The 72,089-nt window shown below is 43.9% G+C and overlaps 1 long non-coding RNA gene across 1 annotated transcript; it reads right to left on the bottom strand.

Moving 5' to 3' along the window:
• Positions 1-27,225: 27,225 nt before the first annotated feature.
• Positions 27,226-56,230, bottom strand: LOC141049108 (uncharacterized). The gene is made up of 3 exons (XR_012220257.1): positions 56,060-56,230; positions 55,264-55,355; positions 27,226-27,535 (listed from the first exon to the last, which is right to left on the bottom strand). It is a non-coding gene; the product is annotated as an uncharacterized lncRNA (long non-coding RNA).
• Positions 56,231-72,089: the final 15,859 nt, after the last annotated feature.

Here is a 72,089-nt window from a genome sequence, read left to right as displayed (position 1 = left end):
TTATCTACAAGGCCACACACAGATGATACCATTGTAGTGCCTATATTACAACCAGGGGCAAAACAATCGCAGTCGAAGAGGGTACGACCGTGAACAGGCCCGCGCAGGGGTGGTTTCACCAATGCAAGAGGCTATTTCATCTGGCTGTGCATCCTCAGATGCACATTCATCTGAAATGTATCACGGCGCAGAGACCCGCCAGGTCCCTGCACTGCAATAAATGCCGCCGACCAATCCGAGACTGGCAGCTGACGTCGGAAAGCAGCGCATGGCAGTGACGTCATACGTAGCTCATGGCAGGCACGCCGATGTCACTTCTTGGCCTCTGTGCCGGCTACAGAAGAGGATGCCGCCATACGTGGGAGTGGAGGAAAGTGAGTAGAATGGGGTTTTTTTATTATGCATTAAAGAATAGCGGTAAAATGGGGGACAGATATACAATGAAAGAATCTAGGCTGTAGGACATATATACAAGGAAAGGCCCCAGGATAAAGGACATATATACCGGGATCGGGGACACATATACCAGTAAGGGGCCTAGGATGGGAGACCTAATAAACAGAAAGGGGCCCAGGATATGGGGCATATATACCAGGATGGGGGACATATATACCAGGATGTGGGAAATAATAAACAGGAAAGGACCCAGGATAGGAGGCACATATACCAGGATGGGGGACATATTTACTAGGAAAGGGCCCAGGATGAAGGACATATATACCAGGAAAGGGCCCAGGATGGGGGACATAATAGCCAGAAAGGGGCCAAGGATAGGGGGCATATATATGCTAGGAATGAGCCCAGGATGAAGGACATAATAACCAGGAGGGGGCCCAGGAAGGGGGACATATATACCAGGAAAGGGCCCAGGATGGGGGACATAATAGCCAGAAAGGGGCCCAGGATAGGGGGCTTATATACTAGGATTGGAGACATATATACCAGGAATGGGCCCAGGATGAGGGACATAATAACCAGGAAGGGGCACATATATACCAGGATGGGGGGCATATATACCAGGAAGGAACCCAGGATGAAAGGCATATGTGACGGGTTCAATGAATTAATATAAGACATGTATTATTTTTCCTGTTGTTTTGCAATGTATACAGCCATGCCACTAGACCAATTGGTTAAGTCGTCTTGGCAGGTTCTCTTTAATATGATGGAAGATCATAAACAAATTTTGATTTTAGAACACTCACATCAAATCTATCTAATTTTCCTGTATTATTTTAGAATTGCATTTATGAATAATGGTGACATAATTTATTTTATTTTTCTTATGGATTGCAGTGTTTTCTCTGCAATGTGTGGCTTTGAAATCAAATCAATAATTGTATGTAGAAGTCACAGTGCTACAATAGTTTCTCGGCGTGAGTGACAGATCCAGGTGCGACTCAGTCTCCGCACAGCTTGTACCAGTCAGCAGGTTTTGCACATCTTTAATATCTTCAGCTCATCAGAATAATTCCCACTGTCAGGATCTGTCCTTTCTTTAAGCTGTCAGCAATTATTCCTTTCGATAAATCTAAACTTTACTTTATTATATTCTCATATTTACCAGCGCATATAGTGCCTGGAACATGTCTGGGAACATGTTCCTGAGTCTTACAACGGACCCCATGGATTCATTCTACTTTTTGGATTACAAAATACAAAGGAAAAGAGTTATTTCAAGAGGATGCAACCATTCAAAACATGAAGCACACTGCCTGATCATAGAGAAACAGTGCAGCTACTCCGTCCTCTACATCTAGACTTACCATGACCTTTGCTGGAACTTTTCAATATTTTGTAAGAGTGTAGTATAAGAGACTGGCATTTGTCTAAGACTTAAAGGAGTTGCCCCAAATGCAACCTATGTTCTATATCCACAGAAAGGGAGATACATTTATGTTAAAGAAGTAGAGATTCCAGCAAGGTAGAACCTTAAAATGGTACCGTAATTTATTGATGTTGCAAAATGCCATAAAAAATCCACCAATAAAAAAAAGCAAACGAGTTTCAGACACAGTCCTTACTCATTGTGCTGAGTAAGGGCTGTGTCTGAAACATGTCTTTCTTTTACGCCCAGGGCTTGCCGTACTGCAAGGCTTCCATGCAATTTAGATCTTTATATTCAGGTGTGCTGGCCTTTCCTTGGTTCTTTGTTCACATAAATTTATGTTCTCTCAGGGTTAGTCCTCTGCCCCCCCAATGATCATGAACACCCTGTATGAATAGCGAGTTAGTGAGTATGTGCGACCACTGCTTCATTGACAGTCCATTAACTGTCTATACAAGTTACAGAACTCCCTTATTTCACCCAAAGGATTCCTGGAATCAATGAACACTGAACAGTCTCAGAAGCTGGATCCCCAGCAATCAGACATTTATCATCTGTTGTGTAGATAGTTGATAGGTGTCATTTATGGAAAAATCCCTATAAAAATGTAAATCTGCCACCCTTCTGGTTCTTAATCCCCCGTTACACATAGCGATATCGCTAGCAATATCGTTGTAACGTCACTAGTTTTGAGACGTATCAGCGATATTGCTAGCGATATCGCTATGTCTGATACTTACCTCCGACCGGCTCCCCCGCTGGTTATCGCTGATCGCGCGAGAAGGTCCTGGACCATTTCTTGTCAGGCGCTTCCTGCTGGGCTTCCTGTGGCGCCGACGAGCGACGCATGGACGCGGGCGGGAGGACGTCTTCATCGCCTCGTCTGACAGGTAAGTAGCGACCCCCGACCCCTGCTATGTCGCTCGTGAGATCTGCCTGTTTGGCAGCTCACTAGCGACCACTTAGCGATGCACCAGCGATCCATATTGTTGTCGGGATCGCTGGTGCATCGCTAAGTGTAACGATACCCTTACACATTACATTGTTCCTCACTTACAGACATTAAATCCCCCATTAATCTACACTGTGTTCCAAATTATTATGCAAATTGGATTTAAGTGTCATAAAGATGTTATTTTTTGTTTTTCAAATAAACTCATAGATGGTATTGTGTATCAGGGCTCTTTGGATCACTGAAATCAATCTCAAATGCCTGTGATAATTAGTTTACCAGGTGAGCTCAATTAAAGGAAAACTACTTAAGAATGATGTTCCACATTATTAAGCAGGGCACAGGTTTCAAGGAATTTAGGAAATAAAAAGGATCTCTCTGCTGCTGAAAAGCATCAAATAGTGCAATGCCTTGGTCAAGAGATAAAAACATTAGATATTTCCCAAAAATTTAAACGTGATCATTGTACTGTTAAGAGATTTGTGGTTGATTCTGAGCACAGACATGTTTGTGCTGATAAAGGCAGAATGAGGAAGGTTTCTGCCAGGCAAGTTCATTGGATTAAGAGAGTGGCTGCTAAAAAGCCATTACAAACCAGCAAACAGATATTTAAAGCTGCTGGTGCCTCTGGAGTCCCTCGAACCTCAAGGTGTAGGATCCTTCAAAGGCTTGCTGTGGTGCATAAACCTACTATTCGGCCATCCCTAAACAGTGCTCACAAGCAGAAACGGTTGCAGTGGGCCCAGACATACATGAAGACTAGTTTTCAAACAGTCTTGTTTACTGATGAGTGTCGAGCAACCCTGGATGGTCCAGATGGATGGAGTAGTGGATGGTTGGTGGATGGCCACTATGTCCCAACAAGGCTGCGACGTCAGCAAGGAGGTGGAGGAGTCATGTTTTGGGCCGGAATCATGGGGAAACAGCTGGTAGGGCTCTTTAAGTTTCCTGAAGGTGTGAAAATGACCTCTGCAAAGTATATAGAGTTTCTGACTGACAGCTGTCTTCCATGGTATAAAAAGCAGAAACGTGCCTTCAGGAGCAAAATCATCTTCATGCATGACAATACACCATCTCATGCTGCAAAGAATACCTCTGAGTCATTGACTGCTATAGGCATAAAAGGAGATAAACTCATGGTGTGGCCACCATCTTCCCCTAACCTCAACCCTATAGAGAACCTTTGGAGTACCATCAAGCAAAAGATCTATGAGGGTGGGAGGCAGTTCACATCAAAACAGCAGCTCTGGGAGGCTATTCTGACTTCATGCAAAGAAATCCAAGCAGAAACTCTCCAAAAACTCACAATTTCAATGGATGCAAGAATTGTGAAGGTGATATCAAAGAAGGGTTCCTATGTTAACATGTAACTTGGCCTGTTAAGCTATTTAACTCCAAAATATCCTTTTTGTTTAGTGAATGTGACCTCCTAATGCTGCAAATTCCACAAATGAGCATTTTCAGTTCTTTAAAACATATCAAATGTTTAGAAATTCTACTGTGCCTAATAATTTGGAACAGTGCAATTTGAGGTTTTTTTTCATTTTGGAGATTATACTGTAATTATTGGGAGGTTTCTTCAATAAAATTTGATGTATACTCTAACCGGTGATGACTTTTATTAGACTGACTGTCATTTGTACCGACTATTTAGGAAAATCAGAGAAAAATATCATTTGCATAAAAATTTGGAACACAGTGTAGGTCAATAGTGAAGCAGACATTCAACTATCCATTATCTTATACAATCAGTCAAACTGGCGTTTTCCCCTCCTCTATTGTAAACCACCAGAAGGCATGATGTTAGTTTCCCCCTAATTTACTAACATACAGCTGTGGGCAAAAGTATTGACACCCCTACAATTTTGTCAGATAATACTCAGTTTCTTCCTGAAAATGCTTGCAAACACAAATTCTTTGGTATTATTATCTTCATTTAATTTGTCTTAAATGAAAAAACACAAAAGAGAATGAAGCAAAAAGCAAAACATTGATCATTTCACACAAAACTCCAAAAATGGGCCAAACAAAAGTATTGGCACCCTCAGCCTAATACTTGGTTGCATAACCTTTAGCCAAAATAACTGCGACCAACCGCTTCTGGCAACCATCAATGAGTTTCTTACAATGCTTTGCTGGAATTTTAGACCATTCTTCTTTGGCAAACAGCTCCAGGTCCCTGATATTAGAAGGGTGCCTTCTCCAAACTGCCATTTTTACATCTCTCCACAGGTGTTCTATGAGATTCAGGTCTGGACTCAATGCTGGCCACCTTAGAAGTCTCCAGTGCTTTCTCTCAAACCATTTTCTAGTGCTTTTTGAAGTGTGTTTTGGGTCATTGTCCTGCTGGAATACCCATGACCTCTGAGGGAGACCCAGCTTTCTCACACTGGGCCCTACATTATGTTGCAAAATTTGTTGGTAGTCTTCAGACTTCATAATGCCATGCACACGGTCAAGCAGTCCAGTGCCAGAGGCAGCAAAGCAACCCCAAAACATCAGGGAACCTCCGCCATGTTTGACTGTAGGGTGTTATGAGTTAATTTTCCCCTTCACCATTGAGGTCTGATGAACTCCCTCTTCTGGTGAAGGAAGGTAGTGAGGCTGATTACCAAGCACTTGTGCAGGATGATGATGACTGGGTGACTGGAATTGCTGACTGGATATAAGGCAGCCGACGCCCTTCTGCCTTGCTGGTGATCTCTCTGAGGCATTCTAGGAGACCACAGAAACAGAACACAGTATGACAAACGTGCATAAATACTCTGCTGTAAAACATGTAACTGTAAGTAGCAAGTGCTAGTAAAAGATGTTAACAAAACCAGGGTATTTTGTTGATACGTTTTTTGCAAAAAAAAAAGTACGCTAAGCCACTCCGCCGCTTCAAGGCATACCCTTCTCGGAGCAGTCCTATCTAATATATTTAAAAACCTGAACATGTGAATAATACCTTCATGAGCAGGGTTCAGAAAGGTGCTGCCCGGTATGGGCTCGCTGGGCAAAATGGCTTTTTATGCATGTCCCAAAGGAGAGAGGCGGGGATCTCCCAAAGCTTGCATAAGCAAGAAATCAATGGATTCAGAACACATGAAACATGCACAAAAACTGAACGGGTCAATAAGACCCTGTTCACACCACCCAAGAACTAAGACACAGAAACAGAACACAGTATGACAAACGTGCATAAATACTCTGCTGTAAAACATGTAACTGTAAGTAGCAAGTGCTAGTAAAAGATGTTAACAAAACCAGGGTATTTTGTTGTTTGCAAAAAAACGTATCAACAAAATACCCTGGTTTTGTTAACATCTTTTACTAGCACTTGCTACTTACAGTTACATGTTTTACAGCAGAGTATTTATGCACGTTTGTCATACTGTGTTCTGTTTCTGTGTCTTAGTTCTTGGGTGGTGTGAACAGGGTCTTAATGACCCGTTCAGTTTTTGTGCATGTTTCATGTGTTCTGAATTCTAGGAGACCAGTCTGATTCCTGCTCCTCAAAAGCTAAGTTTTCTGCTCTGCTTTTTGCATTTGTGTTTTGGTTTTGTTTTGCCTTGTTTTTCTGGATTTCTGCCATTCCCTGCTGGGGTGAGCTGAATTCCTTTTTGCTCTGTCTTCAGAAAATACCTGAGTAGTGATATAGTCTTTTTGAAGCCTAGCATCTTCAGGGCTTTTTTCCCTATCAGTCTGTTGGCTCTTGTTTTGATAGGGTTTTGGCGGATTGCAGACAGCAGCTTTTCTATCCTTTCCTATTTAGTTAGCTTGGGCCCTATCATTTGCTCAGCCTATCTTTCTATCTGTGTGAGTGTTTTTTCATCTTGCTTCACCGTCATTATATGTTGGGGGCTACCTATTGCTTTGGGGTCTGCTCTGGGGCAGTTTAGATTTCCCTTTCTGTCTTTAGGCTATTTAGTTCTCCGGCTGTGATCGAGGGGGCTAGGGCACCGTAGGAACCCCCCACGGCTACTGCTTGTTGTTGTTGATAGGGTTCAGGAGTCTGCAATCCGATAGCTGCCAACTTCTCCGGTTTTCTGGACTTAGCTAGTATTTCTGTTTTTGCCTCCTACGGTGACTCATTCATAACAGCAGGGACTGTGTTTTTTTCTTTGAATGTCTATTTTTTTCTCCTGTAAACTCTATGTTGATGCCTTTGCCCAAAAAGCTCTACTTTTGTCTCATCTGACCAGAGAACATTCTTCCAAAACGTTTTAGGCTTTTTCAGGTAAGTTTTGGCAAACTCCAGCCTGGCTTTTTTATGTCTGTCTTGGGGTAAGAAGTGGGTCTTCCTGGGTCTCCTACCATACAGTTCCTTTTCATTCAGACGCCGACGGATAGTACGGGTTGACACTGTTATACCCTCGGACTGCAGGGCAGCTTGAACTTGTTTGGATGTTAGTCGAGGTTCTTTATCCAACATCCGCACAATCTTGCGTTGAAATCTCTTGTCAATTTTTCTTTTCCGTCCACATCTAGGGAGGTTAGCCACAGTGCCATGGGCTTTAAACTTCTTGATGACACTGCGCACGGTAGACACAGGAACATTCAGGTCTTTGGAGATGGACTTGTAGCCTTGAAATTGCTCATGCTTCCTCACAATTTGGTTTCTCAAGTCCTCAGACAGTTCTTTGGTCTTCTTTCTTTTCTCCATGCTCAATGTGGTACACACAAGGACACAGGACAGAGGTTGAGTCAACTTTAATCCATGTCAACTGGCTGCAAGTGTGATTTAGTTATTGCCAACACCTGTTAAGTGCCACAGGTAAGTTACAGGTGCTGTTAATTACACAAATTAGAGAAGCATCACATGATTTTTCGAACAGTGCCAATACTTTTGTCCACCCTCTTTTTTATGTTTGGTGTGGAATTATATCCAATTTGGCTTTAGGACAATTCTTTTTGTGTTTTTTCATTTAAGACAAATTAAATGAAGATAATAATACCAAAGAATTTGTGTTTGCAATCATTTTCAGGAAGAAACTGAGTATTAGCTGACAAAATTGCAGGGATGTCAATACTTTTGGCCACAACTGTATACACCAAGTAAGTAAATGTCTTAATATTTAATGGAAATGTAGAAACAAACCCTAAAAAGGTGAAAGGTAGAAATGTTAATTTTTTAATTTTCCAATTCGCCAGATTAGCCAAGTTTTCCCAGGAAATCCATTTTCTGCATATCCGAAATGCTCCAAAGCCTCCATTTGCGCTGAAAAACATGAAAAACACTATTTTCTTGAAAAGGAACATGTCAGCAGATTTTGCTATTCAATTTGAGAGCAGCATAAGTTAGGGGCAGAGAGGGATATGTCAGTTGCTCAGAAGCTTGCTTTAGTTTCAACATAATCAGTGTTTTAACAGCAGGAGACTATCATTCCAGGACTACATGTCACATGCCAAGCAGTCCAGCTAATCTGTGTTACCCCACCCCACTGATTTGCAGTTGCTGATAATGTACAATGTACACAGGAAGCTGCCAGTCAGGGTTGTAGGCGGTGTTTTACAGAGCTCTACATTCTGGCCAGTGCTACATCTACAGCTGAGAAAACAGGGATTTGATCAAAATAGCACCAAGCAGTTCGGTAAGTGACACATAGCTGGAATCGAACTTTCTGCCTCTACATCATGCTGCTGTCTAATAATATAACAAAAACCTGCTGACTGATTTATTTTAACTCATAAGTTAACCTGCTTCATTGTTGTGCTGTCACACAATCGTTGTACAGTTTATACAGTGTTTTATGGCTTTCTCTCCCCATCTCTATAGCTAAGTTGTGATCTTTGATATCCTTTCACTTTCCAGATTCATATCAAAGTGTTTGCTGCATTTCCTGCCTCAGCTTTTATACAGGCTATAATAGCTAATTTGCTACATTGTGTGATGTGATGTGATAGCTGCAATGAATTATGAGAAAGGCCATCCAAGGTCAAGTGATGCTTCTCTGACTGATATCTTTTGCAAAGTGTAAAAGTGTGGCAGTGCTTTTTTGCGGTTCGTGCAAAGAGAAATACAAACTAAACTTTGTATATGGGTAATGTTAACATGTAAGGAGATACATCAAGAACAACAATGCATACCACTGATGTGGATTTATGTGAAGTGAATGACAAGTGTAGATATTACAGGCACGTCTGTAAGAGGCAGCAATAAATGTGGGGAGCTGGTTGTTAGTCAGCATGATGTTAGTAGTCACACCCTGTCGACAGAGCAGCTCGGAAGAAGAAGAGCTGCGCTGTTGATGAAGAACAGCTGAATCGCCAGCAGGAGCGGTCAGTGACTGCTCTGAACCAGCGCCGGATAGAAAAGGCAGGTAGTTGATGCTGTTAGCAACTACCTGCCTGTTAGTTTTAAACCTATAGTAAAGAGAATAATATTGACCTAGACAGCCCCTTTAATATGTGTCACATGGGCCATGTCTTGCGAATCGTTTTGCACCTACTCTACTGATGATTTCTCCCTTACAGTGACAAAAGTAAGTGACAATCACAAGTGTAACATCTATGGAGGCATACTGCCCTTTTTTTTGTAAAGCAAGACCTTTCTAAATAAAAATTGGCTTAGTTAATGCCATGTACCTTATATTAGTCCATTGGCATTTCATGAGTAGAAAAAAAATATTCATAATTTTGATAAAGTAAACATTTTGCTCTTCTCGAAAAGTCCAATTTGTAATTACAGTTCAATGACATGATATTTTGGCGAGAGACATGAGTAATTTGCAGCTCGCTAAGGTCATGCAGAATTAATCCTCTCTGTCTCAGACACTCTGACTGTCCTCAACCCCATGGATCATACTATGGATATTAGCTTAGATTGCTCTTAGTCAATGTTTTAGACCACGGGGATCAAAGTATGATGAGGAAAATAATCAACTGGCTCCCAGTTTTCAGAATTGTGCTTCTATCGTGTCGTGAATATTCCAATAAACGTTCGGTAAATCTGGCAAAATTATTCCGCCATCACCTCATTAGGCATTTAATAATTGAACTTGATTTTAATTGAAAAATATTATCCAGCCGACAATAACATGATTTGCATATTTTTATTATTAACATTTCTGCTGCCTGATTACTGCAAGAAAACACTCGTATATTATGTCTCGATCTTCTTACATCACGTTTAAGCCGGAGACGGTGTACTGTATATCGGTAACGATAAAAAATTAGAGTCTCACTGATGGAATGGCAAAAATCTGAAAGTCCATAATCCGTAACACATGCCCATTACTAAGAAGAGCTCCTTCGGTATTAAAATCAAATTTTATTCACTATAACATGTGCAGTCAGGAACCCAAACTCCGGACGATATCCTTCAGTGTGGATTTCATTTTGGAAGAACTCCTCTCCGGGCTGGATCTTCCGTCTTCATTGTTTCTGGATCTTGTTTCCAGTCATCTGTGCATGAAAAGACTTTCTGACGTGAAAAGTTGGTGAAATAACTTTTATTTGTTTGTAGTCTCATAATCTGTGATCAATGCCCATTCCTTTTTCTACAGGCCCATAACCTGGGAACTAAAGGATAAAGAATCTGTCTCCACATTTGAGCTATCTGATTTATTAATATGGGCATACAGGTTATAAACTGCTGAAAAAAGCCATTCCAGAATGTCTCATGGATGGAGACTTGTTGTGGAAAATGAGTTCTTCCAGGCTATGGGGCATATGCTGCCTCCTCGCTTTATTATCCTATCTTTCTCCTCCCACATCGTCCTTGTGACATCAGGTGTGAGGCTGGAAATCCCACGCATGCTCATTCCATATTCCTTTGTTCCTCTTCACTTCTGCTCTCAGTGTTCTGCGGTGCGCAGAAAAAATGTGAATGACATGCTTACTATGCAGGTCCAGGAAGAAAGAAGTCGGGAGTGCATTTTTTCTGGGGATTGGAAGTTACAGTGACTCTCCGGTGCCTGCACAGAACTAAAGTGAGGCCAATGCCCATAGAATGGCAGTACAGTGATGTGGAATGACAGCATTCGGAATGCTCAGGCATGGGATTTCCAGTCACGCACCTTACATCACAGGGATACAGGGTCAATGTGGGAGAAGAAAGATATGATATTGAAGCATGGATGCTGCATTATCTTCCAGACAGCATATGTCCCATACTCTGGAATAACTAATTTACATAAAGAGACAAAAGATGATTTTTCCACAACAAGGCATCATCCATGAGACATACAGGTATAACTTTTTTTCTGCAGTCTATAACCTGTATGCCCATATTAATAGGTCGGATCGCTCAAATGTTGTGACAGATTCCCCTTTAAGGCGGCAGTCAAGCTGTCATAGGGTGGCTTAGAGAAAGCGGGGAGACAAAAAAGCGCAATAGGGTCTTATCTACGTTACACAAGGTAGAAACTCCAAGAAAATTGCTCACCTGGTGCAGATGAAATACAAGCATGTAGAAATGGCGGCTGCTGCAGATCCACAGGTCGATCCACGACCTGATACAGTCATAGGTTTCAGAAGAAATTTGTGGATTCACATGATATGTGGTATTTCCTGATGAAGGGGACATAGGAACCCCCGAAACGCGTTGTATAAACCACTTTGAATCCTCGACATATTTCTGGAATTCATCCATACGGCAGCTCAGAGCTAATCCACAAATTTCTACTGAAACCTATCAGGGTGGCTTAGAGGCCATGCAATACTCCCTGGGAAATAATATATGAAAATCGTCTTCATAGAAGAAGTGGAAAAGGTCTCTAGTGCCACATATTGGAAACAGCAAACATATAAATCAATATTGACCCTTTAATGAGCTTTACCACATGATAAGACTCTTCCCTAAAGGAAAGGATCTCAACAGTGCAAAATAGCAAGTTGGTTTGCAGGGTAAGAGCACTCCAACAGGGTGGTCAATCTCTAAGGCTGTGTTCACACACAGCACTTTTTTAGCAGATTTGCCAATAAAAACACTAAAAATAAGCTTCCCATTCATTTCTATGCATTTTGCAATTTCTGTGCATACTGATGCATTTTTTACCGCGAAAAAAACGCTTTGCGGTAAAAAGCGCAGCATGCGCATTAATTTCGTGGATTTTTCCGCATTTCTGGCTAGTTCTATGTGTCAGGAACCGTGCGGAAAAAAACGCATAAAAACCGTGCAGAAAATGCGCAAAAAAACCCTGCTGTTTCTGGGAAGGGGAATCAGGTTTTTAAGCAGAAATTTTCTGCTACGTCTGCACATAGCCTTAGAGATAATGCGTCTCCTTTGTCCTCTTAATATATTGCAATCATCATATTATATGGCACTGTGTACTTACAATTGCTCATGTTGCCTTTCTACCCAGCTAATTATTCTCTTTTCTATTAGGTCTCTGACATTACGTGATTAAAAGCTGACCAGCTGATTCCTTCTAAGCTCTATATAGAAACAGGAACTCTCTTTTCCCTGTATGAGTCATTACTGCAAAATCCCTGGCAGGGGGAGGAAGGAGTAGCTGGGTCAGGAGTTGAAGAGGGTGATAACTCATACAGGGAAAACAGACTTCCTGTTTTTACATAGAACAGAAAAAGACAAAAGGGAAGAAAACTGGGTAGAAAGGCAAAATGAGCAATTGTAAGTACACAGTGCTATATAATATGATGAATTCAATATATTAAGTCGATAAAGACTTTGATGGGAGGAGTTCTTCTTTAAAGAGGGCAATTGACTCTTTATAGGTTCAATATTAAAGGATTGCTGTTTCCAATAGATGACACCAGAGACCCTTTTCTCTTTCTCTGTAAAGAAGATATTTCTAGTCCTTCATATTTATGACTTTGTATAATCCCGCCCCCCACCACTGATTGGCAGCTTTCAGTCTATGCAGTGTAAACAGAAAACGGCAAATCAGTGGTGTAGGCGGGGTTACACAGAGCTCAGCATTCAGGAAGTTGGTAGATCTGTAGCAGATAAACATTGATTTCATCAAAACTGCAGCAAGCATCCCAGCAAGTGACACATCACCAGAATCACAGTCTCTGTCCCTACGTCACGCTGCTATCAGAATGAATAGTAAAAACCTTAAAAATCTGGTGACAGATTTACTTTAAGCCACTAAACAAGCTTCTTCCACGTGATGAGTGCTGATATCATACATCAATACATCAAATATGGTCAATCCATGCAATTTATTCCCCCTCCGTGCACCAAACACTATCTAATTAATTATGCATTCTTAATTTCACATCATACGACCAGTCACAAGAGCCAAAAGTCAGATTTATCAATGTACTCATGGCTCTTTTTCTTTGATGTCCAGTGCTCTTTTTGCCATTTTACAAACACAAAGTAGGCAAAGTTTTGCTGCAGCGGAGGAAACCGGAGCACTAAACTGTTAAATTGCCGGAAAGTTTTTGCAAAATCACAGACCTGTGTCCCTCATGCAGAGCACAGTTTGGCTAAATCTGATAATGAAAGATTCTAAGGATCAAGGCGAGTCTGGACATTATACAGTATAAAGAATATCGATCAGACAAAATTAATAGGTGTCTTTTAGCTGCCAAATCTGGTGCATGTCTGAGAACATTTACATTTTTGTTTCAATACAATCATGCCACAAAATCTGATCAATATGATGCACCGAGATGGGGAATGAAATTGAAAGGTCTTGAGTCTTGGCTACTGACAAGCTGCTTTAAGGTTAGAAAGGTAGATGATGTTAGGACAGAGATATGGATAGTGTCATGTCCCACGACTTGGAAATCATACAATATTGTATTATTGTTGTTGCATTGCTATACAATAAGGTTTGCCTTTTAATAGTTTGTCCTTCCTCTCTCCCTGTCTGCCTCCTAAGTTGACTCAATGACATAGCAGAGCTGATTTTGCAGCACAGTCCTATGGAGAGCTGAAACAGAGGTGTTGCAGAGTAGTGACGAGGACACTTACTACCTGAATTCTTGCAGCCTGAACCAAGCTAAATGTCAAGATATGGTGACTAGTGATGAGCGCACATGATCATTACTCGAGTTGACCTGTGGAGCTCCGGTATGCACCAAGTATCACGGGTGCTCAAGTGACATGTTTGAGTCTTCGGGACCACATGTTTTGAAGTTGTTAGACATCCATAAAACATGCGGGGATTACCTGACATACCCGGGCAATCCCCACATGTTTTGTGGCTATTAGAGTTGAGCGAAACGGGTCGAAAAAATTCAAAAGTCGCCGACTTTTGGCAAAGTCGGGTTTCATGAAACGAAACCCGACCCTAGGATGAGGTCGGCCACGAGGTCGGCGACTCACGCGCCAAAGTCGCGTTTCAAAAGTTTGTTTTGCGCTCTTTTTCAGCCAATCAGGATCCACGGACACTGTGGGCAACGTGATGACATAGGCACGGGTCACCACCATCTTTCAGAAGGGCATGCAAGTGATTGGCTTGCTTTGGTGGGCGTCACAGGGGGTATAAAAGGGCATGCACGCCGACCGCCATCTTACTTCTGCCGATCTCAGTATAGGGAGAGGTTGCTGCTGATTCTGTAGGGAGAGCGTTAGGCAGGGAAGAAGACCAAAAAACTGCTTCTGCTGCTAGCGATTTGGCCTGCACAACACACCAGTCACTGTGTGTGCAGTGCAAGTGGAGGCTATATAGTGATGTATCAGTGGTGTTGGTTGTTGGGCTGCCTTCTAAGGCTTCCTGACAGGCTGGCATTGCTGTTTACCCACTGCTCCGCAAACTGCTTTTTTAAAAGCAATCCAATCTCCCTTATCCTCTAGTCACTTTGGTCACAGCTGTGCCATCGAGCCTGTCACATAGCGCTCAGATATTCATTGGGCCTCAAACTGCTTTTTTAAAAGCAATCCCAATTTTTTTTTTTGTCCTGCTGAGAAGAAAAAAAAACTGCTTCTGCTGCTGATAGCAATTTGGCCTGCACAACACACCAGTCACTGTGTGTGCAGTGCAAGGGGAGGCTATATTGTGGTGTATCAGTGGTGTTGGTTGTTGGGCTGCCTTTTAAGGCTTCCTGACAGGCTGGCATTGCTGTTTACCCACTGCTCCGCAAACTGCTTTTTTAAAAGCAATCCAATCTCCCTTATCCTCTAGTCACTTAGGTCACAGCTGTGCCATCGAGCCTGTCACATAGCGCTCAGATATCAGTGGGCCTCACACAATCCAAAAGTGTCCAGTGTCCAAAAGTGTGTGCAGAGATTCAAAATCTCACTTATCCTCTAGTCACTTAGGTCACAGCTGTGCCATCGAGCCTGTCACATAGCGCTCAGATATCAGTGGGCCTCACACAATCCAAAAGTGTCCAGTGTCCAAAAGTGTGTGCAGAGATTCAAAATCTCACTTATCCTCTAGTCACTTAGGTCACAGCTGTGCCATCGAGCCTGTCACATAGCGCTCAGATATTCATTGGGCCTCACACAATCCAAAAGTGTCCAGTGTCCAAAAGTATGTGCAGAGATTCAAAATCTCACTTATCCTCTAGTCACTTAGGTCACAGCTGTGCCATCGAGCCTGTCACATAGCGCTCAGATATTCATTGGGCCTCACACAATTCAAAAGTGTCCAGTGTCCAAAAGTGTGTGCAGAGATTCAAAATCTCACTTATCCTCTAGTCACTTAGGTCACAGCTGTGCCATCGAGCCTGTCACATAGCGCTCAGATATTCATTGGGCCTCACACAATCCAAAAGTGTCCAGTGTCCAAAAGTGTGTGCAGAGATTCAAAATCTCACTTATCCTCTAGTCACTTAGGTCACAGCTGTGCCATCGAGCCTGTCACATAGCGCTCAGATATTCATTGGGCCTCACACAATCCAAAAGTGTCCAGTGTCCAAAAGTGTGTGCAGAAATTCAAATTCTCCCCTGTCCTATAGACACCTTGTACCTTGTTTTACATACTATATAGTTTGTTGGATTTTGTCTACATTTCTACCAAAAATGAGGAAGGCTGGTGGAAGAGGCCATGGAATTGGGCGGGGGTTGGCAGCTGGTAATGATGATGTTGGTGGTGGATCTGATGGTAGTGGCAAGAGCAAAATAGGACCGAATGCAGGAGGTGTTGAGCCTGCGTCATCGTCTGGCTACATAAGGCCTCGAATGCTTAGTTTTCTAGGAGTTGGCAAACCGCTTTTAAAGCCAGAGCATCAGGAAAAAGTTTTGTCTTACATTGCTGACTCAGCCTCCAGCTCTATCGCCTCCTCTTCTTCAGTTGTAAAAAGTAAAAGCACTGAGTCGTCATTGGAGGCTCATGTTCATGAACCACACCTTTCCTTGTGTCCTTCACCCCAACCAAGATTGAAGGATGACGCAGGCCATACTACTGATTACTCCATGGAGCTGTTTTCACATACCATGCCTGGATTATCAAGTCAAATGGTGAATTACCCAGGCCAAGATGAATCTGACATGGAGTGCACTGATGCACAGCCGCTGATGGATGATTCTGCTGGTACATTCACTCAGAGCACTACATTGTCCTCGCAGTGTACAGAGCCAGATTCTGACCCTGATGAGACTCAGGTGCCCCTTCCCGCACACTATACCACCATACACGGTGACACAGAGGAAGGTGCACATGACATAGAAGAGGAGGTGATGGATGACCCAGTTGTTGACCCAGATTGGCATCCATTGGGGGAAGAGGGTGCTGCTTCCAATAGCTCAGATGAGGAGCATCCACAGCAGACATCGACATCGCAACAGCTGTTATCTGGCAGGCCCGGAGCACTCCAAAGACAGGTTCCAAACATCAAAAGAGTTGCTGGATAGCTTGTCCAGAGGGTCAAAAGATCACAGCGTGCTAGGCCGCAAAATGTCTGCCAAAGTAGGAAGAGTGCAGTGTGGCACTTTTTTGAACAAAATCCTCATGATCAGGCCAAGGTTATCTGTAAGAAGTGCGCAAAGACCTTTAGCCGAGGGAAAAATCTGAAAAATGTGAATACCAGTTGCATGCTTAGACATTTAACCAGCATGCACTTGCAAGCGTGGACACAACACCAAACCTCAAGTGCCACATGTGCAACTGATCACAACGAAGGTAGTCATCAACGCTACATTGTTTCCCCCACTGTAAGCCCACCGGTTAGCACAGCAGCAAATGTTGAGGTGTCGTTGCAAGGCCACAGCAGTCAGGGAATCCCACTGTTATATCAACGAAAGACTGATTCTAGGCCATCAGAAAGAACACCAACTCCATCACCATCATCAACCCTCTCTCAGTCCGCCCTGTCCACCGCTACTTCCACCATATGCAGCTCTCAAGTCCAGCTCACCCTCCCAGACACTATGAGTAGGTCAAGAAAGTACTCAGTCTCTCATCCGCGTACACTGGGTTTGAACGCCCACATTGCCAAACTAATCTCGTTTGAGATGATGCCCTTTCGGTTGGTGGAAAGCACAGCTTTCCGCAAACTCATGGCCTATGCAGTACCACGCTATGACCTACCCAGTCGCCACTTCTTCTCTCGCAAAGCCATCCCAGCCCTCCACCATCATGTGAAAGACCGCATTGTCCATGCACTCAAGCAGTCAGTGAGCGGAAAGGTGCACCTCACAACTGATGCATGGTCCAGTCGGCATGGCCAGGGCCGTTACGTGTCCATCACTGCGCACTGGGTTAATGTGGTGGATGCAGGGTCCACAGGGGACAGCGGTGGTGGGACAGTGCTGCCTAGCCCACGGTATAGGAAACAGTTGGCTGTAGGCGTTCCACCCTCCTCCTCCTCCTCCAGAAGCGAAAGCTCGTCCACAGAGCGCAGTCGTACGAGCACTCCATCTGCAGCTGCCACTGTTGCACACGATGTGTCCCCCTATCGAGCAGCTAGTGGAAAGCGTCAGCAGGCTGTGTTGCAGATGATGTGTTTGGGCGACAGACATACCGCCGAGGTGCTGGCCGAGTACTTGAAGCGACAAACTGAGTCATGGCTGGGCAGTGTACATCTTGAGGCAGGCAAGGTAGTTAGTGATAACGGACGTAATTTTGTGGCAGCCATAGCCCTTTCAAAACTCAGCCACATACCTTGCTTGGCTCACACCTTGAACCTGGTGGTGCAGTGCTTCCTCAAAAATTATCCGGAGTTAACAGCCCTGCTCCAGAAGGTGCGAAGACTGTGCGCGCACATCCGCCGGTCGCCTGTACACTCCGTTCGTATGCAGAAGCTGCAGCGATTGCTCCACCTTCCCAACCACCGCCTCATTATCGACATTGCAACAAGGTGGAACTCCACCCTGCACATGGTGGAGCGGCTGTGCGAGCAGAGGCAGGCCATAATGCATTTGTGGTAGGATACAAGGCCAGGCACTTTGAAAGCAGACATGGAGTTGACAGGTGTGCAGTGGTCAAAGCTGAAAGACCTCTGTAAAGTCCTTCAGTGTTTTGAGGAATGCACACGGCTGGTAAGCGCAGACGACGCCATCCTAAGCATGAGCATCCCACTTATGCATCTGCTCATGCAAACTTTGACGCACCTTAAGGAGCAGGCGTCTGCAGCCAATGTTGATGAGGAGGAAGAGGAGGAGGGAATCCTTGATGACATTCAGCCATTGTCTGCTCAGGGACCTCTCCTGGACGAGGTGGAGGAAGAAGAGGAGGAGGAGGATGATGATGGGGATGATTACTTAGGGGAGGAGGATGCATCTCGTGGGGCAAGTGAAAATGTTGGCGTGGCAAGGTCTGGTACAGGGTTTGTGCGTGACTGGAGGGATGTGGATTTGCCAGAAAGTGCTCCTCCACCCAGCACTCGCAGTGCATCATTGACACCGGGAACATTGGCCCACATGTCAGATTATGCCTTGCGGATCCTAAAAAGGGACCCCCGCATTGCCAAAATGATGAACGATGACGACTACTGGTTGGCCAGCATCCTGGATCCACGCTATAAAGGCAAATTACAAAACATCATGCCACAGGAGAACCTTGACCTAATATTGGCTAATAAACAAGCAACTCTGGTAAATCGGTTGCTTGAGGCATTCCCAGCACACAGCAGCGGTGATGGTTCTCACACGAGCCGTATGGGCCGGGGGCAGCTTGGCAGAGGTGTTCGTGGTGCACACAGCAGAAGTGGCGTTGGAGACAGGGGTTTCATGACAATGTTGTGGACTGATTTTTCAAGTACCGCTCACACAACTGGTAATACTGCATCGATGGAAAGTGACAGGAGACAGCAGTTGTCAACCATGGTTACAAACTACTTTTCCTCCCATATCGATGTTCTCCCACACAGGTCATTCCCCTTTGACTATTGGGCCGCTAAACTGGACACCTGGCCTGAATTGGCACAATATGCCTTACAGGAGCTCGCTTGCCCAGCTGCAAGTGTGCTATCGGAAAGAGTCTTCAGTGCAGCTGGATCAATCCTGACAGAAAAAAGGACCCGTCTGTCAACCCAAAATGTGGATGATCTAACCTTCATTAAAATGAACCATGCATGGGTTTCCAAGGATTTTTTCCCACCTTCCCCTGATGACACATAGGGTGACAGAAAAATGGCTTGCTTTGGTCCACCTCTTCCTGGGACTTGACCTATTTCGCCTTTTGTATCAGCTGAATGTCCAACATCAACATATGCCACTTTCTAAAACTCCCTAACTGTGCTGCCTCCCCCCCCATGGCCGGGGTCACCACCTAGCGCACGACACCGTGCGAGTGCCGTTGCCCTGGACAGGTGGGTAGGCCGACTCTTGGGCGCGGGCACTGGCACAGGGTCCCTCATAGTGCAATCAAGTGTCTCTGACGGTGGTGGTGCACACCCGCCGTCAGACACACCGCTGTACTATGAGGGGCCCAGTGCCAGTACCGACGCCCATGAGTGGGCCCCCCTTGCTTGGGCAGGGCCCCAGCATTTGCAATCTTTACCTCTCCCTGCTCCTCCGCTGTGTAATCTGGGCCGTCAAATCCATACTGTGCCTGACACCGTCTGAGCCTGCCTCCTGAGAATTATATTTTTAATGTGTACGCTATCCATACATGTTATCCGGGGATACGGTACCCTTTCTAACCTTTGTGCAATCACGTGCAATCCATACTGGGCCTAACACCGTCTGAGCCTGCCTCCTGAGACATATATTTTGAATGTGTACGCTATCCATACATGTTATCCGGGGATACGGTACCCTTTCTAACCTTTGTGCAATCACGTGCAATCCATACTGGGCCTAACACCGTCTGAGCCTGCCTCCTGAGACATATATTTTGAATGTGTACGCTATCCATACATGTTATCCGGGGATACGGTACCCTTTCTAACCTTTGTGCAATCACGTGCAATCCATACTGGGCCTAACACCGTCTGAGCCTGCCTCCTGAGACATATATTTTGAATGTGTACGCTATCCATACATGTTATCCGGGGATACGGTACCCTTTCTAACCTTTGTGCAATCACGTGCAATCCATACTGGGCCTATACCGTCTGAGCCTGCCTCCTGAGACATATATTTTGAATGTGTACGCTATCCATACATGTTATCCGGGGATACGGTACCCTTTCTAACCTTTGTGCAATCACGTGCAATCCATACTGGGCCTAACACCGTCTGAGCCTGCCTCCTGAGACATATATTTTGAATGTGTACGCTATCCATACATGTTATCTGGGGATACTGTACCCTTTCTAACCTTTGTGCAATCACGTGTAATCCATACTGGGAGTGAGAATGGCTGGCGAGCTGTTAAGCAAGCTACAGCACCTGTGGTTTGCACACGTAAGTTTTTCATTTTTTCAGGAATGACGGTTAGGCCTAATTCCGGAGCTGCAGTTGACCTGCACTTACTGGGAAATCATTGTTCGCGGGTAATAATTGTAATCAGTGATCCCCATCACTAACGTTGTTCAGCGGGTTATCTGCACCTGTAAGCGACAAACGCTGGCCTTTTCAGTGTAGCGCACATGCAGCCACGGACATGTAAGGGCATGACACACCAGTTATTGGCCAATATGTTCCAGAGCCTCACGTGTCCCTCTAGTAAGCCGGACTCGGACCGCGGGGCATGACGGAGTCTCGTTCGTTAACGGAATTAAGCTTGCAATGTGTGCATCTGTTCTGTAGCTGGCATGGTTGAGGTTTCCCAGGTGGAGTCGAATTTAACCGTAGGCTCCACTCCTGGTGGTGCCCTTCTGGACATTCCTTTAAGGTTCAGCTTTGCAACCATACTGCCCACGTAAAACAAACACTTTGCCTTCATGAACGCTGTTTGGCCCAATCAGTTAACCTGCTAGAGAGATCCTTTGTTGCTCCCAAGCATGACATCACACTCCCTAGGAGGAAGGTAATGCCACTGTGGCGACCGTACTCCTGGGGGCGACACAAGTGCACTGATGCCCAGCCACTGCTCGATGAATCTGCTGGTACATTGACCCAGACCACTACATTCCCCTCGCACGCTACACGGCCTGAATCTGACCCTGATGAAACTCAGGTTACCCTTCCCATATACAGTTCCATCTTACACGGTGACAAAGAGGAAGCTGCAGATGAAAGTGCAGGTTCGGCCCACCCGCCATCAGACACACCACCGTTCTATCAGGGGCCCTGTGCCAATGCCGTCGCCAACGAGTGGGCCCCCCCTGCTTGCTCAGGATCACAGCACTTGCAAGGTTGAAATACTGTGCAGTGAGATGGAAGATGGGGACGACGAGGAGTCCAGACTAGTACAGGGATTCCCTAGCGAGGAGACTTATTTCATTGTTTTCAATGTTGGGACAGCAATTTTTGGGGAGCACGTTACTCTGGAGAATGATAGATGGGGCCCACCATACACTGGAACATTCCAAAGGTGGACATCAGACACTGGAGCAGCATTTACAGGGCCCATTATACACTAGAGCATTAGAAATGGGGCCCATTATGTTTGGGCCCATAGGACAGTGGAGCTTCATCCATGGGGACCAACATATACTGTAGCATTATGTGGAGCTCATCATATACTGTTTCAAACATTATATGGGACCAATGATTCTGTATGGAGAAATAGATGGGCCTCGTCATGAGATGTAAAAAGTGAAGTATTTTTCATTGTACTATACCGCTATTTCTCTGCCGTATCGGAGCATGATGAGTTGTGGTATGTGTTAAAGGGGCGCTCTTTCGCCCAGGGCACATGAAAACCTGGAGCCAGCCCTCCCCCCCCCCCACAACTTTAGCCAAATAACCCCCATTTTTTAGTGCGTAACTTGTATTATGAAGTTAATTAAGGTTGACAAGCTTAAGTAAGAAGAACTGATGCTTTTGGCATTCAAATGGGCACTGTAGGTGTGTTTCCTGTCCTCCTCTCACTGCCGACTTTTATTCCCCATTGACTTACATTGGGTTTCGTGTTTCGGGACGACCCCGACTTTTCACTATAATCGGACGATCTTGCTCGACCCGACTTTTGGAAAAGTCGGGTTTCACGAAACGAAACGCGACCCTAAAAAAACAAAAGTCGCTCAACTCTAGTGGCTATCTAACCGCGTGAAACATGCCGGCCACTGGGGCTCGGACATATAATTCAAGTACTCGCAATACTCAGTGCAGACCCGAGCACCCTAGGTAAACTCAAGTAACGAGCACTAATGGTGACTTCACATGAGTGTTCTTGGTTGCACAGAGGCACCTTGCCATAGAGGGTGGAGGATGGAGCACTCTGTTCTGGATACAGGAGAGGTGAGTAACTTAGAAACATTAGATAGAATTTATAGACAAAACCATCTGAACAGCCCAGCATTGTCTGGGCATAGTAACTAACTACCGTCCCATTCTCTCCCTCCGCAGCCCCGCTCTCCACTTGCCGTCCCGCTCTCTCCCTCAGCAGCCCAGCTCTCCACTCACGTCCCGCTCTCTCCTTTAACAGCGCCGCTCTCCACCCACCATCACGCTCTCTCCTTCCGCAACCCTGCTTTCCACCCACCATCCCGCTCTCTCCCTCTGCAACCCCGCTATCCATGCGCCATCCCGTTCTATCCCTCCGCAGCCCTGCTCTCCATCTGTGTCCCGCTCTCCCTCCACAGCCCCACTCTCTCCCTCCCTCCACAGCCCCGCTCTCCACACGCCTTCCTGCTCTATCCCTCCACAGCCCCGCTCTCCATCCGTATCCCGCTCTCTCCCTCGCAGCTCCGCTTTCCACCTGCATCCCGCACTTTCTCTCTGCAACCCCGCTCTCCACCCATGAGTGGGCGGGGCTATGTGGAGTGGGCGTGGCTTGATGCATGGACACACACATACATACACTCAGCTTTATATATAGACTAGTTGTTGGTTCCTAAACGCTCAATGGTTTTGCAGGATGTTGCGTGCACATACACTTAAGGTTATACATGTATGTGTGGGTGCAGAATAATTCTGCTGAAAGTTGAAACATGCAACAGTTTCTAGTTACAACTGCCCAAAAACTACGACTCTTTGCTGAAAATATTGTAAACTGAGGTCATTAAGGAATTGTGATAGATCTATAAATTCTGGAATCAGATGTTTGATTAATCTGTTTAGCAATCACCAGGTGAAAAGGCTGAGGACACGAAAACTATACAACTGCCTCTATATTCCTTTTTACAGTTCTCTCCGGCACATTTCACCATCTTATTATATTTCCTTTATAAATTGGTATTTACTTCTAAATATTTTATTTGCCACCATCCAATATCTCACACATTTTCCATCCCCACTGATGCGTAAACTCGCTTCTTCAGCTGTGATACAATGTTCGATTTTTCTAACAAATGCATTTTTTTTAAGTTTATACAAATTCTCAGAAACTGTAAAGTGAGGATTATGCTAATGAATTCCACAGGGAAACAAGTAGTGACAGGTTCAATAAAATACCTTACTTTCCAAATGCGGGCCAGATCTTATTTAATGACTAAGTACTACGTGAGAGTCTGACAAAACACCCAGGATTTCAGCCCCACAAAATAATTGAGTCTGTGAGCACTGCCGAGGCGTCTTAGTGCACATAGAGCATCATTATAGGAGGTCCGCGCCTCAATTTCAACATACTCATTCTTTTCGTTAGAAGCCGGATATTAAAATGGATTACATCTGTCTATGGCAGTGAGAAAAAAGCCTTTTAATCCTCAAGAGTCATATTAGATCATTAGATAAGGGATTATCTGTGTGAAATTAATATGACATTCTGTAGTAATTCTCCTAAAGTTCTAGAGGGTAAAGGCCTCAATACACATTAAATGAAAGACAGCCTGATGATTTTGGCAAGACCTGCTGACCATGTCTGTGGGTCTCCTAACTGTCCCAATAGATGATATCAAGTGAGATAAGGATCGGACAATTTGAATTCAAACTCCTGATCTTTTTGTTCAGGCAGAGAAACCATATTCCAGTCTCCAATTAAAAAAAAATTGGGCCGAGAAGGTAATATCATAGTATCATGCTGCTGCGATGCAGGTAGGTGCAGGCTCCACAAAATGACAGTAGAGTGGAAGCAGGACTGCACCTAAACAGAGCTGGCCTGCAGTGCAGCAGCAAGGCTACCACTGGTGGCAGCAGAGTAGTCTAACTAGCCGGGTCAAATCCTAGACTGTAGCAGAGTACCCAAAATAATAAGCAAACTCACAGTCAGGGACAAGCCAGAGAATCAGCAACGGTCGGAAGTGGATAAGACAAAGACAAAAGACAGAAGCAGATCAGGATGCAAGCAAAGTCAAAATCTCAGCACAATAAAGGGAAACACTGAGTCAGGATGGGAATATAGGGGAAAACAGAGACACGGGATCAGATAGCAAAAGTAGCAGGACCAATCAGAGCAATCAGAGTCAGCTACAGCAGCCCTAGGCAGGAACTATAACTGTCATCGCCTGCAGGAAGCAGCAGCGATAAATAGCAAACCTGATCCCAGACTGAGGCTGAAAAAGATTAACCCCTTCATGACCAGACCAGGAAAAAAGAAAAACAGGACTCCAATCCTGGTCTGGATCATGACAGGTAGGGTAGATGTTAGCTGAAGGAACCGACAGCTATCTCGAAGACTGAGGAAACTTTTGGCTGAAGGAACGCTCTTGGCTAATGCAAAATAACATTCTAAACTATACTGCAGCCTTTGACTTTCTCCTGTAAGACTGATCAAAAGGGCGAGGGTCTTGTATGATGTGTAAACATTGACCCATTTTCTTCACCCTGTATATAAAAGAGAATGCATGCACCTTGAATTAGGCATAGCCAGAAGAGATTGCAAGGGATGGCATAGGCCCAGAAGGGGTTTGTTGCCTGCCAACTACAAGCAAAATTCCCCCTCTGGGCTTTTGTCGTCCCTTGCAACCTCTTCTGACTGCCTAATTCAAGGTGCCTGCTGATTGTTGTGTTGTTGGTCACAATGCCATGTGAAGGATTTGCAAGAAGGGACATAAAAGTGTGCTCTTGACTAGGTTTACCCCACACACCTGACTCTTGAGCCTTTATCTTGCCGCCTTGTAACTGGTAGATCAGTATTGTTTGATACCCGTGAGAAAGAAGTGTTTGATCGGTGAAGAACATCTGTGAGTACTGAAGTGGAAAGAGTGACACTCTTCAGAGAATCAGCGGTTTGGGTAATCTGCATTACTTTTTGAGGAACCAAGGTCAAGAATATCTCCAGGGATTTCCTAACAAGATATCACCTAGTGTCACCCGACTCATATATTGAAATCCACAAATGAAATAAATGTATCACTGACCACAATGGATTAAATAATTAAAACAGTGTATTTGTTCTGTCTACAACATCTGATTTATTATGTGATTGTTAATGTTTTCAGAGTTTTTGGCTCCATCTAGTGACCAGTCATAACCGCAGTTATATTGTATTTTACTTTCACTTTCTAATCTTTTTTCCCTCCTTTGCAATGCATTCTGGTAAGCTTTTGCAAAGGATTATGGTTAATTCAGCCCCCATTTTCCCTCCAGTCCACCATTTTCCTTCTGCCTGCATTCAGGAAGCATCTCATTTCTCTTCTCCCCTTGTGACAGCATCGCTGGTATGTATGTATGTTTCCTGTATCCAATTCCTGTCTCATACTAGCCTGCTTAGTTAGTTCTCCCCTGGTCAGCTATTAGTGCAGATGTTGATTTACATTGTATTATGTATATATGACTCCCTGATGAACCCACTATTGATTATATGCATATATGTTTGTTTGTAATGTAGTTTCACCGCATCGATATACCACCATGTTCAATAAAATACAGATTCAACCTACGGTCTCCTTACTGGACCCCAGTATAGTGGTTTAGTTGCCTGTAGAAGCTACATGAAGTCTACTTCAATTAGTGAGGACAGAACAGTATTGAATACAAATATCTTATGATTTTGTTACAACTATTCCACCGCACTTAAAGAATCTGCCCATGTACAATTTTTCTGAATTTCATTGCCTTTTCCTCAGCTATTTATATATGAATATATTCATAATTACACGCAACTGTTATGAATGGGTTACCGAGGAGGATGGCAGGAACAGGCTAAGCCACCAGAAGACCAGAGAGGTTGGTAACCAAGCGGATTGCAGACCCCTGATCCTAGCCACACAACTAGCAGTAGCCGTGGAGCATTCCTGCGATGCCGTAGATGCTTTGTCACAGCCGGAGGACTAACTAAGCCTAAAGACAGAAAGATGAAATCTAAACTGCCCCGGAGCAGATTTGCAAAGGAATAGACAGCCCCCAAACATATATTGTCAGTGAGACAAGATGAGACACAAACACAGGCAGAGAACAGACTGAGCAAACGGTGGGGCCCAAGCTGTCTAGACAGGACAGGACAGAAAAGATACTGTCAGCAATCACGCACAAAACCCTGAAAAAGTCCAACACTACTGATATACAAAAAAACCTGAGATCACATGATCTCACCCCCGCTAGATCAGCACTCTGGTATAAACAGGCAGCAAAGCAAAAAGATACTAACATAACAGGGGACTGAACAAGCTGCAACATATGAAGCAGGGCCCAGTGCTGCCCCCAGGAGGGAGCACGCTGAACCCTAGCAGCAAAACAGAAAGCAGAAAAAAGACACAACCAGATTACATGCAAAGGATTAGCAAAAGAATCACTTAGCTGAACCATGCAGATCAGGCAGGGGACAAAAGAGCTCCAAATGCACACTGAGGGAATCACCAGCAACCTCCCAGAGCAGCCAGCTCAATTATATGCTCTCAGCCAGTAATCCTAGGTTTCCAATTATTGTCGTTAGGTGGGGAACTTCCATCCACCTGACCAGCTCCACTACCCTCAGCAACTACCAGAGGGAGCAGAGGGAGCTTCGGCTCAGAACTCCGAGCAAGCGAATTCACAACACGTAACCTTTTCCAGTCTTTGTAACTACAGTCTTCGTCAAACGGTAACTCCTACTTGTCAATATATTTATACAGAGGCAGAAGGAATACCAGAGGAATAGTAAAGTTCTAAGAAAAGAGGATCCCACATTGCTATTGTATTTGGAATGCAAATATTTACTAAAACAGAAATGTTCTTCCTAAACATAGGAAATAGTAAACAGATTAACGCCATGATTCAGATATTAACCTTTAATAACTGACATTTATTGTAATCAAGTTTGTAAATGCAAGGACAATAAAAACTCAACCCTGCGCACCACTATAAGGCAATCTATTCCCCCAAAAAGTTTTAAACAGTTTATATAAAATCTATCTTTCCCACAAGCTACATTTCTTTAATGTGATACCATTTGACATATAAAAGTTTCCCTATGGTGAATGATTGAAGAAGAGATGTGAAATCAGCAGGAATCTCTCAGTGAGGAGGCAAAAGGCAGATAAAGAATGAAGAATGTAACTGGAACTGTGGCTTAGCCTGTCCACCAGTCGCTGTGGCTAGACCAGCATGAGCGCTGCTGGAGCTGTATCAAATAAAGAAGCAGAAGTCATGAACCTAACATTATACTTTAAATAATGCAATAAGGATTTTGAAAGCACAAAATTAGCCAGATTACACCTAAAACTCAGCAGAGCCTAAGACGACTTCTCTGAATAGAGGATAATTTACAATTTTGGGAATAACCCTTTTAGGCTGGTTTTACACTTACTGTATTTTTGCGGGCTAATTTTGCAGCCCCAATGCATTTCTATGGGGCCGCAAATTCTGCCCGCAAAAATTATAGGGTGCGCCGTGTTCCGTACTGCCGTGAGGGCCTTTTTGCAGCTGTGAAAAAAGATCGAGCTTGCTCCATCTTTTTCACGGCGTACGGACACGGCCCCCATTGTAACTCAATGGGGCCGCAAAAACAAATGGAAGTTTGCTTTTGCGGCACGCCGTCACTTCCGGTTTTGCAGAATGCCGGTTTTTTTCCAATACTATTTCCATAGTACTGGGAAGAAAAACTGCGATCCGCAAACATTTTTTGCGGCTCGTTATTGCGGTACACCACAAAAAATGTGGCGATACAGCACTCAAAAACGGGATGCAATAGCGGACCGCAAGAAATGCGGTAAGTTTAAAACTAGCCTAACATATTACCTCCTCTTTCATTGGTATCACCACTAAGCTACAATTTTCAGCATAGTTGCATGTAACTAGCTGAAAAAAAGCAAAAATCTGCAGGTAACTCTGAAGGAGGTGCATTGTGTGTAGTGGATACCGCACCTCTTGCCAAGTAGAGGCTTGTAATAGCGGGCATTAGCGCTTCTTTTTCTGAAGGGCTCTAGACTGAAATTCACTGCTACATTCCTTGCTTTTATATTCCCCTGTAACCTAGAAGAGAAGAAGTTGCAGAGGAAAAGATGGATTGGCTGAGTAAGAACCTGAGGGAAGAAGTCATGCACAATTGAGAAAAGCTGTAAAAGACCTGGAGAAAGACGTGAATCCCCGCCAACTCACTCTGAAAGGAAAGGAAACAGCCCTGGAGAACCAATGCCCTCTGCAGATCAACCAGAGTCTCAAGAACTGCCCAAGAGTTGCCCAGAGTATGCTGCTTCCTACTCCATTTGAGTCCCTGCAACTGAACACAGCAGCCCTATACTGGATCCTAATGTGGATCATTTTCCATTGTTGGTCAGTGTTCTATATGTTTGGAGGAACTGTTCCACTACACTTTGTTAAATGCAATGTCCTGCCTAATGATTAGAAGCACAAGATACCCGGCTCATCAAGGTTGTCAAACAGTGATCAATTTGCACATCCCGTTTCATCAGACATGTGGCCATTGGACAGTGGTGTGTGGCAAACTGGATGATATCGGGAGAACCACAACTTATCTAATGGCATCCACCGCCATTATGTTTTTAGGTAAGAGGTGGTTCTCCCACTCCTGTCCCGACAACTGTTGTGGCCATGAAATGGGACATGCAAATCAGTTTGAACCAAATCTTAGTCATCAGTATTTTACATTTTATACCAAAGATGTGTGACTCTGTTACCAATCAGATTGGAGCCTAAGTCATGCCTCAATATGAGAGGGATAGGTGGTGGACACCAGGTGACAATAGAGCAAAACTATGAAAGCTAAAATGCCTCGGAATAGTAACTGCAAGAGAATTAGTTTTTGTGCAATGAACATAAATGTTTTTATTTTTGTCTTTAGGCGCCTTCCATTTTTCATTTGCACATGAAAAGCTGTGTGGCAAAGTGGCCACCCTGGAGAGATGGTGGCAGCGGCAAACAAAGAAAAGAGGAGGCGTAGAGCAGGGATCAAAAAAATCACTATTAAATTAATGTAGGTCCTACTGTAGGCATCATAGTGCTAGTTTACATTGACTGCACCCACTGTGCAAGATACTGCAGCACAGCAGAGTATAAAGGGCGTTCTCGTATTTATAAATAATTACATTCGCAAATTTCTTATAAAACAAGCAACTCTGTAATTTGCTTGTCATTCATAATCATCTCTGTTCTTATAACTGAAAGGATTATTTACTGCTGTTTTCCTAGATTACCCATCATAAGTGACGAGCGAACGTGCGTGGATAAGGTCTTACCGGAGCATGCTTGGGTGCTAACCGAGTGTCTTCTGCGTGCTAAAAAAATATGTACGAGTCCCCGCAGCAGCATGTTTTACAGCTGTTTGAAAGCCCCAACACATGCAGTGATTGTCTCACAAACAGGCATGTTTTGTGACTGACTAACTGCTATGATACATGCAGATGCAGGGACTCGAGCATATTTTTCGAGCACGCAGAAGACACTCGGTTAGCAACCGAGCATGCTCCGATAACACCTTATCCAAGCACGTTTGCTAAACACTACCCATCACCGCTGCAGTCGATGAGAAGTTGGCAGTCTCCTAAGCAAGGAGCACAGAGTTTACAAGTAGAGATGAGCGAATATTTCAATGTTTGGTTCGGACTACGTTCGCCGAATTTGCAATATTTGTTGAATAATTCATCAAATATTTGCCGAACATAACCGAAAGCCATTCATATCAATGGGAGGCAAAAACAAACGCATGCACAACACGTTATGACGGGCCCCAAATGCTGCCAAAACACATCAAATGAGGAGACCAAGAAAGTGGCCTCTATTCACCCACACTACAGATTTAAGCATGGCACTGCAGCAATCAGCCGGGCATGAGGTATCGGGGTCTGGGACAGCATTTACAGTTTTCAATTGAAAGTCACAGTGAGACGAGGTGGGTGAGGGATCAGTGTAGGGCCCCTTTGCTGGCAGCCCTGATACCACATGCAACACCTCTACCTGTTTTCATGCTGAGCCACACTCTGATGGCTCAAATATCAGTTTTGTAGACTACCATTGTCATAAAAATTTAAGGATAGTAGCACGGGTAGTCGAGTCCAAGGAAGTTGAGGCCTGACAGTCTCTGAGGCCTACTGATACAGGCAACACGCATGAAGGAGACCCAACCAGGAGTCTACACATTTCTAAAAATTAGTGGCAGACGCCAACAAAGTGTTATCAATTGCAATAAAGTAAAATTATTATAGCGGGTGTAGGAGGAGGTGCAATCGCAGAGTGTCCGGGCCGGAACCAAGGGGACAGTCATCTAGGTTCCTAGGGGGTCTGTTTCCGGGGAGCAGAGTTAGGGGATGGACCGCTGAGACTTCCAGGGCTGTTGGGGGAGGAGCCTATATAGAAAGGGGAACGCCAGTCAGAGTGAGTCAGCAAAACGGGAGAGAAGGAGCAGGAGACCGTGGGGATGCCCGGGAGCAAGAGCCTCCAGCAGTAACCAGAGAGGAGGACAGCGACAGAAGGGAGACTCTCGGTGGATCACAGGGAGACGTCGCCAAGCCGACCGACAGAAGACTGCCGCTTCTCTGCCACCTGCGGCCATTGCCGCCTCATTCCAGCCCGCAGCTGCGGCCTGCCCGCAGTCACCCGTGGCCGTTACCACTCCACTCCCATCCGCGGCTGTTGCTTGTCCACTGCCGCCCTCAGCCACCACCGTCCCGCTCCAGTCCGTGGTAGGGGCCGGGCCGTCACCCTCCGCGGGTCCCCTAGTGCAGCCGCTGGCTGCGCCGGTGGCCTACCAACCACCACTCAGCACCGCCGCTGCCCTCCTCTGTCCGGGGGCTGCGGTCTCCACTCTTCCACTCCCAGGCGGTATCCCGCTGCCTCCGCTGGGGGGACATTCCGCCAAAGAACTCTTCTAGGGCCAGTTGTGCCCCCCTGCTTCGTCTGGGTGTTGGAACGCCCGAAGACTACGCCAGATCCTCAGCGGCTGGGCCCAGCGCTGCGACGCCGGACCACCACCGAACGACACGCCGAGGGACGTCAGGACAGCTAGGTGACACATAATAACTAAGGACCCGTAGTCGGCCATACCGCGGCCCTATAGTGACCGGCCTTTGCTGGAGTAGTCATGTTCTCATAAACAGTGTTTTCTTGTATTTGGTCCCTGCGAGGACAATTGCTGTTATTTTGTTTGATTGCTTAGGATAGCCATACCGTCATCTATCTATAAAAGTTTCTACCTAAAGTTTAATCGTCTCGCGTCTCGTCCGAGCGCAGACAACGGCACCCCAGATCAGAGCGGGGCCATAGACTCAGCAAATAACGAGGGCCCCCGGTCCAGCATCTCTTTGGGGGCTATGCTAAGCAACCTGCCTAGGTTCTCCGGCTCCAACACCATGCTGAGGAGCTGGACAGAGCGGATGCGAGGGATCTTCCAAATGCATCCGATGACCCCTGACCTGGAAGCCTCTCATGGCATTAGAGGGGGAGGCCTGGGATTCAGTAATGTTGAGGCCCCGGGAGACCGCAACACCTTTGCTAGGGTCTTGCGGATTCTGGAAGAGACTCATGGGGATCCAACAAATGTGGGAGAGTTGAGGACCCGGTTGTTCAGTCGAATGCAGGGAGAGTGGGAGACCATCACCCAGTATATGAATGTCCTCCAGGAGTTATACACGACCATCGAGCGGAAGGACGGAGTAGGGGTAGGACCCATCGACATTACCCTACATGACCTGTTAGTGACTGGACTCTGGGACCCTTTGATAAAGCAGGCAGTATGGGAGCAGGTCCAAGTGAACCCATGTATGACTTTCTCTGAGGTGGAGAGTCAGGCGTGTGCTCGAGAGCAGGAGCAGGGACTGACGGTCCCTGCCGGGAAGGTCCGGAGTGTGGAGGCCTCTGTGAATGTTGTCGGGGAGCCCCAATGGATAGAAGAGATGAAACAAGAGCTGAAGAACATCAGGGGCAAGTTGGCCGAAGTGAATATAAAGACCGAGGTCACGACTGGGAGGCCTAGTTCCAATCCAGGGCCCTGGGGGCCTCGCAATGCCCGGGGCAGCCGGCCCTCGCAACCCCGGTGTTATGAGTGCGGGGAGCTGGGCCACTTCACACGAGAATGACCGCGGCGTGGGAGACACCCACCCCGGTGGCCATTAAACTAGAGGGCTCCAGGCTGGGGGGTCGCCGCTCGGAGCCAGAAGCCACGACATGGGGTGGTGGAAGTCCCGAAGATCTGGTCGCAAAGTGTCCAGTGGTATGGGCAGAGGTTGAGGGCCGTGCCGTACGGTGCCTAGTGGACACAGGGTCACAAGTAACGACCATGCCTGCAACTTACTTTCAGCAGCATTTTCCTGAGGCAGAGAGACCCCAGTGGGGGTCCATGGTAAGACTGATAGCCTCCAATCAACTACTGGTCCCTGTCACTGGAGTGGTTTGGATGCAGATGACACTGCGTGGCAAATCCCTCGGCCGCCGGGGAGAGGTCATGACCCAAGGGAACCCAATGACAAACATCCAGTCACCCTGGGTATGCACATACTGCGGGATTTCGGCAATTTACTCCTCAATGACCCCACGCAAGAGACCCTGAAACAGTCGGGTTCCCACACGCCCCAAGGGCTAGTCTTCCAGCAGTTGGTGCTGGAGGCGCGAGTACTCCAGGACTGCCAGGAGGGTGAGGCACTGGGCAAAGTCATCATGCAAGCAGCTCCCCCACTCATGCTGCCCCCCAGGCAGACAGTGGTGGCCCTGCCTATTCAGGCCCCGGTACCTTTGGAGGGCATGGAGATGCAGGTGGAGCCGTGCTACTCGGAACGCCTACATCCTGGCATACTGGTGGCCCGCTCCCTGACCACTGCGGAGAAGGGCCATCCTGGTGGTCTGCATAAACCTAGATGACCAGGACATCGTCTTAAAGACTCGGCCTGAAATAGCCAAGCTGGTGAGGCCTTTGGAAGAAGTGCTGCCAGCCCCTGCAGTCCAAGTAAGGGTGCAACCCGAGGACCCTTGGGCAGTGACTATCCTAACCTTGCAGACTGCTGAGTCCTCGACCCAGGAAAAGGGCCGAAACTTCCTTGAAAGATTGCGGCCGAACTCTCCGACCTGACTCCAGCCCAACCTCTCCAGGTGGAAACATTACTAGGACAGTACCACGAGGTATTCGCCAGTCACAAGGATGATTTTGGATGCACCACAGCCATCACGCATGGGATTCCCATAGCAGGAACGGCCCCCATTGGAGAATGATATCGGCAAATCCCTCCACAGCTATACCAGGAGGTGAAAACTTTATTGGGCCAAATGTGCATGCTGACGCCCTCTCCAGGATCCGGCAGGCATCTCCGGGGAAGAGTCGAGACGACGAATTAGAAGGGGAAGAGACGCCGTTCGCCCTCACCGCCGCCGTGTTCACGGCTCCTACACAGGACGAATCTCATCTAGGACCCCCAAGGGGTATGCTGGAACAATCACGTGATGGATGGATCCAAAAGCAGCAAGAAGACGAAGAAATTGGGCTCCTACGCCGATGGGTGACCACCGGCAGACTACCTACCGACTCCTGAAGACAGACCTTGACTCAGGATATGTTGCTAATGCTATGCCAATGGGAGAAACTAGTCATGAAGAAAAGACTATTGTATCGGAAGGCAATATCATGGGCGACGTCTGCAACAACTTGGCAAGTAGTCGTGCCCGGGGCCCAACTCATTGAACTGGCTCGAGAAGCCCACGAAAAGGGGGCTCACTTCGGAGCTCAAAAGACCTTGCAATGGCTGCAGTAGATAGTTTACCATCCGCGTCTGCATGCTGCTGTGGAAGAAGCTTGCCGGGCCCGCCGCCTATGCGAGCTGGCTAAACCCCCCGTGCAACGGGCCCCGGTACAGACGATAGTGACATCAGCACCCCTCGAGCTCTTGATGGTGGACTACTTGACCATTGGCCCTGCATACCAGGGGTATGAACATTGTCTCGTCATGGTGGATCATTTCACCAAGTTTGCCGTGGTAACCGCCACCCGAGATCAAACTGCAGAGTCGGATGCCTATGCAATCTGTAAGAACTTTATCCAAGTGCACGGCTACCCCCAACGGATACATTCAGACCAGGGAGCGTGCTTCTTGGGAAAAGTCATGGAAGAATTACATTGTCTCTATGGTATCAATAAATCCCGGACCACGCCGTACCACCCGCAGGGAAACAGGGCCTGCAAACTATTTAATCGGACACTAATTGAAATATTGCGTACCTTGGAGAGTGACCGGAAGGCCCGCTGGCCTGAGTTTGTTCCTGAACTAGTGTGGGTTTATAACAACTGGGTGCACCGGGTTACCGGCTATACCCCCTACTCATTGCTGTTTGGGAAAAGGAAGGCAAAGGGATTACGGAGGTGGAACTGAGTCCAGAGGAACCCCAACCATGGACCGGGGTGTCATCGTGGATCCAAAACCACAGACAGCGGCTACAAACCCTCCACTGAATCGTCCATACAAAACTCCTGGACCTGGAACACCCAGGGGGGACTCTGCCTCCGCCTGCCGTCCTCCAGACTGGGGATCGAGTACTCGTGCTAGAAGATAGCCTCCAAACAATTTTAAAGTGACAAGTCCCCTACTGTATGACATTAGCAACAGAAGAATTTTTTGGGCCTGTCGATAAGACCTGTATAAGATTGAGTGGATGCTCCAAACAATTTAAAAGTGACATGTTCCCTACTGTATGATGTTAGTAACAGAAGAATTTTTGTGGGCCTGTCGATAATGCCTGTATAACATTTACTAGATGCTCCAAACAATTTGAAAGTGACATGTCCCCCACTGTATGATGTTAGTAACAGAAGAAGTTTTTTGGGCCTGTTGATAAGTCCTGTATCAAAGTGACATGTCCCCTACTGTATGACGTTAGTAACAGAAGAAGTTTTTTGGGCTTGTCGATAAAGCCTGTATAATAGTGACATGTCCCCTAATGTATGACATTAGTAGCAGAAGAATTTTTGGGGCCTGTCGATAAGGCCTGTATAAGATTGAGTGGATGTTCTAAACAATTTAGAAGTGACATGTCCCCTACCGTATGACATTAGTAACAGAAGAATTTTTTGGGGCCTGTCGATAAGGCCTCTTCCAGACCTCTTCCAAAAAGCCTTCAACCTGCAGTGATCTTCAGTCTACTGAACCGCCCCACGACCAGCTCTACCCTCTCCTAGTGTATCCTTACCCATCACCTGTAGACTAAGATCCCTCGCAGGCAAGGTCCTCTCTCCTTTTGTACTTGTGTGTGCCTTGTATTGCTCATGTTTATTGTACTTGTCTTTGTATGCCCACTTTTTCACATGTAAAGCTCCATGGAATAAATGGCGATATAAAAAATGAATAATAATAACAATAATAAGGCCTGTATAAGATTGAGTGGGTGCTCGAAACAGTTTAAAAGTGACATGTCCCCTTTTCTATGACATTAGTAACATAAGAATTTTTGGGGGCGAAAATGGGAACGTACAACAGGAACAATAACGGGGCGGCTATGGGAAGTCCAAGATCCAGGATCCACTTTACAGTTATTACTCATCTACCCAACACCAATTACCAGAGAGCGTTTGAAGCCCGTCAGAAGATAGGTGTAACAGATGTGCATCTCAAGCTAGGTAGAAAAGATGCCCGTGAGAAAGTGGATGCCAAAGAAGCACATAATCTAGAAGATAGGCTCAAAACAGTTTCAAACTCAGATCTCGGCTGCTGTATTACATTTGTAAAGAAAATAAAATAAATTAATTTTAATGCGCAACAGCTCTGCACACAGAACAACATTAAATGAAAAGGTTGGATATATCGGGCTGTATCACATTTATCAACAGAAAAAAATATTTTAATGTGCTTGAGGTCTGCAGATAGGTTCATATCACCACCACAATATGACAATGTGGGATACGGCAGGCTGTATCACATTCAGCAACAGAAAAAATTTGAATTTTTTTAATGCGCATTTGGTCTGCAGATAGGTTCATATCACCTCCACAACATGTCAACGTGAGATTCGGCAGGCTGTTTCACATTTAGCAACAGAAAAAATTATACTTTTTTTAATATGCCTTAGGTCTGCAGACAGTTTCAAATCCGTACAACACTAAATGACAAGGTGGGAAACAGCAGGCTTTTTCACCTTTAGCTATTGAAAAAATATTATTTAGAATGCTATACTCATGCATGGAGCACAATTAAGGCTGGTTTCACATTTGCGTCTGTGTGCACAGCGTTTCATCCTTATAGATCCACATGCGTCATGTGTACCTATCTTTAACATGGTGTATGCAGGGGCATGCATTTGCATCAGTTCGCATGCGTCTGCGTACGCATGCATCATTTTTCGGTGTGCGGCGGGGTCAGGCGAATGCAACATGTTGCATTTTTGGAAGCACTAAAAATCCATCAAATATGTGCAGTCATGTGCATGCGGATGAGTGCGTAAAAAAATGCATTACTGTCTATGGGAATGCATGCGTATGCATGCGTTCGATACGCATGCATTCTTCAAAATGTAAATAGAAATCCCATTAGATATGCCCATTTTTGTCTGATGTCATATCGAACGCATGCGCATAAACAACGCAAACGCATGTAAAAATGCATGCAAACGCAGCTTTTTTGGTGACATGCGTAAGATGATGTGGATAAAAGCACTGCATAAACATGCGTTTTCATGCATTTTTGCAAGTGTTTGCGGATGCGGATGATACACTGCAGACTCAAGCGCTAATGTGAACCTAGCCTAAAGCAGTGCACAACACACTTGTAGGACATGTGCCCTGTTAGCTTTGTCTTTGGACCTCAGTAATACCCCCCCCAAAAAAAAAAAATTCTGGAAGGTATATTTTACGGGCACACCGGACACTGTCTAGCTACACTATCTGACTGATATACAACCGTCTAACTAACTAGCTAAAATCTTGCTGTTAACAGTGCCCGCATCAGGAGCAGCTTCTCTGCGCTGTTACAGTGTCAAAATGGCACTAAAACAAGATGTCCGCTATTTATATGGAGAGGGACATGTGATATCAGCAGCCAATGGCACAAGCCGTAGTGTCAGGACATTGTAGGTGCTTCCTGCACCTTGATTGGCTAGCCGCAATGTGCATACATAAAGTTAGGGGGAAAAAATGACTGTTTACAAGAATGCCACACCTCTGAGCTCGGCAAACCCCCTCCCTTCACCAAACAGGTGCCAAACACTCATGATAAACCACCATTACAGTTGCTAAAGTGCTGAAAATATTTTTGTGGCAACGACAATATTTTCCCGCACTTTTACCGATTTTTACCGATTTTATAAAATTTTGCTCGTGTTTCCGATCACGAATCCGAATGTGCCATATCCGTGCCGAACTTATGTTTAGCGATCGTTTTCCGAACAAATTCGCTCATCACTACTCCAGTCTACCCAAACTGTCATTCAGGGGCATACGAGAGTTAGGATCACTGATTTGTCATCCTTTTATGAGGTGGGAATAGCCCTTAAACTGAAGTCACACCCATTTTCCGATGTCAAGTACAGCCGCCATTCGTAATGCGGAAAGTGGAATATGATGAAAGATTTCCTTGTTAAACATCAGCACATGGAGGAAAATCCAGCTAACTAATAAATAAAATAAGTAAATGGATTGTGCATGCTTTTTGGTGCTTTTGATGCGCTTTGAATGAAAATAGGCCACGGATAATGCTCTTAATGAAGTGCTCTATAAATGAAAAATAAGACCGGACGGCGAGGTACTCTGAAGTTATCAGCCTGTATTACTTTACACTACATTAATTTGCCACATCAAATTTATTTAATTAGAGCACTGCTACTTCAATACTTAATCCATGCTGAGGGAACGTTCGTCTCCAGCCCTTACAATGTTTGATTATTAGAAGCTTGCCTTATGAACCGAGCAATCGCTTGTATGTAAATCTCCGTAGATCCAGAACAAGCCATCACTTCTATAATTAAATACCGGATACACCTCTTATATAAATTACAGAGTAGAAAATACATTTCTGAAGCTTTTCCAAAGGAGCGGAAGTTTTCTACATGTCACTCTCAAAACTTGAGCTCCCATTGGATGATGTGAAAAAAATTGCCAAAAATTGGGATCTTATAGCACGGTGCTTGAAAAAGACCTTTTATGGTCAAAACGTCGCATTTTGGCAAATAAAGAAGTCATTTTGATTTTTTTAACCCGGATTGGATGCTGTTCTCCTTTATTTTATGGTGTGTACGTTTCCAATTGGGTCCAGTGGAATTGGAACATTCGTTATGGAATCTGTAGTTCTATCAGCTGCTGCTTTTTTTTTGTTTCTTGAGCTCCCATTGGATGATGTAAAATTTGCCAGAAATTGGGATCTTACAGCACGGTGTAAGTCAATTTATTAAGACAGATGGAAAATAATTTATGTTCCAAAACGGCACTGGCTGATTAAAAAATATTCTGTTCACAATAAAATCACATCTGGTACATTCCTGCCTTAGTTACCCTCTGTTGATGCACAAAACAATTTGCAAATCGTGTCTTTCTAGCCGTTAAGAACTACAAATCCCAGCATGCTGAATACTGCAGAACCTCAATACCACTTTACCCGGACCTGTCATACCCGGACCTGATACTCCGACCTGTCATATCTAGACCTGTCATGCTCTGACATGTCATACTCAGATCTGGCGGTAGGATTCACTGGGAATCAGTGGATAGCACTGCAGCCTTGCAGCGCTGGGATCCTGAGTTCAAATCCCACCAAGGACAACATCTACAAGGAGTTTGTATGTTCTCCCCATGATTGCGTGGATTTCCTCCGGGTACTCCGGTTTCCTCTCACATTCCAAAGACATACTGATAGGGAATCTAGATCTTGAGCCCCAATGGGGACAGTGCCAATAATGTCTGTAAAGCGCTGTGGAGTTAATGGTGCTATATAAATGAGTAAAATAAATACCATAAATAAATCACTCGATTTTGGGTCCCCCTCACTCGGAGACTGACATTTCTCAATCATTGCAGCCTATGTGAGTAGTCCTAAGGCAGGAAAAGGTGTCCTCTGGGATGGTCCATGATTGTTTTTCACAGGCTACACTGGCCTGGATTGTACAGCTGAAGAGGGATGTGTGTGAGCAAGACTAGTGACAGGATGAGCAGCATGAGGCCACGATCACATGTTCAGTATTTGGTCAGTATTTCACATCAGTATCTGTATGTCAAAACCAGGAGTGGAACAATCAGAGGAAAAGTATAATAGAAATTTGTTGGGAATCTCTCTCAGGCAAAACTAACAGGTCAAGGAAATTCTTATCCTCTCTTGCTGACAACTTTATCTTCCAAAAGGTAAGGGAGAAAACAAGGGGAACTGCTACCTTGGATCTAATCCTTATAAACAGGGAGGAAATGGTTGAGGAGGTAAAAGTGGCTGGGACCCTAGGAGGTAGCGACCATGCTATTTTAGAATTTTGGATTACTAGAGGTGGAAGACCTGTGAAGACTCAGACGTCAAGGTTAGATTTCAGAAAGGCAGATTTTAAGGGATTCAGAAAGAGAATTGGAGGGATCCAATGGCTGGATATCCTTAAAGACAAAAATGTCCAGGAAGGATGGGAAATCTTGAAAAATGAAATTCTCAAAGCACAGTTGTTAACAATTCCGAAAAGAGGGAAGAATAGGAAGCATTTAAGGAAACCAGGATGGATGAACACAGAACTTAAGCACATGCTAAAAAGGAAGAAAAAAATGTTTATAAAATGGAAAGAGGGAGGCATATCTAAAGAAGAATATAATGCTGTCTGCAGAACCTGCAGGGCACAAATCAGATTATCTAAAGCTGAAAATGAACTGAGGCTTGCAAGAGATGTCAAAAGCAATAATAAAGGATTTTGGGGATATGTCAAAAGTAAAAGAAAAGTCAAAGATGCTATAGGATTTTTACAGGATGAAAATGATGAAATGGTAAGACAGGATGTTGAGAAGGCTGAACTTTTAAATTCCTATTTTGCATCTGTTTTCTCTCAGAAAGGAAATGTAACATCAACTGTTATTCACTGTCCTATTAAGGGAATAGAAGAATCCAGGATATCTATAAACAGAAAGATAGTGAGGAAACACTTAGCTAACCTAAATGAATTCAAGTCTCCAGGTCCAGATGAATTACACCCCAGAGTACTGAAGGAGATAGCAGAAGAAATTTTTGAACCCCTCTCCATAATCTTTGAAAATTCTTGGAGAACAGGAGAAGTGCCAGAAGACTGGAGAAGAGCAAATGTTGTTCCTATCTTCAAAAAGGGGAAGAAGGTGGACCCAGGCAACTATAGGCCGGTGAGTCTGACTTCTATACCAGGAAAGATCCTTGAACAAATTATTAAACAACATGTATGTCAATACCTGGATAAGAATGAAGTGATTAAACAGAGTCAGCATGGGTTTGTAACTAATAAGTCATGTCAGACTAACTTAATTTCCTTCTATGACGGTATCACTGATTGGGTGGATCAAGGAAATGCTGTAGATATAGTATATCTTGACTTCAGCAAAGCATTTGACAAAGTCTCTCATACAATCCTTATTGAAAAAATGACTAAGTATGGAATGGACAAGGCAACTGTTAGGTGGATTCATAACTGGCTTAGTGATCGGACCCAAAGAGTGGTCGTAAATGGCTGCACATCCAGTTGGAAGAATGTCTCAAGTGGGGTACCACAGGGCTCTGTCCTGGGCCCTGTATTGTTCAACATCTTTATCAACGATTTAGATGAAGGAATTGAGGGTAAACTGATTAAATTTGCTGATGACACAAAGCTAGGAGGGATAGCTAATACTAGAGAAGAGAGAGAGAGGATTCAAAAAGATTTAAATAAACTGGAGAAGTGGGCAGCAACTAACAGAATGGTTTTTAACAGGGAGAAATGCAAAGTACTACATCTGGGCAATAAAAATGAAAAAAGCATATATAGAATGGGAGGAATAGGGCTAAGTGACAGCACATGTGAAAAAGACTTGGGTATACTAATAGATCACAGACTGAATATGAGTCAACAGTGTGATGCAGCAGCAAAAAAGGCAAATGCAATTCTAGGATGTATTAACAGAAGCATACAGTCTAGATCACGTGAAGTCATTATTTCCCTCTACTCCTCTTTGGTCAGACCTCATCTGGAATATTGTGTCCAGTTTTGGGCACCACATTTTAAAAAAGACATCAACAAACTGGAGCAAGTTCAGAAAAGAGCGACCAGAATGGTGACCGGTCTGCAAACCCTGTCTTATGAGGAAAGGTTGCAGGATTTGGGAATGTTTAGTTTGCAAAAGAGAAGACTGAGAGGAGACTTAATAGCTGTCTACAAATATCTAAAGGGCTGTCACATTGTAGAAGGATCAACTTTATTCTCATTTGCACAAGGAAAGACTAGAAGCAATGGGATGAAACTGAATGGGAAGAGACACAGATTAGATATTAGAAAAAACTTTTTGACAGTTAGAGTGATCAATGAGTGGAACAGGCTGCCACGAGAAGTGGTAGGTTCTCCTTCAATGGAAGTCTTCAAACAGAGGCTGGACAGACATCTGACTGGGATGATTTAGCGAATCCTGCTTTGAGCAGGGGGTTGGACCAGATGGCCCAGGAGGTCCCTTCCAACTCTACGATTCTATGATTCTATGATTCTATGATTCTATGAAACACGTCACCACTTCTGTATTTATCACCCACTCCTGATTTTGGCTTACAAATACTGATGTAAAATACTCACCAAATACTGATAGTGTCAACGTGGCCGCAGAAGAAATGTGTGACATCAGAAAGAGGAGCAGCTATAAGATGTGTGTAACAGCAAGATAGTGACAGGAGGAGCAGCATATAAATATGAGTGACTGCAAGGAAGTCTACTGTGGTAGAATCTCCTCTCACTTCCCAGCATGAATTTCATTGCCCTTTTTTTGCCTTGAAAACAAAACCTGCCTCTCTGTTCTGTTTGAATGTCCTATGACAGACAGGAGAAACAAAGAGTCAAACTTCCTAGAAACCTCTACTGCTGGAGATGGATTACACTTTACAACAGGCAGTTTACAGAAACTTACACAAAAGGGAGACACCTAGTGGCCGGCAATGTGAAGTGTTTTTTTTTTTCTTAAGCTACAAATGTCATTTTGGGTAATGTACCATCACTGGCCATCAGATGAGCCTAAGTTTATGGAAACACCAGAGCCAATTTAAGTTTACTTGAAACTGACATCTACTACTTGCAAAGACAATCCACAATGTCATGATGTTTACAGGATGATCAGATTGCAGATTTCATTCTTAAATTGTTTTATGCGATAAAATAAAAGAGTACTTGGATCATTGTGGATGTCTTCTGTGCAAGAAATGGTATCAAAGTAAATTATTGATCTGAAAACGGAGTCGTTTGTGAAGCCTACAAGGAATATTCCTTCCCACAATAATGATTACAATAGGGAATTACATAACAAGCAATTCCCTATAGAAATGCATTGATGTGCTGAATCCAATTCCCATCCAGCAGGGGTTGGTAGAGGATGCTGTGAAAGTATTATCACTTGTGCATCGCACATTTTGGAAATGATTTTTAATAATAAGCAGATTTGCAAATGGGTCATAGTGTACAGGTTAAATCTTGCACTACTAAGTAAAAATGCCACACCAAACCATTTTTATATATTGCATATATTAAATTGGCTGAGTGCCGATTGTGGTCACATCAAGATTTTGTTCTACAAAGTACAAACATAGATGCAAGCGCACTAACTCTATGATGTGGGCAATGGACATGCAAAATAGTAGGGGAGATGCCCATTCTATGTTGCTTTTCCACACCATGCCTCTTGACAATACTCTCATGCCCATTTTCTCGCACCCTGAATGTGCAGTTGGATGCAAGAGTGACATGTAATGATAAAGCAACCCACTGTCATGAGCAAATTTCTTCTGAAAGTGCTAATTTCCAGATCTCATCAGTCCCTGATATATTTGCTGACTGTTGCAGGAATGAGGCCGGTCCCCAATTTCTTTGCGCGCTTCTGGGAGATTACAGAAAATCTAGAGATAATGGTATGAAAGTAAAGGGTTGTGATTTTTTTGTACTTTTAATACACAATAAAGGAAAATAATTATTAATCTCAGCAGGAACATTGCTTGCGAGAGGAGTTGTGGAAACCCCTTTCCTGGGAGAGCAAGGGGAGGACATGTCATCGCGGCAACCTGTGCAGTTGAACAGGGATCCCAAATGTAATGGGGCCCCTTTCCACCTCCAAAGCATGTAGAATTGTGCAGTTTCCTTCAAAGGGCTCATATATTGTTCTTATACAGGAGTCCCCAATTGACTGTGACTGCGAGTTAAGAGAGCTTATTTGAGGTGAGACACAAGGGGTCTCCAGATCTACCAGCATTGGTCAAAATGTTGAAACAGGAACATACACAATATCTGCCAGTGTATAAGGTTAAAAACACATGAGACATGCACAAAAGTGAACAAGTCGGTAGGACAGTGTTCTCACCACCCAAAGACTGAAACACAGAAAAAACACGATGTGCAAAAATACTCTGTTGTAAAAAAATATATAACAGTAAACAGCAAGTGCTAGTAAAAAGATGATAACAAAAACAGGGTATTTAGTTGATATGTTTTTCGCAAAAAATGTATACTAAGCCATTCCACCAACGTCACGGTATACCCATCTCAGAGCGGCGTGTCCACATCGGGCAGCGCCTTTCTGAATCCTGCTCATATAAGTACTGTTCACATGATCAGGTTTTAAATACATTTTAAATCCATTAGATAGGACTGCTCCTATCAGCGTTATTTCCAGAAGACGGGTAATATACCACAACACTCTGTTGCACTATAGTGTAGCAATATATCCTCAAATAGTTTGAGGAATGGTTCAGGATTAAGTATTTCTCTGCCAATATTGACCTTCCCAATGCTCCATGAAGCTTTTATAAGTTCTCTCTTAAGTGCTTCCTCTCCGTCTCGCTGAGAATTATTACTCTTTCTTCCCTATGCATTTTTTACAGCCTTGGTTTTAACTCTGATGGCAAAAAAATGACAACTGTTTGCCCTAAAGTGTTCGAAGCATTTTAAATCTGACAACTTTTTACCCAAATTCTTTTTGGTTTGTAAAACTAAAAGTATTTCCTAGCAGCAATTTGTCAGATCAGATCTTGTATAAAGAACATTAAAAGTGCTTTCCGGCTTATGATTTTGATGTATGAGAACGGCGGCTCTGTTTCTATTCACTTCAATAGAAGCTGATCTGAAGTTTTCAGTGATGGCCAACACAAAGTGGACGAAGCTGCACTGTTCTCATCTGTTCACTCATTTATATCCAGCTGCCGAAAAAGCTGAGAACAGCTAATCGGTGTGGTTGATGGTTGTCGGACCGCCACGATCAATGTTAGAAGGCCGGAAAAGCCCCTTAATAGCTCACATAATGTCTGTGGAGAGGATTAATTGTACATTGGAATAAAACCGCAAAGTCATTCACGGCATACTCTAATGTTACATAGTATTAAGCAGAATAGGGTCCAAACCATCATTTGCGGGGGGGGGGGGGTTTAATTACTTTTACTTTTTGTTTTGTGGTGTTCATTGACTTTTTGTGCCAAATTCTTCAAGATAGAGTACTTGTTTAACGAATATTGCACAAAAGCAAAAATGCTTTTTATTTTTTTTTATTTTTAACCTATTTTGAGACTCTGCGGAGCAAAAAGTTATATATTACACTATGATGTCAAAAAATTTGTATGCAAAATTTCAGACGCACCCAAAAATGCTCCAAGGGGGACCGGAGTACATTTTTCACAAAAAAATGGCAATGTTTTAAAAATTCGCAATCAGACAAAAATATTTTGAAACCCCCAAACCTGACCACAATAAAGAACATGAATAAAAACAGGGCAAAACACATGTAAAATAGTTTTGGAAAAAAGGAGGTTATAAAAAGAATAAGGTGCAAATGAAAAAAGTTGAAAAACACCAAAACATAAACAAGAAGGAGCAATTGCAATAATGAATAAGACTCTAAATTCCCTATAATGAATCAGGTGCTAAATAATACAGTAGTTGGGTGGTATGGATTATCTTCTCACCCTTATATATGCATTGTGACTCTATATTAGGTACCAATCTTTGGAAACTTACTATTTGTGATATTTAGTTGATAATGGTTAGTCTGCTCATCACAATTTTTATTCTCTGTGTTCTGCCATTTTTGCCCTTTTTGCATTTGTGGAGAAAGTCATATTTTCCAGTGCCAGTCTGACAGTCATCTTACATGATTTCATTTTCCAAAAGTTGTTTTTTTATTTTACAGTTTGACTGATGAATTCCTCCTCTACTCTATTTAATAGTGACATAGGATGAAAAAGCATCGATCGTCAGAAAAATTGCCACTTGTGACAGCCAGTATCCACCATTGCTTTGATTAAGCTGCCTCTCGAAAGTTCAACAAGTCCTCCAAGCTTGAGAGGATCGACTGTATCCTCTTTTGGGACATGTATTATTTAACAGGAACACTTGCCTGAAGCAACCTCTGCTGCAGAAAAAAGTTTAGTAACTACATATCACGGCAAAACGATATACAAGTTTAAGAATTATTTCAGTGAAACGGCTTCATCAGTAAACCCACATTAATAAAGGGGTCACTCAGAATTAGAATGAAGGCATCCGTTTCTTTGTTCTGGAAACATTGCCTATCTTTCCATTGGCTGTATTTGATATTGCAGTTCATTTTGTCCGGTCCCACTCAAGTGGCTAGCAATACTACACATCGCCCATATAAAAACATGGCATTGTTCTTGGAAAAACACTATCTTCTAATTCTGGACAGTGCCTTTAATATTAAACGCATCTGTGGTGTTTGCGTTGATCTTTACATGTTGACATTGCGATACTGTTCTACTACACAAATCATGATTGTCCAGATCTACTAAAAGTGAAATGTAATTGTAGCGTTAAATAATACATGAGCTTTTGGCAAGTTTCATCTGTGCACAGAATGTTTGCTTCTGTGGCTCCATGATTTTCTCTGTCTAGATCTTTAATGGGACATGTTATGATAGTAATCCACAGTATTTTGGTCTATCAACAGTTAAAGTGTACCAGTTCTTTTAGGCGCCTTTCAGAAAAAGCTGTCGTGTGTATGTTAACATAAGAAATATCACTTGTTTTGGCCACTATATGAATTGTATCCTGTACTTTTCAACAGGTTTTCAATCCACAAGCTCCATCTCTAATTTTCAGATGTCACTGAGCTAGTGAGTGGAGACTAGCCACTATGCTGAATCTCATACACAGGTGCCTTTCAGAAAAAACGGTTGTGTGTATGTGTACATAAGAAATAACACTCTTTTTGACCATTATCTGAATTGTATCCTGTACTTTTCAACAGGTTTTCCCCCTGCAAGCTCCAACTCGAATTTTCAGATGTCACTGAGCTAGTGAGTGGAGACTAGCCACTATATTGTATCCCATACACAGGTGCCTTTCAGAAAAAACATTTGTGTGTATGTGTACGTAAGAAATAACACTTGTTTTGGCCACTATCTGAATTGTATCCTGGATTTTTTAACAGTTTTTCCTTCCGCAAGCTCCAGCTCTAATTTTCACATGTCACTGAGCTAGTGAGTGGAGATTAGCAGCTATATTGTATCCCATACACAGTATACTCTCCTGTCTTTCTGTAGCAAATGTTCATAAGCAGAAGCAGCATGGAGGACATTACACAGAGGTATTGAGCAGTGTAGCTGTTAAAGGGAACATAGGCAGGGTCAAGATTAGTCTCTTGAGCAGCACAAAGCGTTCCTGTCTGTTCCTAGTTCCTGGTTTCTTCATGGGCCAGCTCTCCTCCTTTCCTCCTTGAGTGACATTAGTGGTAGCAGAACTGTAGCATTAAGTAGAACAATAAAGCTCAGCACAAGTTCTGCTATAACGCTTTCAGCTATCGGTGGTTTGTTCTGGAGTCTATATTGTCGCAACTGCATTTGTACATAGAGATAACTGTGTTTGTGCACACAGATCAGGGCAGTGAGAGCCATGATTAGGAGACCTGCTCTGAAAACAACTGATGGTGGGGTTGGTGATTTTGCAAAATTTGTAACAGCAGCAGAGAGGGAGGCAGGGAAGTGAGCAACTAATTGCTGTATAGAAATCAATGGGCTGAAGAGAGGTGAGAGGGATAATAGGAGTATTAAGGGCTCATACTCACTTGCGAGAGACTCGCACGATTTTCGTGTGAGTCTCTCGCATGAAAACCTGGCATTGCCGCTGGCACTCGGACCTGCATAGAAATACATGTAGCCGCATGCTCCGGTCCGAGTGCCGGCGGCAGTGCCAGGTTTTCATGTGAGAGGAGTCTCTCACAAGTGAGTATGAGCCCTTAACCTTCCTCCTGGAATGTAGCACTGTACACACTTGGCCAGCATCTGGGTAGGGTCCGGTGGCCATCAAGCTCCACGGAAATGAGCCATACACTATAAAAGATAAAAGCTCTTACCTCAGGAGAATGACAGCAGATAGGCAAATCAATTGCAATCGTGTATATTTTCATTCTGCCTAACTAAAGCATTTTAACAACTTGAGAACACTCCTATATGTGGATTTGGTTGGAAAGGCCTCATTCAGACATCCGCGTTTGTTCACAACTGCAAAAAAAAAACACGAGTTTCATTAATGATTTGGATCTGAGTTTAATCTGTGATTGTTCAGTTTTTACAATCAGTGTTTCATCAGTGTTTGGTCCATGGTCAGTTTTTTGCAATCAGTAATTCATCAGTGTTTTTCACGTATGGATAAATATATTAAAAATTTTCTCTTATCCATTGTGATGTTAATCATGGAAGCACACAACTGCGCATTGATGCCATCCGCGTACTGTCCGTGATTTTCACCGAACCTTAGACTTTTACTGATACATTTCATCCGTGATGACGGTAATAAAACAGTCTGCAAAAAATACAGACATATGAACAGCAGTCTCACAGATTATTATGGGTAAATGTTCTGCCCATCAAAATCATGGACAGAATACTACGTGAAAAACAGATTTCTGAATGAGGCCAAAGACAAAGCAGTTTTCTTCCAAAACAGCGCCACACCTGTCCTCAGGTTATGTGTGATATTGCAGAATAACCTTAGTCACATCACTGGAGCTGAGTATGGGTCGCCCTCCCAGGGCTGTGGGGTACTCGGTACCAGGCCGGTGTCGGTGGGATGTGTCACAGTAGCGGTGACCCTGTCCATGGCCCTGGGCGCCCAAGTAATGGGGAAATGCAATGGTGTAATGGAATAGTTCGTGGCGCCACCTGTGGTGTTTGCCAAGCAAGATGTTAAGCCAACGTTGCATGCAGATCCTCTGGGGCTGAAGGTGTGTTGCAGCATAGATGGTATAGCTTCCCACAGGTGAAGCTGTAAGACCCGGGCAGTGTAATGGCGATAGATGAGGATAGGCGCAGGTGGTGTGAGGAAAGTTGGTACCCAGATGTGGCGGTGCTGGCGGTGTTGGCGCACAATTGAGTGGAAGACACCAGGGCTTGTAGTTCCAAAGCTTTACTCACAGTTCGTGGTAAACATTGATGCCTGCCTCCGTGCCATGTCCTCCGGAGCAGAGACTCAATCAACCTCCCGGGCAAGTCAGGCCTCTCCTCTCCAACACTCCGCCAACATGTACCTTTCCTGAACGACTCCTCTATTGCGCCTTTTAGTGTGAAGAGCTCCAGTACCGTGGTACTCTGAAGTTCCTCCTGTCAGATGTTCCTAACAACTCTACTTGTATGACAGACAGCTGTAGCCTCTATCGGGGACTCCTATCTCCAGAGTCCTGGCTCTCTATCCAGTTGTTGTTGTGCCCCAAGTCTTGGATGGGAGTAGTGCATTTACAGCCAACTACTCCACCAGTGTCTGCTGCAGAACCATAAGTGTCCATACAACCTCGGGGACCGGGCCCCGGCCTTGAGCTGAGAACCTATAGGCAGGGTTCCTCTTCCAACCCATAACTCCTCTCTGTTCTCCTACTCCTTCATTCCGCGCTGTTCCTTCTCTCTTGGAAGCTTAGGTTGCAGTTCTACGTCTTTCTCCTTCTGTTCCTTTCCTGTGCCAGCTGGCTCAGGTCACTGAGGCAGCTGCAGCACTCCTTCTTCTCTCTCTCGGACCCGTCCTCAGTCTCTCCTGACTGACTGTCCTTCTCCCGCCTGACCTCCCGTCAGACTGACCTATCATTCTAAACTTTCCAAACACTTTATATGAATCTCAACTCCACCCACCTCCCAGCACATCTTATGTTACGAAGCAAGGACCCACGAAAGGTGCTCTGCTACCCTCTAAGCATGAAGCCGCAATGTGGTCAGTGCTGAACTGTCCCGTGTGTGGGATGCAGGTGTTAGAGTGTGGAAAGGAGTTCCCAACTTACCTAGGTGGTGGGGCACCACACCTTAGGAGAAGGTGCAGTATCTCTGTGGCGACTGAGCCTCAGGGGCACCACAAGTAGTCATATAAAACATAACCCATGTCGAGGTTTGGCACTGTTTTTGGATCACCCATATTTTCCCAATCTTCTACAACTCCTTTAGCATGTAATGTGTCTTGTCTGTTCATTCAGTAAAGCTACACATCATCTCTAAAATTCTTCCCCCGACTTTTTTGTCCTAAATCTGACAAGAGTAGTAAATTACAATGTCATCTCAAGGATTCCAGGAGCAAATCTCCACCGGCACCTCCTGGGCGGCTTCATCATCTTTTCCCAACACACCATGCTCCTTAGTAATCCTTCTACATTGTTTCTACACCTTTCTGTCGTCTTGACCTCACAAACAATAGGAATTGAATGCTCCAAAACAATTGACTCTAAATCCAGGTCACAAAGCTTTAAAACGTATTCTATTAAACTATTGCAATAGAAAGACAGAAAATATCGCATCGCGGCCGCGAGCCAACGCTATCTCATGTCCATTGTCTCAGTTCTCTGCTATGCTCCTGAGCCTTTCCCTCTTCGCTCTATGGAAATAAATAATAAAACAATAAATAATAATTATTCATCTAAATTCATTCCCAAGATAGCTTTTTACACCGTGCCCATATTCACAAACATCTACGATTTCCCATCCAATAAGGCAAACACTGGCAAATACGCTTTGCAACCTGTAGCGGGGCCAAGAAATCCTCGGGGAGAAGACCGCTACAAAATGTTAATAGTCATATGGGATATTAAAGATTTCACTTATTAAATTTGGATTTATTTTTCAATAGCCGCCATCTGTTGGGTACACGAACGTCGCTTTATTTACTAAATGTAGTCATACTTCCAGAAATCTGTTCATTCTTCTAGGTTTTGCAGCCTTGAGAGTCTTTTATGTCTTCTCTCTCCACTGCTTAACGTGTTTCCGCCATCTCGTGTCTGCCGTACGCGGCGATTGTCAGGAAGGCACATTTATTCCATGCAATTAGCGTTTCACATTCACATGTTGGAAAGCTATTTATGTAAACCTCATTCCCACGCTGCAGTCATGTAAGAAATAAACTCCGGAATGCTAAGCCAATTACTTCTCATCTCAGCTGCCGCCATAGAAAACACATACTGCAGTTTATTGCTACGAATGCAATGAATTATGGCTGTGTAAGAGGTGACAAAGTATTTGTACATGTGTTAAATGACGGTGGCGGTGGGGGTGGAGGGCTTGTATAGGAATATTTGTGATTAAGGACATTTAGCCCGTAAAGAAGATTTATCATCAAAAAATAATCTACGTTTTAAATCAGGTTTTTAAATATATAGTGTCCCCAATTGATCAATTTTCTTCTTATTTTTTTATTACTATTCTTTTGTTGTTGTCGTTTTTTGCACCAGATTCTTCAAAAGGGTGCACCTGGGTTGATGAATTTTGTGCAAAATTAAAGATGCTCTGTTTTTCTTTTAGTCTTTTTTTACGCATTTTTAAAGGAAAAAAAAAAGGCTCGCAATCTTGTCACACGTTCTTTAACTGTGCCAAAATACATTTTTTTTCTTTTACTCCATTCAGGTCCTGCTCTGCACTTATCTTTATTAAGGGTATGTGCACATGCTGCGGATTCTGCTGCGGATCCGCAGCAGCAGTTCCGCAGACAGTGTACAGTATAATGTTATCCTATGAGTTTTCAAATCCGCAGTGCACATGCTGCGGATTTTTCCGTGTGTAAAAGCTGCGGTTTGAAATCCGCAGCATGTCAATTCTTTCTGCAGATTCCGCTGCGGGTTGACACCTATTCCATTGTCCAGGTGTCAAACTGCAGGGGAAAACTGCTGGCAAATCCGCAGGAAAACCTCAGGTCACTTTACCTGCGGTTTTACCTGCGAATCCGCATGGAAAAATCCGCATGTGAATCCGTAGCGTGCGCACATACCCTTAGGTTGGCTGACACAAGGTAAGGTTTTACTGCTCGACAGGTTACAACCGTCCCTTGACGTGGTAGGATCACTTTTACGCTTTTTTTAATCAAAAGAGTGTTAATTAACTACCCTATATGTTATTTACATATACTATTACTATTTATTTATTTACTTACTACAGGATATTTGCTCATTTTTTCTTTTTTTATTGGGTTTTGCCTGATAAATGGCCACAGTGTGAATGTGCTCTTATACTTTGCAAGTTAATCCCCCATCACACACAGCGATCTTGCTAGCGAGATCGCTGCTGAGTCACAAGTTTTGAGATGCAACAGCGATCTCACCAGCGAGATCGCTGTGTGTGACAGCTATCAGCGACCTGCCCCCCTGCCGGGTATCGCTGATCATTCATGAAAGGTCAGGACTTTTTTTGGGTAGTTGGTCTCCCGCTGGCCAGCACGCATCGCTGCGTGTGGCAGGTGGGAGAGCAACGACCAGCGATCGGCTAGCTGGTAACCAAGGTAAACGTCGGGTTTCTAAGCGGCGCGTGGTGCTTAGAAACCCGATGTGTACCTTAGTTACCAGCGCGCTGATGCAGGGAGCTGGTAACTAAGGTACACATCGGGTTTCTAAGTGCCGTGCACCGCTTAGAAACCCGATGTGTACCTTGGTTAACAGCTCCCTACATCAGCGCGCTGGTAACTAACGTACACAACGACGCGCCCGCTCGGCGTCACTGGTGCTGATCGCTGGTGAAGCTACCTATTTGACAGCTCACCAGCGATCATGTAGCGACACACCAGCGATCCTGACAAGTTCATATCGTTGTCGGGATCGCTGGTAAGTCGCTATGTGTGACGGGGCCCTTAAACTAACCTATGTTTCAGTTCATTTTTTTGGTTTTGCTGTAGTTTCTTTTACCTTGTACAAAAAGGGCCATGACCCCCCTTTCTATGTCTACAAGCCCTCGTAAGGTGGCTTTCAGACAACTAGTGGTTGGGAGATAACCTTGAAGTAATGCTTTAGTACATATTGGACTAAAAGGGGTTAATCGGCCATGACAGATTGATTGTGAGCAGCTGATGAGTTGGGAGAGACGGCTACTCACCCTATCTGCACCCTTGGGTGTGGTTCACTTTGTAAATTGAGAGCTGTTTGTCTCAGACTTGTCTGTGTGTATGGAGGTGTGCAGACCTCCTGGATTGAGTGCCTTTGCTAAACAACTGAGAAGCTGGACTCTATCATCACTATTGTATGGACTTTATGTTGTACTTTGAGCTGGACAATGGCTGTATTTGAGTTTCCTGTGATGAGGCTTATGAGGACTGCAATAAACCAGCCGGACTTTAAATAGAAACCGTTCCTGTAATAACTCAGATTGTTCCCAAGTGAGAGTGAATAGCATTGTTACAGTTGTCATAAATTGTTTTATTTTAGACTTCCCATCGGTGAGACAGAACTGAATGACACCCTATATGTGGGACTCCCATTTTGGTGAATTCATCCTTGTAGCACTCTATATGGTTAGGGACACACAACCATTTACTCCACATCCAAGAAAAACAGTCTGTTTGTCCTGATCAGACTTTGAACAGAGTGGCATCAGTTTTTCTCAGACGCGAAGAGAAAAAAAACCCTTCTCCATTCGGATAGTCTGTGAAAATCGGACAACGCTCGTATGTCTTCCTAGTGCGGCCCAATTTTTTTTCCTGGACCCATAGGCTTGAATTTTTAATCCGACACTCAGATCAAATATAGACATGCCTCTGAGTAAAAATGGGACATGTGCACAGCCCCATAGAATAACCTAGGCACAAGTGCCATCTGTAAAAAAGCACAGAACTCGTACGAGAAAATCAGTAGTATGCATGAGTCAGTGCACACTGCCGATTTTGTCACTTGTCATTGTGACTAGTGATGAGCGAGTACACTCGCTGCTTGGGTGTCCTCCGAGTATTTTGGCGTGCTCGGAGATTTAGATTTCTTCGTCTTATCTGCGTGATTTGCGACTTGTAGACAGGCTCAATACATGTGGGAATTCCATAACATGCATTCCACACATGTATTCAAGCTGTCTAGCAGTCACAAATCAAGCAGCTGAGACAACGAAAACAAAATCTCCGTGCATGCCAAAATACTCAGAGACCACCCAAGCATGCTCAGGAAAACCCGAGCAACGAGTATACTCGCTCATCACTAATTGTGACCCATTTGTCACTCGTCATTGTAGCACCCTATATAAGTGGTTCCCATTTTGCTGGACTCGTCCTTGTTGTACATGTATGGCCATTTACGTGCACTCCTACAAGTTCCCCTGCAGCTGCTCCAGCACGGAAAATGCGATGGCTTCGAGTAGCAAAATCATTTTTTTGCAAGGGTTACTGGGAACCCTGGTGGCCAGACTATGCATAGGACGTTAGACCAGGTCTTCAATAACAGATCAGTGGTGGTCTGACACCGGGTACCAGGGGCTGGCTGGCACTTTTCAGCCTGGGGGGCAATCACAAGGCAGTGGCCCTCGAATTGTGGTGGCCCACCTCTGCCCTGCTTATCTCTGGCCGCTGCATTAAAGCAGCAGCAATGACAAGCTTTAAAGACAGGCTGGTACATAGATATGCGAACAGAACAAAGCTTGCTGCATAGATATGGGAGTAGAACAAAGCTTACTGCCTACATAGATACAGTAACAGAAGCAAGCTAACTACATAGACACAAGAACGGAACCAAGAATACTACTTAGATAAGGGAACTGAAACGAGCTTACTACAGCGATAAGGGAGCAGAGCCAAGCTTACTACAGAGATAAGGGAGCAGAACAGAGCTTACTACAGAGATATGGGAGCAGATCCAAGCTTACTACAGAGATATGGGAGCAGATCCGAGCTTACTCCAGAGATATGGGAGCTGAACCGAGATTACTAAGTCTACTACATAAATACGGGAACAATACCAAGCTTATGGCATACATATGGTACCAGAATCTAGATTACTACATCGATACAGTACCAGAACCAAGCTTACTGCTTAGATATGGCACCATAACTGAGCTTACCTTCAAACATACAACTCCGGAAACACGGACATGTAAATACACAGTACGCAGGGGTGTTGCTAGGGTCCTAAAAGACCAGGGGTCCAAGCCCCAAAGTGCATGTTTCCCCATATGACCGCCCTATATCCATATAAAATAGCATCTGTAATTACAGTATATCACTGTTGCTAGCCAACAACACACAATGCAAAGACCAATATTATCAAAATGACTACTACAAAAGACCAAACAATACGGCTACACAATGTCCACTATCATCACCAATACACAGAGAATACTTAATAATATGACCATTATCTCTACATAACAAAACACTCTATACAAAGACCAATGATACCACCATACACCTTCTACTACATAATGACTGAAACACATTAACCTGTTACTAAATAAAAAAAATAAAAACACTACTAAAAAGAGCAATCTTACCACCTTACAGTAACTGTATATTGGTAGATACCAGTCCCACAGAACATACACGTGATTACAGTACAATTTAACTTACACATGACGTTCTTTCTGATTCGGGTTGTTCACTTTTCCAGTCTTTTCCATCTGGCCCAGACCTCCATTACCACTTCTCCAGCCACAGCTTGTCTGCACAGATTACAATAAAAACACATTTAAAGCGACGTGGCCATCTATTTCCAACCTACAAAAACTCCCCACTCTGCGTGCACTTGCGGTGTGGAGCACTGACCCCAATATTTAAAAAAATTATGGCATTATTAGGATTACTCCCTCCCCAAAAAATTCTATATAATATCCCAAGTGCCCCCTTCCAGCAACAAATACTCTTGAGTGTCCACTTAAAGTTAATAATGCCCCCCCAACAAAAATAAATAATGGGACCTGAGTGCCCCTATCAAAACTAATAATGTCTCCTTTTATAACAAATAATGTCCTTTGAGTACCCACACAGCTCTGTATATACAGAATGATAGTCCTACAGCCCTCAATACACAATATGATTTTCCCCAAAGCCCTTTATAATACATTGAGGACCCCAGAGCTCCCTATATATAGTAAAATGGCTACATAGCCCCTATATACAATATGATGTCCCCACTGCCCCCTATATATATTATGAAGGTCCTCACTGTCCTATACGTATCATACAGTGGGGAAAAAAGGATTTAGTCAGCCACCATTTGTGCAAGTTCTCCCACTTAAAAAGATGAGAGAGGCCTGTAATTGACATCATAGGTAGACCACAGCTATGAGAGTCAAAATGAGAAAACAAATCCAGAAAAATCACCTTGTCTGATTTGGCAAGATTTATTTGTTGGACCACCACTTACCATCAATGTATGAGTCCTGGACATCCCCTTCATAAGCAGAGAACATGTGAGTCAGTCATTTCTATAGACATCAGTTTTGTAGCTTAAGGTGGATCAGCACGACGTGTATCCTACAAATCATTACCTAGAAATACAGAGAAACGGTTAATACTTTCTACTGGAAACCCATGTAAAGCTGAACTTGCGCTTGTCATGCTGTTTTCCCAAGCTGTTCCACATCCTGTCTCCATCTGTATTGCAGAGGAAGTGCGGCACATCTCATTTACCAGAGCGACGGGAATGTCACAATAACACAGGCTGTGTGTTTCCATTGGACCTGTCAGCACGAGATAACGTTTTTCTGATGGTAAATTGTTGATAAGTCAAGCTAAAAAACATACATTCTTAATATCCTTCTAATATGGAGTCAGGAGACAAACTATGTACACCCTCTTTGAATTTTTTGATTTTATGGTTTTACATACCAGAACAGGATCGACAAGGAAAAAATAAGAAAAGGATCTTAGAGGGTCTTAAAATTGCGTAAATGCCAGTTACAATAACAAGTTACACCGTCATTATTTATTTACCAAAATATTAGGTCAAAATGCAGAAGCAGCGTGTGAAAAATGAAATCACCATTTTTGCCTCCTTATGAGGGTGAGTAGCAGCCAGGAGCGTCTGACAATTTGCTGGCCTGGAATATTCAGGCATGTGTTAACGTAAGGTCAAGGAGGAACGACAACAGCAATGATCTTAGAGAGGAAATTGTTTGCTCATTAATTTGGGAATGTTTCTAAGTCCATTTCCAAATAATTTCCATCATTCTACAGCGAGAAAGATTATTGAGAAGTGAAAAGCATTCTAGACAGCTGTCAATCTTTACAGGAATGGATGTCCCAGCAAATTCTCCTCATGAGCAGTCCGTGCAATGCTCAGAGAAATTGTAAAAAAACCCAAGAGCTACAGGTCAGACTCTAAAGGTTTGTTAGCATGTTAAATGCTTAATATCTATCTAATATTTATAGCTATCTAATGTCTATCTACTATCTATCAATCTACCTATCTATTTACCTATAAAATGAAGGCAGCACTCACAAATTAAAAAAAAAAGAAAAATGGAATAGCCCATACAGGCGGCAACATTTTATTCCATTTGACCTTTATGTACCCTATTTTCCTCTAAAACAAACTTTCTGATAACATCAAGTATTTCTTAAGCGGGAGTCACACACAGTGATCTCGCTAGCGAGATCACTGCTGAGTCACAACTTTTGTGACGTAACAGCGATCTCACCAGCGAGATCGCTGTGTGTGACAGCGATCAGCGAGCGGCCCCCCTGCCGGTATCGCTGATTGCTGCAAGAAACCTCTGGACATATTTTTGGTCGCTGGTCTCCCGCTGGTTAGCACGCATCGTTGCGTGTGACAGGCGGGAGACCAGCGATCAGCTATAAAAATTAGAATCAAAATAAAAAATATTGTTATTCTCACCTTCCGACGTCCCGCGCAGCATTCCCACCTCTCCACGCTCCGTTCCCAGTGATCCTTTGCACGAATGACCGCGAGACTTCGCGCTCCCGCGAGACTGTGACGTCTCGCGGTCATTCTCGCAAAGGAGCACTGGGACCGGAGCGTGGAGAGAGGCCGGATGGCTGCACGGGACGTCGGAAGGTGAGAATAACAATATTTTTTATTTTGATTCTATTTTTTACAGCGATGGCCAGCGATGCCGGGCGCTCGGCATCGCTGTGCTGATCGCTGGTGAAGCTGTCTGTGTGACAGCTCACCAGCGATCACATAGCGACTTACCAGCGATCCTGACACCTTGATATCGGTGTCGGTATCGCTGGTAAGTTGCTATGTGTGACTCCAGCTTTACTTGTACTTTCTTTCACTATATCGTATAAACAAATCCACCAAGTATGACTGGGACACATGGTATCAGTTATTACCTGTAATTATACTCCCCATGTATCCACTCGAATTAATGATGCCTATCATCAAATACATAGCATATCCACAAAAAAGATGATTAAAAGGCACTTTTACTATTATAGAAAAAAACTTTATTTTTAGAACCACATTTAAAATATTACACATCACCAATTAGAGGAATAAGGGGAAATAGACCTACACATATGTATAGTGTGATTGCACACATAAAATGACGCACACATCCAGCACATGGAGGATAATAGCTGCTGTATGTCTCCAATTATATAGCTATCATAAATGTGGTAAATTATCCAAAAGTGGATCAACCTCAGAAAACAAAAATATTAATTGATAATAGTATTAAAATTACCATATGCCAAAGATAATTATCTCAGATTTTACCACTGAGGTTGTATACTATAACATCACATAATACCACATAATATAAGGAAACCATATTCTAGATGTCTATTTATGTTATTAAGCATCCACCACTAAAAATGGCCACTATAATTAGCACACATTGCCACTATATGATACTGAGTATTTGTGGGACGATGCATAGATGCAGCCACACATCCTGACTAACCACCTATTTCACTGCCTATAATACCGCCAAAATGGCCGCTATGTAAATAGGGAACAAAGCCCATTATGTAATAATTACCGGCGGTGATGGTCAGGAGGTACTCCGATGTCTGGATAGCGCATCCACCCCGACGCGTGTTTCGGACCCGCCTTCTTCAAGGAGCCTTCTGAGGTTGATCCACTTTTGGATAATTACCATATTTATGATAGCTATATAATTGGAGACATACAGCAGCTATTATCCTCCATGTGCTGGATGTGTGCGTCATTTTATGTGTGCAATCACACTATACATATGTGTAGGTCTATTTCCCCTTATTCCTCTAATTGGTGATGTGTAATATTTTAAATGTGGTTCTAAAAATAAAGTTTTTTTCTATAATAGTAAAAGTGCCTTTTAATCATCTTTTTGTGTGGATATATTATATATTATAAGAAGTACATGGTCTTTCTACAGGAACAGCGCAGCACCTGTCCCTGGGATGTGCGTTTATTCAGCTAAGCTTTTTATTTGCCAGACACAACCAGGAGCACATGTGGCACTGCTACTGAAAAAAAAAACACCATTGTTTTGTCTGCTTCTGTACAACCCTTTTAGAGGGATATTTCCAACAATTCCCCTTCCTGAATGGAGTTAAGGTTCACACTCGACCTCTGCTCCATTCATTGTCTATGGTACTACAGTGCTCAGCTATTTCTGGCAGTCCCATAGACAATGAATGGAGCGGAGGTAGACCACTCATACTGCAAAGGTTCCAGTACACCGTTCTTAGGATTGCTGAGGTCCTAGTGGTCGGACCCCCAGCTATCAGTGAGTTATCCCCTATGGTTACAGAATAACTTACTACCTTGGGAATAATCCTTTAATCTTCTCACAGACAAACCCTATATACTAGTAAGCAATGTCCTATAAAATCAGCTTATTGTTTAGGACACCCATGCACAGAAAGGCAATCCTGGGTTTCTGTGATTATCTCTAGTCCTTATTTACAGCCATGTGGGGCCTCCCTATTGTAGTTCTTCAACATAGACTGATCAGGTCACAAAGGGACTATCTAGATTTTTTTTCTGTATATTTTGGGGGATCTGAGTGACAGGAGGAATTGCTAATTGTATATTATCATAAATAATTTATGTAATTAAGTTAATGTTTAAATATTTATTATCTTTCTTAAGGCCTAAACAATTTATACATTGAAAAAAAAAAAAATAAGATGGTAATCGGCTTTGTGTAAAGGACTTGGTACAAATGTTCGGACTTTGCAGGTACAAACATCTCACCTGATTCCTGCCATGCAACCGGCTTCTTTTCTCCTCTTGAGGCAGGCAGCATTGCCTAATGTCAATGCAGTGCCATCTGGTGGCAGACTGGCATACTGTGCAACATACTGCATGTCAATCATCATACCGAAAACATATCTGCAAAATGTTCTGATGCTGAGTCTGTAGTTACATTGGCACTGTGCAAAATAGCAGACTTTTTAATAAGTCATAAATTTGTCAGGGTAGCTTAACCCCTTCGCGACCTTGGGTTTTTCCGCTTTTGCGTTTCTGTTTTCTGCTCCCCTTCTTCCCAGAGCTATAACTTTTTTATTTTTCTGTCAATATGGTCATGTGAGGGCTTGTTTTTTTGCAGGACGAGTTGTACTTTTGAACGATACCATTAGTTTTACCATATCCTGTCCTGGAAAATGATAAAAAAAAAATTCAAGTGCGGTGAAATTGCAAAAAAAGTTTTTTTTGTTTCATTTTATTACTATGTTCACTAAGTGCTAAAACTGACCTGCCACTATGATTCTCCCGGTCATTATGAATTCATAGATACCAAACATGTCTAGGTTCTTTTTTTAAGTGATGAAAAAAGTCCAAAGTTTAAAAAAAAGTTGCCATTTTCCAAGACCCATTTTTTAGAATCTGGGGCTTGGTGAGCATTTATTTTTCTGCGCGTCAAGCTGATTTTTTTTTATTGCTGTCATTTTGGTGTAGATACGATCTTTTAATTGCCGTTATTGAATTTTAATTATATGTTGCAGCGACCAAAAAAACACCATAATTCTGGCGTTTTCACTTTTTTCTCATTACGCCGTTTACCAATCAGGTTAATTATTTTTATATATTGATAGATCAGGCGATTCTGAATGTGGCGATACCAAATATTTTTTACCTGTTAAATTGTAATTTACATACCAAATGGTTTCTTGGGGTTTTACACTTTATGTCCTGTTTTACCTCTTTCCTGATATCTTTGCGATTTACTTGTGAAATATATCAGTGCTCCCCCTTTGGGTTATGCAAATTTACACAAGATGGGGCTTTTATGTGTCCCAAGGATATCATCACTATTATACTATTGGACCCCCTTTTTATTTGGACGGCCACTGTGGGTGTGCGCATCCGTGGTGTTGTGCTCCTATGTCCCCGGGCTGCTGGGCGTCTCTATGTCTTGGTGCACACCGGGCTGTTTTTTCATCCTGTGTGTTCAGCCCTAGACATGACACCTGTGCTGCCTTGAGGACCTGGCGTACATACTGCACATGCGCCAGTATACCCGCTCTCATTGGCTCTCCCGCCCCATGTGACACGTCACATGGGCTACTTTAAGGTCCTATTCCTCACAACACACCATCCCCTTGAGAAAGCGGCGCTGTGCATTGCAAAACGCGCGTTGGGGAGGACATCTGGCCTCGGGATCCCCTGTCTGAAACCTCCACTACCTTGGTAAGCCCTGTCATTAGCGTCCTTAGCTGAATTTTTACTCTGTCATCGGTAGTGCGCTTTATTACTATGGGTCACTTGGCTTGTGCTTCCTATACTGAATGGGGATAGCTTTTCAGAAGGGTTGTTCCCTATTTTTGCCTGTATGTTTTTCTGGTGCACTATGGTCAATTTGTTACTATGTCTTTTAGACTTTTTGTACTTTCTACCTGAATAAAATTGTTCACTTTTTAAATCAAGAAATTCACCTAGTACTCCTTTATTCTCCGATGTTGCAGCGATACCAAATATGTAGAGTTTTTCTATTATTTTATTTTGAATGGGGCGAATGAGGGGTAATTTTTTACATATTTTTTATTTTTTTTAATATGTTTAAAAGCACTGCTCTATGTAGCTAAAATGCTCACTTGCTATGAGCGCCCACCACTTCCGGCGTGAGCATGTTAAACGGCTCTGTCAGAGATTGACAGTGTTATTTAACATGATAACAGTTGCGGGTGGATTGCAATTCCATCTGCGGCTGTTAGGGGCACATGAAAGCTGATCAGATCAGTTGAAAAGTTGCGGGCTCATTGTCAGTGCCCACAGCAAAGAGGGTGAGCCCACCTTAGACGTAACTATGCGTCTAAGATGGGAAAGGGGTTAAAGATAACATGTTCCAACGATTTTAATAATCAAGCTAGTAGAATACTCGTATACTGTAGATCATTGAACTACAATAAGTGATACCTGTCTTATAGTAATTTGAAGTGCCATCATTGAGAAATTGACGTTAGAAGCCACATGCTTATTAGTCTGGAAGTGCACTGGGGAGTGCACTGTAGCATTGATCCACTCCCGCCTGGACTACTGCAACGGTTTATTAATTGGCCTCCCCGTTACTTGACTATCCCCTCTCCAGTCCATCCTTAATACAGTAGCCAGGCTCATCCATCTGGCTAATCGGTACTCGGACACATCCGCTCTTCGCCAGTCCTTACATTGGCTGCCCATTCACTATGGGATCCAATTCAAAGTACTTGTTCTCACCCACAAAGCTCTCCACAGTGCAGCACCCCCCTACATCTCCTCCCTCATTTCTGTCTATCGGCCTAACCGACCGCTGTGCTCTGCAAACGACTTTTGACTAACCTCTGCACTAATCCGTACCTCCCACTCTCGACTCCAAGACTTCTCCCGTGCTGCGCCAATCCTCTGGAATGCTCTACCCCAAGAAATTAGGACAATCCACAAGTTGCATAGTTTCTGGTGCTCCCTTAAAACACATTTGTTCAGAGCGGCCTATCACATTCACTAATCACAGTCATTTTATGTGTAAAGCCCCCGTTACACACTGCGATATCGCTAGCAATATCGCTGTAAAGTCACCGATTTTGTGACGTAGCAGCGATATTGCTAGCGATATCGCTACATGTGATACTTACCTCCGACCGGCTCCCCCGCTGATTATCGCTGGTCGCGCGAGAAGGTCCTGGATCATTTCTCGTCGGGCGCTTCCTGCTGGGCTTCCTGTGGCGCCAACGAGCAACGCGTGGACGCGGGCGGGAGGACATCAGGATCGCCGCGTCTGACAGGTAAGTAGCGACCCCAGTGATGTCGCTGGTGAGATCTGCCTGTGTGGCAGCTCACTAGCAACCACTTAGCGATGCACCAGCGATCCATATCATTGTCGGGATCGCTGGTGCATCGCTAAGGCTACTTTCACACATCAGGTTTTTGGCGTCAGGCGCGATCCGGCGTCGTGCCGGAATGCCGGATCCGGCAAATGTTTTGTAAAACCTGATGTGCCGGATCCGGTTTTCTGCCGCATCCGTCTTGTTCTTGACAGACAAAACCGGATCCGTCTCATCCGGTTCATCCGTTTTTCTATCCGTTTTTCGACGGATTACGCCGGATCCGGTTTTTAAAATTGACCCTTGTGGCCCCTCAAGGCAGAGTACACTGGCAGGATGACAGAGTGTGAAAGATTTGTGCCCTAACCAAACTTGTGTACCTTCTGGACCAACAGTATATACCTTTGCCAACCAAAGTTGGCTATCTTGTCATGGTCTACTATTTTTAGCTTTAGGCCACAGGTGTGTACCTGGTTGTGTTTTATGCAAAGTATTTCACCTTTTAACAAAAGTTGTGTACATTGTTAGGAAATCACCAACAATAAACACAACTTTTTAGGTGAAATACTTTGCTTCAAACACAACCAGGAACACAACTGTGGCAAAAAGCTAAAATTTACCCACAGTTATATACCTGGTTTTGAATACCTTTTTACCTTTGAAATACCCTGTATTTAACCTTTTTTTTAAACATAGTTCGCCGCAGAAAGAAAAGACAGACAACCATTGTGAAACGATAATTTAACTTTTATTTAAAATTTTTTTTTTTTTGTAAAATGTTTTTAAAGTGCAAAAAACTTTTTTAATAAAGGTTTTAAACCCAATGGGCATTTTTATTAAAAAACACACATTACAAATCTGTGTAGTGTGGGGTGGAAATACTGCTGGAGGAGCTGCGGGACACTTCGACACTGGGTGTGTGGAGAGAGGACTGGGATCGTGGTGGGGAAGGAACAGTTAGAGGTGAAGGTGTGGAAAAAGCTACAGAATGGGTGGACATGTTGGAGGCAGAAGAGGTGGTGGGCGGTGGAGTGGAGGGTTGGGCAGGGACTGTAGGAGCAGATGATGTTGATGGAAAGTTGTATGGGGAAGGAGTTTGGTACGGGGAAGGAGTTTGGTACGGGGAAGGAGTTTGGTACGGGGCAGGTTGCTGGAAGTGGGGAGATGTCTGGTACTGGGGAGGTTGCTGGTACTGGTGAGGTTGCTGGTATGTAATAGGAGGGGGAGGATGGAAAGTGGCTGGAGGGGGTGCAGATGTAATAGGAGGGGGAGGATGGAAAGTGGCTGGAGGGGGTGCAGATGTAATAGGAGGGGGAGGATGGAAAGTGGCTGGAGGGGGTGCAGGTGGAGGAACTACAGTGGTGGGAGGTGGAGGTTGGGAGGTAACCTGCTGTAGAGCACCGTGGAACGAATGCATTACATGCATCTGCTGGGTAGGAGATAGTGTTGCCATGCGCTCCACAACAGACCTGAAAAAGGTGTGGTTTGGCGAAGATCTTGCTTCTGAATGCATGGTTTGCAGAAGTGTCTTCACCTCCAGAATGCTGGAGTTGATCTGCTGAAAGCCTGCGGAGATTTGCTCTGACAAGACTTTTAGACAGTTCTGGAAAGATGCATTCAGATGCAAGAACTCTTGCGCATAACTCTTTTCCTGACCCCTCTGCCGCTGCCGCCCAGTACCCGCAGGTGTACTAGATGTGGCAGGGGCAGAAGGGTGGGGTAAAGGGAAAGCGATCTCCTCACCAGCAGCTTCATGTAATGTAGGCGGCCACGATGCTCCTGTGCTGGTGGATGGGACAGATGGGTCGAATGTGTGGGAAGGCTGGGAAGGTGCAGATGTACCGGGGCGGTCGAAGTGTCCCTCGGTGCCGGTCTCCTCAGGGATCGCCTCAGAAGGGTCCAATCGTGCAGGCTCCCGAGTGCTGCTCACCGTGCTGTGGAATAAAGAGAAAAAAAAACAATTAAAATACTGACATGGTATGGCCCTGGCTGAAAAAAAAAAGTTACATCTAACATTTTTTTTCACATGTGGTGTGTAATATTTACCTTCTGGTGAGCATTGTTTCCCGGAGGAACGACAGGGCTTGTGCGTACTCGTACTTGCTCCTGCGTCCTCCAGATCCACTCGGGGCCTGCATCTCTTTATTGAACTCCTTCTTGAAACGATCCCTCACAGACCGCCACCGATTCACAATTCTGTTCCCTGAAACGAGAAAGGAGTGGTTAGTATACAACATCAGTGTTTCACAAACTCCAGTCCTCATGGTCCCCAGGGGTCATGTTTTCAGGATTTCCATAGTAAATAGAAATCCTGAACACATGATCCGTGGGGACCACGAGGACTGGAGTTTGGGAAACACTGGTTTACATCAAGCAACCGGTACTGTATATACTTACGCTCTTTAATCTGTGCCCGAACATCGAGGTCCTCCCAGCGGCCCACAAGGAGCGAACAGATTTCCTCCCAGAGTCGTTGGGTAACGATAAGGTCAGCGTGGCGGCGGTCAGCCATATTCCAGAGCGGCTCCCTTTGTCTGACGAGATCGATGAGGTGGTCCACATCGAGTCCTCCATCCTCACCGTCAGAGTCGGGAGCACGCTGTGAAGGCTGTTAAAGAAAAAGACAAAAATAACATTAGCCTCCACAAAAGAAATGAAATAAAAAGTGCAAAAAAACAAAGCAAAAATATTTATACTTACACGCTGGTGACCGCCGCGTTGCTGTCGCCGACGACCCTGGGAGGCACTGCGAGGACCTCTTGGCCGAGCACCAGATTGGGAAGACTAGAGAAGAAAACAAAAAATGTTATGTCTTTGGATGTAGGCATTTGTTTGCTGTGTGTGGTCTGCAGAACATTGTTTTCTATGTGTTGTGTGTAGTGTGATGTTGTGTTTCTGCGTTTGATGCAAAAAACTTACCAATTGTGAGCCCACTCCAGGTGTCTGTCCACCCCTTCCTTCTTCTTCTGGGAGCTCCTCTTCATCTTGTGATTCCTGTTTTGAAATAAAAGGCAATGAATAGACATATATTACAGAGATGATGGATTTTGGAAATAAAAACTTACCGTCAAACGCTGACGATGCGAGGGAGGGCTCCCAGAAGAAGATGTGCTGTCCTGTTGATGGCCAGACTCCATGGCTGTGGGTATTGCTGCTGCTGTTGCTGCAGCCAGTGATGCCATTTCTGCTGCTGCTGCTGCTGCATCTCTTTGGCGGCTGTTGAATAAAGAGAAACAAAGGGCCAATGAATATCTTGATATTCCATGGCCCTAGTTTGGAGGAATGGGGGATTTGATAATTACCGTCTCTCATCTGCTGCTGGACTCCCCTCCTCAGCATGTTCCATTTGCTGCTCCATTTGGGGTGGTGCTGATGGTGCTGCTGCTGCAGATGTCTGCTGCCTTCTCCTGCTCCTGGTTCTTGGCTTGGGTGGCATGTTGGGTGTGGCTGAGGGTCCCATTGTCTTGCTTTTATATATCTCCTGTGGGCAGAGCTACTGAGCATGCTCAGACCAAAAAACCGGATCCGGCCGCCGGATCTGGCTTTCGCCGGATCCGGCGCATTGCGGCGCTCATAGGCTTTCATTGTGTGAAAAAGCCGGACGCGCCGGATCCGGCGTGTCCGGCTTTTTCGCCGGAGACAAAAAACGTTACAATAGCCGTTTTTTCCAGACGCCGGATTGCGACACATTGCCAGATCCGGCGAAAACCGGATGAAACGCATGGCCATCCGGCGCGATCTGGCGCAAATGCAAGTCAATGGGGGGGAAACCGGATCCGGCATTGCATTTCGCCGGATCCGGTTTCTGTCAAAAGCGCCGGATCGCGCCTGACGGCGAAAACCTGATGTGTGAAAGAGGCCTAAGTGTAACGGTACCCTTAGTGTGCATGTGTAGCCCATTCACTATCTCCATCCATCCCTCACTCCCTCAAGATGGCTGGACCATCATTGTATATACATCATTGTAAATACACAGCTGTACTTTATCTCCCCCACCTCATTGTAGATTGTAAGCTCTCACGAGCAGGGTCGTCTTATTTCGTCTTATTTTGCTTTAATTATTGTATTGTTAACGTTGTTACTTATGACTTGTGTTTTGAAACTGTTAAACTGTAAAGCGCTGCGGAATATGTTGGCGCTATATAAATAAAGATTATTATTATTATTAGATTATGGACACTCCCCCAATGCACTCCAATACTAAAAAGTGCATGGTTTCAAAGCCTGATTTCTAAGAATTGGCACATCAAATTCCTACAAGATAGACTATCATTTTTATTGTTATTCTATGACCTATACAGCTATATAACTAGTTTTATTAGTAAATTTGTCCCTTCTACCTCCAAGGTCATACCACTCCCTGCTCAAAAGCCCTTTCCAAACAATATAAAAGTTTTCTTCTGTATCTCCATTCCCCTGTATGAAGCTCTGAAGCCCCATCTGCCTTCATTACTAACTAATAGAAATCTTGTTGTCAAGTGTGAATTTTAATTATGGTTGGGAGTGGGGGAAGAGACGCTGCTAGATATCTGTTAGTAGGTTCTATCCAGGAAAAACAAAGGATTAAACTTATTCAAATACACACATGAAATCTTGTTTCCCCAACACAAAACACCAAGAAATAGAGGCTGTGCTGTCAGATCCTGATGATTTACTTCCTATTATACTGTATAAGTAGCAACCTCAGACACTGGGCGCCCTGGTCAAAATTACTGCAAGTTGAAGATGAAATGATCTCTAAAAGGTTTAAAGTTAAAGATGACACATTTTCTTTGTATATTAGGCAAACATACATATGTTGTTTTCCATCTTTTATATTTTAAAAATTACAAAAAGGAAAATAGGCTAAAGCAAAAGCTTGGGCACCCTGCATGGTTAGTACCTAGTAGAACCTCCTTTTGCAAGTATCCTTTTTGTAACCAGCCAAGAGTATTTCAATTCTTGTTTGAGGGATTTTCTTCTATTCTTCCTTGGGAAATTCTTCCAATTCTATGAGATTCCTGGGTCGTCTTGCATCCTCTGCTATTTTTAGGTCTAACCACAGATTTTCAATGATGCTCAGGTCAAGGGACTGTGAGGGCCATTGAAAAACCTTCTGCTTGCACCCTTTGAGGTAGTCTAATGTGGATTTTGACGTGTGTTTAGGATCATTATCCATTTGTAGAAGCCATCCTCTTTCCATCTTCAGCTTTTTTACAGATGATGTTATGTTTGTATAAAGAATTTGTTGAAATTTCATTGAACCCATTCTTCCCTCTACCTATGAAATGTTCCCCATGCCATTGTCTGCAACACATGATTTATCCACCTCCATACTTAATGGTTGGCGAGATGTTCTTCTCCTGAAACTCTGTGCCCTTTTTTCTCCACATATACCTTTGATCATTGTGGCCAAAGAGTTCTATTTTAACCTTGTTGGTCCATAGGACTTGTTTCCAAAATGCATCAGGCTTGTTTAGCTATTCTTTTGCATACTTCTGAAGCTGAATTTTATTGTGGCGCAGGAGAAGTATTTTTCTGATGACTCTTCCATGAAGACCATATTTGTGCAGGTTTCTCTGATCAGTAGAATAATGTACCAAAACTCCAGAGTCTGCTAAATCTTTCTGAAGGTCATTTGCAGTCAAGCGGGGTTTCTGATTTGCCTATCATACAATCTTACGAGGATCTCTCACTGACATTTTACTTGGTCTTCTAGACCTTATCTTGACCTCCACTATTCTTGGTAACTGCCATTTCTTAATTACATTTCAAACTGAGGATAGGGAAACTTGAAAACACTTTTCTATCTTCTTATTGCCTTCTCCTGCTTTGTGGGACTCCACCATTTTCATTTTCAGAGTGTTAGGAATTTGCTTAGAAGAACCCATGGCTGCTGTTTTTTTGCACAAGGTTAGAGGAGGCTGAGTTTTTATAAGGCTGAGAAATTTGCATCATCTGGCCTTTTCCTAATGATGATAGTGAACAAGCCGTAACCCTAACAGGCTAATTAAGGTCTGAAACCTTGGTAAAAGTTATCTAAGCAAACAAATCTCTAAGGGTGCCCAAAGTTTTACATCGGCCCACTTTCCTTTTTGTCATTTTTAAAATGTAAGAAATGGCAATACATATATATTTTTCACTAAAATACAAAGGAAATGTATCATCTTTAAGTTTAGGCCTTTTAGAGATCATTTCATCTTCAACTTGCTTAACAGTTCACAATAACAGTACTTTTGACCAGGGGTGACCAAACGCTTACATGCCACAGTAATATTGCAACTGGGGAAGAGGATACCAACACTATTGCTATTGTTAATTTTTATATAGGTAGTCCTGTTCTTAAAAGAAAAAAATGATACAATTGTATTGAAGCAATACTCTGTGAGCTGAAGACCTCAGCATGTGCTAAAACATCCTCAGGTTGTTCAGCTCACAGAGCATTGCCTAGACTGGATGCACTCACCTGTTCTGAGCCCGGCACCAGGCTCTGTATTCTCCACATTTCAGACTATTCATTCTGCTTTTCTGACCATGGCATATCTGGGAACTCCTCTGAGGTTACACACCCAAACCTTGTACACTTGCTCAGTCACCGGGACGCTATTTGAATATCCAGATAGTTGGCGTGCATTTTACAAAAATGGACCTCTTCAGTACTTGAACCTTTGGACAAACCTATCTCTGTTATTGCTGAGAAACACTGCTATAAAGCTGACCGACTGTATTGCAAACCCAGCGGTAATATATCATTGGGTAACTCTGCTACACCATGGACCAGTTCTACCTGGACTTTGTGACAAAAGCAGCTCTGCCTCATCACTGGCTAACCTTCCTGCACTACATGCCTGTTCTGCTTAGATTCTGTGGCAAACCCAGCTCTGCTATATAGCCGTCTAACTCTGCCCAACCGTTGTACCAGCGCAGCATTAGACTCTGTGACAAATTCAGCTCTGCAACTTTGCTAGGTTAACTGCCATCGGATCAGCTTTGAGACTCTTCTGTGTCAGTCAAGTCTGCTACTCTTGCTCCTTGTCACTTTGCTGCAAATCTAATAAAAAATGAGCATATGCAGCAAGATAATAAGTAAATAAATAGTAATAGTACATGTACATAACATAGGGTACTTAGTTAATGCTACTATGATAAAAAAAAGACACCAATCCAGTTGGGGTCCTGTCTTGCTCTGCCCTTATTAACATTGACATAGTTTGACACATGAAAAGGTTTTAATACTAGAGACAGCATAGGACCATCCAGACGGGTACACCTTGTCGTGGTGGGATGGCGTTTATGCTCTTTTGATCAAAATAGCATTAATTAAGTACCCTATGTTACTCTTGGCTCGTGTACCAACTTACAATTTGCTCATTTCTTTGGTTTTGCTACAAATCTGCTACACCAGCTGCTCAAACTTCCAATATGCTTCATTGATTCCATTGGTTCCAGTTCTGCATCCCCAGTAGACAGTTTATACAGTCTAAAAAAATCTACCTAATTTATCTCATTCATTTCTAGCTAACCCATACCCTTCCTTACAAAACCACAATCTCTTCCGAGGGCAATATAATTAAAAGTAAAATTGATTTATCACAAATTGTGCCAAAGTTTGTCACATTTTCCACCAAAGGCAAAACACACTCCCAATAGTAAACTTGCCTCTTTTAATATTTCACTTTTAATCAATGTTTAAAATCTGGACAATCCCAGTGCATAAGGACTAGGGTAATATTTAAACAGACACCAGACAAAAAATAGTAATAGATACTCCAGGTCACTAAACTCGCCCTAGTGGGCCCTGGCAATCCCTGCCTAGCCGCGGAGGTTGGCACCCTAGTTGTAGATGATAGTGGCGCCCCCGCTCAACGTCGGTGACCCTAATACTGCACCTCTTACTGTATACGTTTTTTCTTTTTCCCTTTTTTTTGGGGGGGGCTATATCAGGTCTGTTATTTTGCAGCATAAGCCTTTTTATTACGAGATAAGCCAATATAAGCTGCTATATATCAGTATTTTTTACTACGAGATAATATCTGGGATGGGTTTATTTACCCATGATTTCAGTACATCTTCTGAGACGTTATACAGTCTCTCCACCAGGGTTTTTCGGGTGGTTATTGTGTGTTTGTGTTTTTTTTGTGTATCCTCGTCGTGGACTAGGGTCTTGTAGGGTGTATTAGGGTCACCGACGTTGAGCGGTGGCGCCACTATCGTCTACAACTAGGGTGCCAACCTCCGCGGCTAGGCAGGGATTGCCAGGGCCCACTAGGGCGAGTTTAGTGACCTGGAGTATCTATTACTATTTTTTGTCTGGTGTCTGTTTAAATATTACCCTAGTCCTTATGCACTGGGATTGTCCAGATTTTAAACATTGATTAAAAGTGAAGTTTTAGGGATCATTTTTCTGTTGCTACCTTGGTTTCTTTTCTTGTCTTTGATCCCAAAATATTTTTTGGAGGTTTTTTTGCTTGACTAGCATGGCTGGTTTTTTGTCGGGTCCTATTGATACTAAAAGATGGCTAGATGATGCTAAAGAGGTATTTTCAGAATTAGAAACTGATTCCTTGTCTGCTATGGGTCCCTCTCTCAGGACGCTGTTTTCCGATCTGCTTGAGGCATTTAAAGATAATATTAAATCCTGGTGGGAAGTACAATCATTAGAAAACTATATTAAACAAAAAATTGTTCCACGTGGGCTGAGGATTCATTTGACACCTGCCCCTAGATGTAGAACCCCAATATTATTAAACAGGTGGGAGGAGGAACTAACTGCCTCATCCCTACGTTTAATGCAGGTGTTGCTTGATGAAGAGAAAGTCACTCTTGAAAAAACCTCCCTGAAGGTGAAGGAATTGACAGATAATGTGTTGAAATTTAAAACTACGACTGATTTTGCAATAAAGGAGGAGAATCTTAAAACTGCGGTTGAGAAGTACCAACTGTATATTAACCCCTTCCTGACATGAGACGTACTATCCCGTCCACGGTACCCGGGCCCGTATGACCGGGGACGGGATAGTACGTCTACCGCGATCAGCGGCGCCCACGTGGTGAGCGCCGCTGATCGCGGCCGGGTGTCAGCTGATTATCACAGCTGACACCCGTCACAATGTGTCAGGGGCGGTCACGGACCGCCCCCGACACGTTAACCCCTTGCACACCGCGATCAAACGCGATCGCGGTGTACCGGGAGTTAAAGGGAAGCATCGGCAGGGAGG

Source organism: Dendrobates tinctorius, unplaced genomic scaffold, assembly GCF_039654945.1.
Source record: "Dendrobates tinctorius isolate UK_male_01 unplaced genomic scaffold, ASM3965494v1 ptg000143l, whole genome shotgun sequence".
Taxonomy (NCBI): domain Eukaryota; kingdom Metazoa; phylum Chordata; class Amphibia; order Anura; family Dendrobatidae; genus Dendrobates; species Dendrobates tinctorius.
The sequence above is the reverse complement of the archived record's forward strand: the minus strand, read 5'-3'. Positions and strand labels throughout refer to the sequence as shown.